Source organism: Lepidothrix coronata, unplaced genomic scaffold (assembly GCF_001604755.1).
Source record: "Lepidothrix coronata isolate B3197 unplaced genomic scaffold, Lepidothrix_coronata-1.0 Scaffold330, whole genome shotgun sequence".
NCBI classification, from domain to species: Eukaryota; Metazoa; Chordata; class Aves; order Passeriformes; family Pipridae; genus Lepidothrix; species Lepidothrix coronata.
In genome coordinates, this window is record NW_016690510.1 from 60,907 (window position 1) to 121,854 (window position 60,948).

Consider the following 60,948-nt stretch of genomic DNA (forward strand, 5'->3'; position numbering starts at 1 on the left):
ACCATTCCTGAAGCCAAAACCCACTTCCTAAACAAACTGAAACTACTTCCCACCATTTCTTTTTCCTACCTTTTTTTTCCTACAAGAGCATGAGTAGGTGGCAGGCAGGCAAAAGAGGTTAAGTTGTCCTGGATAAAGAAGCTCTCTGCACGTACAGCTTTTTTCCACAGAACTTCTGCCATACTCTGCTGCTGTCTGTTTTTTGTTTCCTAATCTGTATTTGATGTCAAAACAACCCCCAAGTCCACTTCCAGAATGTTGGTCATTCACCAGAGCTCCTTACCCCCTACCTCTATCACTTATCCTTTTCTGTATTTTCCTACCTTTTTCAAGGCTCTGCTTCCTAGCCCAACACTGCTCCTCTGCCTTCTTGACCCCTCCTTAAGCTGAGTGCTCCAACAAGCACTCAGGTGACATTTCCATACTGATGCAAAAGTGTGTAGCTGCCAGCTCTGACTGAAAGCAGAGGTGCACAGGAACAACAGGCTGTGCAGCAGGCACAGATCAAAGAGAGTCCAGATGTGATGCGTGGAACAGGCCTCCACAGAGCAGTTCAAGGAGGGAAAGGAGAGGAGAGGGAAGATGAGTCCTATGTGACTGCAATCTGAAGAGCCAGAAGCCACAAGAGCATTTTCAAAACATTGAAGTACAATATGCTGACAGGCCCACTCTTATATTTATATGACCTAACAAAGAATTCTAATCCTAATAAAACAGGGGCACAACAGAGAATAGAACAAGAATGTAACAGACTTATGAGGTACCATTTGTCTCTACAGAAGACACGCTGACTCCTTACCTGCACTGGCATGCTAACACAGCAAGCCTTGGGACAAAAGACAGGACTTCACTAATTACAACTTCATGTGCAATTTACATCGCTAATGATATTAACAGATGAGAATGGCTGCAGCCTTGACAGAAGCATTCACTCAGAATATAAAATCTGAGCTTTGAAGAGCCTGACAGAAGACATTACAGAACATGGTATCCGTCAGTAGTTCTCTCCCACTTTTATCACACTGCAGCTGGTGCTGGTCACATCTCTAAAAGCAGAATTACTAACCATACAGATATGGAAAGACCAGGTACAAAAAAATCCTCTTAGGAAGAGGAACTGAAGCAGAATGCTTGTTTACATTGCAGAGAAGGGGGGAAACATACAGAATTAAGACTATCACTGAGAAGAAAGAAGCACATGGTCTTGTAGCAGAAGAACTAGAGGACCACAAACAAAACCAGAGGACAGTAAGTTCAAAATCAACAAAAGCTTTTTGATGCAAAATAGTCAGCCTGGGGCACTAACTGCCATAGGACTTGCCAAGAGACTCTGAAGATGTAAAAAGCAGTTACTAGGTGTCGTAGTTTGAGACCCCCAAAAATCCAGTTTCCAAGTCCAAGCCCCCCTCCCACAATTTGCTTCAGTGTGAGAGGGTTTTTCAGACATAACACAAGACTCAGTATGGGGGGAAGGGAATTATATTACAATTATTACTTAAATGAATACTGTAACACATTATATACACAATCTTAAAATCCTAACTATCTCTCCTATGGTAAAGCAATATTTATATTAGACCAAATCCCTCCTCTCCCTCCAATAAAAGTTCAGAAGGGAAGAAGGAAAGATCCTTTCCACTTTCAGGGCAGCAGTGTTTCTCCTCTTCAATGCAGCAGTCGTAGCTGGAGTTGTTGTAGCTGGAAGATTTCTCTCTTCATTACAATACAAGGGGTCTTCTCTCACCCCTTCGGCTCCAACCGAAGGTCTCTCTCCCGTGGGCTGCAAAGCAGGGACAAAACTTGCTTCACCACAGTCATATCACTTAGTGCAGGGCATCCCGTGAAAGTCCTTTCCTCAGGAGATTCAAGTTCCTTCTGAGTCAGTACATTTAGGGCAGCTCTCAGTTCAGTCTTTGCCCCAAGTCCTTTGTTCTGTCTCAAACTGCCAGCCTGGCAGCAGCAGTGGGGGCAAGGCCACCTCCTCTGCATTCCGTCCGGCCCATTCTGATCCAGCTTCAGAACGTCTCTGAGCTTCTCAGCTCCTCTCTCCGGTGCTGCTGCATTTCAGGACGCCCTTCAAATGGAAGTCCACTCCTTCCCTTTAAGAGGGGTCTCCAAGGGTTTTTGGGAAAGTAATTCAGTCTTACCCCAAGAACAGTCCCTGCTGAGTTTCTCTGCTCTGTTGCCAGCTCTCCCTCCTTGCAGGTACATCTCTGCATCTCCCAGCCTGGCTATGTGCCATCTCTCACTGCTTGCCATCTCTTTTGGCTCTCAGACACAGTTCTCTATTCGGTGCTGTCTCTGCCGCCTCTCTTCCATCTTCTGCTGCCCACTCACAGCAAGGAAATTTCCTCCAGCTCTTAGCTACAGTACTTGGCCCAGTTTAACACTGTTCCAAGCTCCTGCAGCCCCCAGCCAGGGGGCTGGGGGCTTTGGCCCCCAGCGGGGCTCGCTGGCCTCTACCTCCTCGTGGCTCAGACCATGGCTGCCTCTCTTCCAGCTACGTCATCCTCCTTCTTTTCCGGTCTGGTGTGATATGTTTTAATTTTGCAGGGGCGCTGACTGGGTCAACACCAAGAAACACCACCCCCCTGGGGTTAACCACTTTCCAACTCCAGGGGAAAACCCTTTTTAACCCAGGACGCTAGGTAAGGAGTATCCAAGTTTCTGACCGTGTGAGCCACTCAGCAAAATCTGTATATGTCAAATGTCCACAAGACACACACCACCAGTTACTTCAGAGGATGCTGGAGACTAAAAGTACCAGACAGTCCACAGCACAGTTATGACAGCAGGTGTCTCTCATGTCCCACCACATTGCCTTGAGCCCCAGCTGGTCTGTGTACACCCCTGGATCCCGGGGAAACCCAGGGATGCTGTTTTTGGCAGTCCACACTGGTTCGCTTCCTTTCTAAGGTAGATCTGGACTACCAAGCACAAAATTGGCACAAGGATTACTTACAAACCACAAATGGATACCCTTGGACTAGAGACTTTCATTCATACGAGAATATCCAGAGTTGTAATGCTCAGTATTAAGTGAACAATGACAAATTTTGTGAAGAAAAAAGCCCACAGAACAAAAGCCAGGCTCTACTGGGAACTAACAGGATGCTTCTGAAGGGCAGCTTACTAATCAATAATGAATCCCTCATTAATGAATCCCTCATTAATGAATCCCTCATTAATCATGAGGGATTTGAAAGACCATTCTAGAGAGATGACTGGGTATTGTTAGACTGTTTTTTTCTGATTACAAATAAGCTATGATATATCAATAATGTCCCCCATTTTCTAGCCCAAGTTAAACAGTAAATGTAGTTACAGGAAGGGTTAGTAACTAGTCAGACAACACTCAGCAGTGTCATTCAGCACATGAAAATGAATACAAAGTCCTTTCTAATGAACTGGAGCGCAGGGCAGAACTGTTGGATCAAGCCACCTTACTAAGATGGACCCATTCAAAGTGTGTTTAAAGGCAACAAACGACCTGAGAACAAAGAATGAAAAACATCCCTCTAAGCGGGAGATCATGTCTTGAAAAGTGGAAAACGTGAAAAGGAAACGGAGATCACAGTGGGAAAACAACTCATACTATGCCACTCTGTGCCACACTGTGGCAGAGACAGCCAAAGGAACCTCTGGATTTATGAAGAGCAGAAAGCAAGGACAGTAGGATGAGTTTCTCTGTATACTTCAATCACTAGAGAAATCCATGTTGGAACACTGAATAAAGTAGTGCCAAGTACAGTCCAGAAGTCTGAAAAATGCTGTCCATGAAAGATTTAAGTAATGCAAAATGTTTAATGATCTAAACATAAAGCTGAGATATGAATGCAGTGATAGCATTTAAGGACATTCAATATAAGTACAATCACAAAATCCCAAATGATAAAAAGCTACAAAATGAGACAGAAAAAGAAAGACAGAACAAGAGCCAGTGGACAAGAGATGACATGAACAAACTCTGCCACAAAAGCTGCCACACAGCACCTGCCAGCTGGTAGCACAGCGGGCTCGCTCTCCTCACAGGTCAGTGACACCATCCCAACCTTCACCCCTGGCCCTCAGGGCAGTCTTACTGTCACAAACAGGGGATTTACAGAACCAAAGCAGAGGGGCTGGCATGGCCTTTAGAGTTTCAGATCCTTCCTGGCCCCAAGTCAGTACTGACCTGCCAAAGCCATTCTTAAGAAGTATTTGTCTAAGTTCTTAAACCCTCCATGGATAGAAGGTCTACAAGCAGTATATTCAATTTTAAATTTCCAACAGTTAACCAAACTGCAGCTTGTCTTTGTGGGAAGTATAAGGGTCACAGTAAGCACATATGGCAATCCATTAGTGCTCAGTAAAATATGGGTGTCACATGATCCAAAAGTCTCTTTTAGCCATAAGATCCATTAATCTGTAAACGACCATGAGCAACGTAGATCAACACTCGGCTTCAGGGCTGGTGTTGACACCAGGGCTTCAGCTTCTACAATCTTGGGATGTTCTTTGATGAATATTACTGGGGAGAGAGAGGATTCACCATCAGCCAGTTCCCTCAGGACCCTGGCATGCGTTTCATCAGCTTTCATGGATGTGTGTATGTCCACGTTCCTCAGATGGTCTAGGATCCGATCTTCTCCTACAATGGGCAAGACTTCATTCCCCAGTCCTTACCTTGAGATTTGGGGACTCCAGAACAGAGCAGAGAACAGAGGCTCCTACGGGACTGTCAGAGGCCATACTGGAAAGGACAGAAGTTTGTCTCTAAAAAACACTGGAACCAATGAATAGAACCCAATGAATAGAGTTTTTAAAAAAATGGAAGGAAGACCCAAACAGCTTTACATAAAACTCATGGGGCCCTTGTCCAGCACTGAGGTGCCAGCGCTCTCAAATACATCCAGGTACAGGAACGACAGTATGACTGTTACTTTCACATTTACTCAGCACACATCAAAAACAAGGGCATCACAGACTGTCAATTCACAAAAATCAGACACACCTCACTTGTTGACTTCTGAGGAATATTCCCTGAACAGGACCTACTAGCCAGTGTCTGCATTATGACAGTATTATAAAAACCCTGTGAGCAAGAAGAAAAGGCATGTAAATTGTAGATATCTGTTGGTTTCAATGCACTCACGACACTTCTGCATAAATGCAAAACCTGGATAACTCCCTGGGTATAACACCAGAACTCTTAATCCTTTACATTTTAAATTAAGAACCATTCAATTCCTGTAGATGCATCTTTCCAGAAAAGATAACCTCCTGGAATGCTGTTGAGTTTAAGGGGAGACCAGCAAATTCCAGGTTTTAGTCCAAGCACTTTGTTTGGAAACTGATGTGGCAACACTGCACTGGAAGAGGAAAGAGCTCTGAGTGATTGAGAGAACTGAGGGTTACCATTGATATCTTACCTTCATCAAAAAGCTAAAGGAGTTTTAATACACAAGCTCTTCTGATTCCAGTGAGAACTGTGGACTCTCTGGAGGAATATACATTAGCAGGTATTTTCTGCATTAACTTTAACATCAGTGGATTCTTAACAAGCTAATGGGCACAGAGAACATGGCATGTGATAGGTACAGGAACAGGAGGAAATAAGAGTAGGATGTCAGAACTGGAAAAGAAAGAAACTTTCCCAGATGTCAGCTAGAAGAAGCCTTTTGCCACATTTACTGCCTGACACTGAGTGCTCATCTTGAACCCAACACCATCCAGAAGTGCAAACACGAGTGAAAAAAATCACAAGAACAGTTCCTGGTTACCAGGTTATTGTTCTCACTGTCTTTACTTCCAGTTTTTCTTACTGAACATCTGCAGTCACCCCCTTTTTGTCTGGTTTCTCCTCCTGCCAAGCAGCTCTCAGTTTTCAATCATTTGGAACCTCAATGAGGAGAATTGCCAAACTGCCTTTCAAAAAGGCATACCCTTCCTCAGGGACAGCTGGGAGCTGCTTACAGGTACCCAGTGCCATTAAGGACGTGCCAAAGTGAATGGTCCTATAATCCTCCCTGGACTTAGAATCCAAGGGAACACCCAGCTGAGCAGAAAAGGACAGAATTGTGACAAAAAAGATAATCACAGAAAACTGGAACAACTCCTTCCAATGAGGATAACTTATCATTTAACCAGCATATCTAGGAATACGGGGGATTTTCCAACACTGTTTATTCCATAGACGACTGCAAAAACTTAAAATGTATGTGCAAGAAAAAAATTATTCTATGATTTGCCTCATTTTCCTATTCCTGTTCCACACCTCCAATATGAGTTGAGATGGGAAATTTTGGTCTGACTCAGCGCACACAGTCCTTAAATTAGCCTGAGTTCCCACTGGCAGGCTGGGGCTGGTACCTCTGTGCCAGGCTTGCCCTGGCTCACCCAGAACCACGCAGGCAGAGGCAGCAGCACTGGGCACTGTGCATACTCTGCAGCCAGCTGTGCAGTACTGTGGGGAAAGGGCCGCATCAGGTGACAATAACAAGCCTAATGTGTCTTAAAATAGAAAAATAAAATAGTTATAACCCAAGCTACTTATTTCCAAACCAAAATAGAATGCATTTCTTCTACCAGACAATTTACTAAACCAGCGGGGTGACCTGTGCAGGCTGTGAAATGTGAGAAGTCACCAATCCAGCTGTGAAAAAAAAAAGTCCCTTACAGGCACGCCGTGTACCAGCTGGGAAAACAGACAGATGGATGGATACAGGTGCATATTCACCAGTGGAAGCAACGTGAAGAATGGAACTAATGGTAGAAAATAAATATCTGAGTGGCAGATTTGAGCACCTTGTCATGGAGATGACCAATGCTCATCCAACAACAGCAGATACTGGAGAAGTCTACCACCTGGGAAGAGCTAATTTAAACTTGCTCTGAGAAGCGTGAGAACCCTACAAAACAATTAGCACCTGACAAGAACTAATCACATTTACTTGTGGCAAATGGAGTAATGAATTACCACAAAGAATTCCTGCTACTACTACTCCTCTTAGCAACTGCATCCCCCAATGTCATGTGCTCTGAGCCAGTCTACTTTGCCAGATCAGCATGTTCCTGCCAGATCAGCATCTTCCTGCCAGAACTACCACAAACTATCACAGAAGTAGTTGGCTATTCAAAACACCAGTTTAGGTCCTTTAGGCAAGCTGACAGTTCAGGATTTATTCACAACATAACATTTCCCATAAGCCCAAAGGCAAACATTTTCCAGCCCTGATACAAAGCACAGACACATCCTTCCCAACTACAACAGGTCACTTTTCAAAGAGCTAAAACCTACCTGTACCAGACAAGACAGCTGAACACCTGGAGTCACATCTGTATAGACCAAGAAGAAGCAAGAAACTTATCCTGTGGATGAGGCAGGAGATATTATGTCATGCTGAATTAGTAGGAGATGTTCTCAATGACCTGAAGTAGCATCAGCTCTAAGGCAAGCAGGATGAGGATGCATTTGGATCCAACTCTGAAAAAAAGAAAAGCACATTCTGGGTGAGAGGGAAATAATATACAGTATAAATAACATTTCCTAGAACAGCATCAATTCATGGGACACTTCAAAAGCAGCACAACTTGGGGGGGAGAAAGGGGGGAAAAGCAAGAAAGGGGAGATGCAACTGACATAGTGGTTCAGGGCTTCTCTGCAGACCCTGCACACAGGGGCACGTCCAGGCTGCCAGGACAGCCATTTTTCCACATGGCCAATCCATGTGGGCTGTTCAACTTCCCCACAAGAGCCAGCCTGAAATTGAGAAGATTGGAAAGAGCATGCAGAAAGTCACCACTTGCCTACAACTTGTGAACATATTGAGAAGACTGATGAGATCAATAGGGTGGGTAGGATTGGAAGAGATCCCTGGAATTTGCCTGGCCTAACCAAGAAGCAAGGGTATTTTCTCACAAAGGTGTTCTCAGTTGTGTTTCTGCCATCAGACATCTCTGGTCACCCTTGGGAAGGGAGGCCAGTTCAGAAGCATCAACCAAGTCTGCTTGCCTTCATCCTTAAAGAAATCAACTCCTTAAAGGCTACCAGAACACTGCAGTGTTTCAGCAGCCAACATCAGCTGCCCCAGTAGGACGGTGAGAGTGTTGCAGACTGGGAGAACTAATGATCCCACAGATTTAGGGTATCGTTCAGACAGCTTCAGTGTCTCCATACTTATGATAGGTCCCAGAGAAGATGAACCAGAGTAAGAAGGAAAAGAAGCTGGGAAGAGCTGAGCCAGCTGCATGTGCACATACAAAGCCCTGCTGCTCCTGACAGCTCTGTACTGCAGCTGATGAAGAAAAGCAGCATTACAGCAGAACAGGTGTCACCAGCACGCACAGCGTTCCCAGGTGTAAGCTCATACCTAGGCATGCAGTTAGACACAACTGTTCAAAGAACAGACAGGCAAGAAAGGGAAGTACGAGCATGACAGTGCCAGCCTGGCCAGTGCCGCGCAGCACAAGCAAAGATAACTCCACCAGGGACAGAACCAAGGTTCTGGGTCTAGCGGGGTCAGAACAAGGGAAGAACCAAGGGCAGAAAGAAGATCACGGTGAGTTCTGCTAAAATAGAGCTGAAGTCAAGGAAGGACAGAGCCCAGGCAAGCAGGGGCTAAGGCAAACACCGCAGTGGAGGCAGTGCAAGTGAGAAGGGAGAGTGCACAAGGTACAGAAAGGAACATCACTGCAGCACTGAGGAGAAGGAGAGCAAAGGCTGAGTGTTGGGAATCTCACCCTCACCCTGCCTCAGGGGCAAGGCCAGGCCGCAAGTTTCCTCCTCAGGGAGGGGTCAGGGGATTCAGCAAGGGAAGATGGCCTGGCTTTGCTGGTGTTTCCACGGAAAACAGCAGGTCATTGATTGCTCCTGAGACAACACCAAGGAACTGGGTATTTTCAGAAGCTGTAGGACTCCCTTGGATGGGCAGTAGGATGAAGCCAGTCTCTCCAATAAGGGCAGTACTGACAGCAGCAGGTGAGGATACTGCACAAACACTCTCCCAGGTCATGTTAACTTGGTAGATAACGTTGCTTGCTCTTCAGTCCCCCATTTCAATTCTACCTCAGTCTTCCCAGAAGCAACTTGCACACAGGAACCCTCCAAAGGCCATGGCAATGCAGGAAACGGAGGAGAGTTCAGGCCTCAGGGAACAGGAGGAAGTGAGCAGCAATCTCCAGCAGCAAGCTCCTGGCACCAGTGAGATGGTTTGTATGTGTGGGAAGTCAGGAAGATCTTCTGGAAGGCCATGCAGAGCACCAGTCTCCTACAGACATGGATCAGTTAGTCCTGAGAGCATCTGGGACCATGTATCTCCCTCTGAAGACAGAACTGAGGGGCAGCTTAGAGGCAGCGAGACAAATGCTCTCTCTCAAAAGCTGCCTTCTTCTGTGTGAAGGCTGGTTGTTCCTGGAGCATCGGAGACAGCGGTCAGTTAGCCACAGGGAAGCGCTGGGTGTGCAGTGTTTCCAGGGACAGGCTGTTAGGAGGACCCCTCCTCTCCAGAGGATCGTGTCAGGACAGGATGGGCAATTCCAGATGAGTGATGGTGTCTCCCGCGGAAAAGTCAGTCCCTGCTAAAGAAGACCCTCCCGAGGGGGCCTGCAGCCCGCATTCGGGAGCGGTAAACGCGCACTGGGCTCCCCCTCTCTGCCCTTCCGAGCCAGCCAAGTCCCTGCGAGGCAGCAAAGCCGCGGCTCGGCCGAGGACGCGAGGCCCGCGCTGGGACACTCGGCGGGGGCTGCACCGCGCAAAGCCAAGTCCGCGGGGAAGAACGGAGAGACCGGCGCCGCAGCCGTCGGATGTTCCAGCTGCGGCTCCGCGGGAGGAGGCACCGCCGGGTCTGCCCTGACTCCGCCGGTCTCCTGGCCGGGCGAGCCGTGCGGGCGCTGCCCCAGTCCGTGCCCGCCGCCTGCGGGGCCGTCCCGCAGGCAGAGCTCCCGCGGGTGCCGGGGCGGGGGCGGCGGGGCCGCGCGGCGCTCACCGTCCCGTCCATGCTCCGCTCCCGCCGGGGCCGTCCGAGCGCGGGGCGCCTGCGCGGCGCTGCGGACACCGGCGAGGGACCGTCTGCAAAGTGCGGCTCGCCCGCCGCGCCGGGGAGAGGGTCCCGCTGCGGGAGCGCCCGGCCCCGGCCCCGCCGCTGCGGCGAGAGGGCGGTGCGGCCGCGGCCCCTGCCCCGCTCCCAGACCCGCGGGGGCGGCGCGGCGCGGAGCTCCTCCCGGGGACGGGCGGGAGCAGCGCCCGCACCCTCCCAGCGCCGCCGGCCGCCCCGGTTCTGCCCCCTCGGGAGAGCTGGAGAGAGGGACGGACGGGCTGCGGGGCCGCCACGGCCCCCAGACCCTACCACCGCTAGGCCCCGCCGCCACAGAGCCCCGCGCCACCCTCCCCCCAGCGCCCCTCACCGCCGGCAGAGCCCCGTCCCCGTGGCAGCCCCGCCGCCCCCGCCCCGCACTCACCGCCGCCCCCGCCCCGCCGCGGCCCCGCCGCGCTCGCGCCGCTCCCGCCCCGCCGCAGCCTCCGCGCGCTCCACAGCGCCGCCTGCCGGCCGCGCCCGCCCGCAGAGCCCCCGCCCAGCGCGGCCCGTGCCCGGTACCGGTGCCAGCCCTGCCCGCCCTGCCCGTGCCCGGTACCGGTGCCAGCCCTGCCCGTGCCCGGTACCGGTGCCAGCCCTGCCCGCCCTGCCTGTGCCCGCCCGTGCCCGGTACCGGTGCCAGCCCTGCCCAGGCCCGGCCGCAGCAGAGCTCGACAGCCCTGCCGGCTGATACCAAGCGGGGCTCACAACAGCTGCAGCAAAGCCGGGGCTCACCAGGACACGGTGAGAATTCCTGCATGGCCGTAATGGGATGAGGGTAGCTCAAAGGCACATCTGATCCTTCAAATGCAGAACTAGCCCAGAGCTGCGATCCACTATCCACACGATTTTCCTTGTCTTAAGAAGCTGGTGATTCCCAAAGGGTGAAGATAAGGGTGCTGGGCCTGGCAGACCATGGGTCTGTGGTGCAGTGCCAATTATAATGGGAAAAGGAAAACTGCTTCACGAACACAGACTATCTCTGTGATGTGCACTTTGACAGAGTAAGGTGAAGGTACCCTCAGTGTGACCTGCAGGAGTCCTGTGGTCCATGAGGATGAGGAGGGCAGTTTGGACAGGATGAGCACTGACAGTGAATACTTTGGGATGATGCTCCAAGGAGCTGCAAGGAAGCAGTGAAAGGACTGAGCTCCATCAGGGAGCCAAGCAAGCCTGCCAGCTCCTCATGTTCAAAAAGGGTTTAAGCCTAAAAGATAAAGTAAAACATTGTAAAGATTATAAGGTGGATTTAGGTCTCTCTGGCACGAATACACACATTCATCTTTTCTACTGTATTTTTCACCTGTCACATTTTCAAGCTTTTTCTACAGTTACTTGTACCAGCAAAACACAGTTGCAAATGGAAAATGAGCTTCTGTTACCTGTCAGCAGCATTGGTTCAGCGTGCATGCTGAGAAGTTAAGGTACCTTAAGTGCTCAGAACATCCAGGAAAGAGCCTGGAATGGGAATATGAGAGGGTGACTGTCTTGGCCAAGGTACAGGACTCGGGAGGGGTGAGCCCTGGGACAGCAGGGCACAAAAGCACCTGGTAGAGTGGTTCAGGCCAGGACTCCCGGCAGGAGACTCAACTGGCACTTGTACCTGGACATGCTCTGCAGTGCTGTACAGAATGTTTCATGATGAATGTGTGACAAGGCCACACTCAAGGCCAAACAGAAGAGAGCAAGCTCCTCGGAAAAGACCTCTTCCTGCTGGAGTTAAGAATGGAGGAGTCTGCTAAGCAAGAATACCTTGCTGTAGTAGCTGGGGAAATGTGCACCTGTTCATGAGAGTATCGTGTCCTCTGTATCTGCTCATCTGATCTGACCAACAGCAACTCCAAAACTTTTGTGGAACAGCCTAGACCATCTGTAAGTGCCAGGCCTGCACTCTCCAGAGTGCTGGAAATAGGCTCTGCTCCACTTTGGAGGGATAAGATTCAGCACTTGTGAGCTGTGATTCAGTGCAGCCATCTCAGGACCTGCCCAGACACACCTGAATGCTGCCAAGTGTGTCCCAGGGAGGAGGGGGGAACAGCCCCCTCTCCCAGGGGAGATGGGCTGCACATCCTGCTCACATGGCAGAGCCACATCATTTATATTCCAGTCTTGGAGAAGACTGATGTACACCATGATCAGATACAGTATCTGAGTTCACAATATCTGGGTTTGGGTTTTTTTAAGTACACCTGTTAGTTAGGGACAGAGTGGCAGTTCTGTCACAGGTGAGAAGATGGAGAGTTTGTTTTCACCTGTTTCTTGAAGTTAAAAATGCAGCAGGGACAGAAGCTTTCTGTGTTTGTACCATATACTGTATGTCTTTCTCTGCGATCAATGCAGACTGTGGCAACAGGATACATCAGCCAGTCTAGGACATCCAGTGGAAGAAATTCACTACAACTGATGACAAGGAAGACTATCCAAGGGCATGGAGTGATGTACAAGAAAGTGAAGTACTGAAGTACACACTCCCAGTGTTGGGGTGAGACAGACACCAAATGAGGGTATGCATTGCCTCAGGGGTACAAGGTCAAAGATGACCCCACTGCAGTCCACAAACTCTGTATCATGATCCTCACATTGTTCATCATTTCTGGCTGAACTAAAGCGCATCCTTGAAAAAGATCTAGTCCAAAATGACGCAAAAATAGTGGTATAGAGTCAAATCATAAGCACACCTGACTCGTATACTCTGTCACTGAAAGTGGCCAACACTGAATGTCTAGAAAATATCATCACAGTGCTCATTTCCTGAAGGTTCTCATAGCTCCAAGGGATTTCTGGTTCAGAGACCTTCTGTGCCAGAGCTGTTGGATTTGTGGTTAACAGCCTTTGATGGATTTCTCTTTTGTATCTTTCATCCACTATATATTGACAATCATGAAACTTAAGGCCATGAAGGACCATTAATTCTGCCCACTTACATTTGACAAGTAATTTCACACAGGCCTCCAATGATCTCTGTTACACAAACCAAGTAAATTGTAGTACACTGGAAAAGTTACCACTGTAATTTCACTAGCTACTCACTTTCAGCACTGAAAGCATGTGCCTGTTTCCCCTTGGAATTATTTGTTACAGTTTAAAGCTGTTAGTTCAGTGGTTGTTGTGCCTTACCCCTGGACAATTAAAAGCCTCTTTAGTATCCAGTGTTTTCACTCAGTACATGTATTCATACACTCTAATCAGTGTCTAAATCATTAGAGTTCATAGAATCATAGAAAGGTTTGGGTTAGAAGGGGCTTTTAAAGGCCATCTGGTCCCTCCTCACCATAGGCAGGGACATCTCCACTCAATCAGGTCACTCCAAGCTCTGTCCAACCTGGCCTTGGAGACTTCCAGGGATGGGGCAGCCTCAGCTTCTCTGGGCAACTTGTGCCAAGGCCTCACCACCCTCATTTTTAAAATGGTCTTTCTTATATCTAGTTTGAATCTACCCTCTTTTAGTTTAAAACCATTAAGCTCAGTTTAAAGCCATTACCCCTTGTCTTATCACAACAGGAGTTCATCTCCCATAAAATATTTTTCCAATCTTCAAGTAAGTGTTGTGAACCTCTCATACATTCTTTTCATTCTTTTTTTTTCTCTCTTCCCTTCAAGCCTTAAAAAAAAAAAAAAAAAAGGCTGTGAGCTCTGCCCTTGTTACTGTCTCACATTAACAGCATCTGTTTCCCCAAGACTGTCTATCTGTTAAGATCTGTTATGTCTTAATCCTATACTGTCAGCTTTACAGGGCTGGGACAGCTCTGGATTTTAGTGTCTAAAATAGTGGGTCCTAGACAAATTAAGCTGCTGGCACTTTAATACAGGCAATTGCTTCACAGACTTACCTTTTTCTTTTAACATGCAGTCCTCTCTGGAGGAGTGATACACCTTCATCTTCCACAAGTATATAAGTTTGCACTTGACTGTTTTAAGACAAAAATTGATGTGAAGAGCCTTACTCTGCTACTCTTCTCCACTGTTATCTTCTCTTCACGACTTTTTTGCAGTTTTTTACATCATCTGCATATTTTATCAGTAGAGATCTTACATTTGCTTCCAAATAATCCATTAAGTGTGAAACAACACTGGCTGGAGAACTGCTCCCCTGGGCAGACTCGTTCACCTTCCCAGTTACACGAGGGCTGGAACAGCCTGGGAATAGTAAACTAAAAATGCCATAAGGCAAATGCTGTAAAGAGGAAAGAAAATAATCAAATTAAATGTTGAATGAATTGATCCAGCATTACACCAAACAAGACCCAAGTTGGTCATTTCATATCACCTAATCTCACCTTGGAATGCAGAGTGTTCACCAGTAAAAACCAGAATCTCCAGTTTATGGACTGGGCAGTTTGCTGATAGTATTTTCTGCCTTTCCTTTCCCAAAGAGCTGGATTTTAAAAAATAATGGAATCAGCTTCCAGATTCTCTCAAGCTCTGCACCCTCTCTGGCACCAGGAGGTTGTTTTTCATGCAGCAGAATCTCCTTTGCATTCAAGACACCGAGCACCCCATCCCAAGGTGAGCAGCATCGGGGCTCTCGCTCTGTCCGTCTCTGCCGTGGCACCCGATCCCGCCCGGCAGCCGCTGCAAACCCGAGCGTGCACAGGCCTGTGCTGCTCACAGGCAGGCCTGGGTTTGCTGCACAAATTCGTTGCCCACAGGACAGCCTCAGCCAGCTCATCGTACAGAAAGGCCTGCAGGCAACTCTCGGACCAGACCAGCCATTCCTCCACTCCTGTATCCTGACCTCAGTCTAAAATTGAGACAAGAAATTCCCAGGCAAACATCCTTTCTGTCTGACAGCAGGAATAACAGACAGAGCTGTTTTCTGGCAATCCTATAATAGCTATAATGGCCAAAAAGGGAGAACCTGCTCTGCAGGTAGGGTCTGCATGGCATGCTGGGTGTGGATCAGAGGCCTATTTGACACTGCACCATTTGGGGTTCCCTGACTTTAAAGGATGTGAGATGATGTACACTCGTGTTAGCTCTCACACATTTTAAATGGTACTCTACCCAGTACGACCGCCTTTCCTACTGGGATCATAACCTCCCTGTGCAAAACAACCCTTTTAACAACAGAGGGTTTCCCAGGTAGCTGCCCTTGTCCTCACTCTGTGAATGTTTGCTTAGCCACAAACACACATCCCCCTAAGACACTGCAGAGATCTGGCTTCTTCCCATGTAAATGTAATCAAGACATGCCTTACTTGTTAAACAAACAAATCCAAGACTTCTATCAATTTGAACTAATGTTCCTGACTCTTAATACTTCTTTTGAAGCTTTTCTAATTTTTCAGCATCTCTTTTGATGCCAACACCAGAGCTCCACCTCGTGCTCGTCATGAGATGAGTATAGGAAATACAACCTCTCTCCAGCAGCACCCCTGCAGCCACGAAGGGAGTCAGTCACACTTGCTGGCTCATCACACAAACTCACAAGTTCACATCGGGGCTTTGATTTCTGGGATATTCACCGGAAAGATGATGCTGGAAAGCTGAAAAGTAAAAAGATTAGTGGGGTCCTGATGGATACCAGGTTAAACATAAGCCAGCAGTGTTCCCTCCAAGCAAAGGTGGCGACAGCATCCTGGGCTGCAGCAGGAGGGCTGTGGCCAGCAGGTAAAGGGCAATGAGCTATCTCCTCAGCACAGGTGAGACACACCTGGAGTCCTGTGTCCAGTCTAGGCTCCCCAGTGCAAGACAGACATGGACATACTGGAGCAAGTCCAGCAAAGGAACGTGGAGATGTTAAGTAATGGGAGTGTCAGTCCTAACAGTGAGACTGCAAGAACTGGGATTGTTTCACCTGGACAACAGGCTCAGCACAGTCTCATCCATGTGTCTCAGTGATGGGAGAATGTAAGGAAGACACAAACAGTTTCTGCTCAGTGGTCTCTGGTGACATTGCAAGAGGCAACAGGCACAAACTGAAATGCAAAAAATTTCATTTAAACATGAGAAAGAACTTTTCGGCTGTAAAAGTTACTACACACAGGGGCATACTGCCAGGAGGGATTGTGGGGTCTCCATCCCCAAGACATTTAAACTGGAACAGCTCTGAAGCTCTGGAAGAGTCAAACACAGCAAAGTGAAAGTGGTTGAACAGCTTTGCCCAGCTGAATTGGACAAGTTGTGTTTATGCCTCTTGAAAAAGTGAATGCATAAACACACAAACACATAGGAGGGTGCAACAACAGCCCTGAGAGTACCAAGTCAGGGTAACTTTGTCCCAGTATGTAGCTCATGCTCGCTCTCTCCATGCACTGCTCAGCAGAATTGCACAGCTTTAAGGTCAGCTCTGCAGCTTGTCTCACTTCCCTCATCCCAGAGGCTGCAAAGTTTACAAGTGACCACATTAGTCTGCCTGGAAAGAAAATTAAATTTATTTAAAAAACCCAAACCAAACAAACCAAACCCCCTCCACAGAAACAGCCTCTCTCCGTAGCCCGTGTGCCTCAGAGTGGGGCCCAGAAAGTCTTCCTCCTCCCTTGACCTCACATGCCCTTCACCCATGGCAAGGCTGGAAAGGGGATGGAAAGTGCCAAGTGTTAAGGTGCTAAGAAGCTCTTGATGTTTCCATCTCTCAAGTGCTGTTGGCCTGTTCCTGCTCAAAGAGGGCCATGGCCAAATGTGAGCGGGACGCGAGTCCTTCCAAGTTGCTGAGCACACAGCGGTGGTACAGCTCCTCACTGAGCCGGGGGTTGCAGCTCCTCAGGGTGTACTTCTGCACCAGCCCTGGCTCCACAGCCCTGAACAGGTGCAGACCAGAATAGTGGAGGAAGACATCAAATACCTCCATGCTCTCCAGCACCTCATCTCGGTCCAGGATATCGGCTGCGAGCTTGGTACGTGCTGTCATATAGTCAGAATTATAAAAGCAGGCCTCAGCAAAGGAATGTCTGTCAAAATGCCCATCCCTCAGGAAGTCAGTGCTGGAGGAAGCTGTCTGCTCACCACGGTACACCAGCGCGGGGTTGAACTCCTGGAAATGCACAGGAAAAAAGACCTGCCAGTTGCTTATGGTATTCATGCGGCAGCGGTTCAGGAACTCCATGTTGATTTCTGTCCAGACACTGGCCAAGAAGAACAGTGTATCCACAGGGTGCTTCTTTGAGACTATATCCATGAGCTTCACTTGTGATGGCACCTCTGTTTTAACACTAATCCATGGGATTTTAACTTCTGCATAGCGTTTCTCCAGCTCTCCTACCATGGCTTTGACTCCAGCAAAAACATCCACCTGACCGACTCTCTGGGCATCGTAGGGATGGTAGACAAAAAGCAAAGTCAGCAAGGCATTATCATGCGTGTCCAGTGTGTTCATAGCAAACATATCCAGGAAGTTTGCCACATAATCCAGGTCCTGCACTGTCAAGGGAAGCACCAGCTGCACCCGTGTGGCCTCCGTCACATATGGCATGGGAATAATTTCCACCTTACTTAAGGGTCGCACCAAGCTCACTCGCTTAGCCAGAACGTGACTGTGGCCCTTCTGGGTGACAGCCTCCAGCAGCAGGTCCAGTGTGTACTCCATGCCCCGCGTGGGGTCAAAGCGCCGGTAGCCGTTGAGCAGCTGCCGCTTGCTGAAGCGGAGCAGGGGCTGGTACCGACGGTTCAGCTGCTCCAGCGCCGACTCAATGATCTCACCAACATCTGCTTTGCTGGCTCCAGATAGCTCACACTTTGGGGAGCCGTCAGGACAGGAGAAGAGGTGCTGCTCAGTGAAGTAGTCCCAGTTGATCACCTCAAAGCGGGACTTTGGAAGGAACGGGGCGTTTATTCCCACAGGCCAGGTCACGCCTGCCTCGCCTGCAGGGGTCAGTGCTGTCAAGTTCCTGATCTGCATCTGTGCAAACAGAGAGCACAAACTGAGCCCCACCACGTTCTCAAAGGGGTCCAGGCCAGCTCCCCTCCAGGCCCACCTCACCACCTACAAATGTCACACCAGCAGTTTCGGGTGTCAAAAGTGCTGTTTGTGAGACACAGGGCTGCAGCCTGTGTCTGGCTGACAGTCATCCACAAATGGAAGCAACAATCTTCCTCTACTGCACTAAAATAGAAGGAAATTTGTTTGGTCAAGGGCTTTTTGCAGGTGTTTCTCACCACATACCTGGAGGTCCTGTATCTCCCGGTAGGCTCTGTCCAGCTGGATCCTGCTGAACTGCTTGTGCAGCCGGTACATCAGGGTCATGTCGGAAACAGGGTGCACTGCAAGAGCTGCTTGGAACTCCTCTTCTTCCTCCTTCTCTGGCTCAGTATTCTTGGCCAGTTCATAGGTGTGATAATGCTGGCCCTGAAGCAGACAAAAGCCAGAAAGACTGGAATGGAATCCGAGTTCACAGAGCAGCTTTCCCTCACCCCAGACATGCACCCCCCCCTCTTTCCATATGGACTGAGATAAAAAGGTACGAGTCGTCCCTCCCACCCTAACCTCCATTTTCTTCTTGGTACCAACATGCCCTTTATCCTACCTCCAAAAACCTGTGGGTCAGACCCTGGTAGTAGGCCAAAAATTAAGTCACGTGTGTGCTCTCTATCTCAACATCACAGCTGTGATTCTGGGCCCCTCCCCGACGCTGCTATAGCACACAGCCCCTTCCTCCTCTGCAGCTCACAAAAAAGCCACTTTGCTACAGAGCAGGGACCAAGTAAGAGCATGGGCTCTGTCAGGCTCAGCTAACACAAAACCTGAGCTGGGAGGTAGTACCTGGAGCTGGGAAACGCAAGTGATGCCAAGGAAATCAATGATGCAACGGCCCAGCCACTCATCTGGCCGCACACTGAGTATCTCATTACGACAGCTGTCCAGGTGTGGGTGGAGCTTCAGCAGCAGGCTACGGGAGAGCAGGTAGCCAAAGCCCCCATGACAGTAGCGGGCCTGCTCATCCCCCCCGATGAACTCCTCCGCTCGCCCCAGGTACACATCCTGGTTAATGCTCAGGTGCGTCACCAGAGCCTTGACCTGCTCAGCCTGGGCATAGGTGTCATCTTGCATGATGTAGAACCAGTCATAGTCAGAACCAAAATGCTGATGGATATAGTTCATGGTCTCGTACATGAGCCAAATGGGCCGCTCGTCTCCATGGGCCACCAGCACCATTCCATGGGGCACCTTGGCACTGCGCAGCCCCGTGAAGTACAGCAGGCGTGGGAAGTGGTGGGCCACTGTCTTGTTCACTGCCACTGCCAACGTGTTCATGGTGGCCTTGGAGGTCAGCACAGCCACAAACAGTCTCTCATGGAATCCCAATTCTGTCTGGATATAGCGAGTTCTGTAAAGGAAGGACATATATATATAATGGCCAGTCTTCACGAGCGAAGATTTGGGAAAGGTCATTAACCCTTCGAGCCTGCGCAGTGGATTTTTTAGGTGAGACACAGCGTGCGCTGAACTGAGCCCACCCTTTAATCCTGAGGTTCATCTGCCAGGGCCGAGCAAGCTTGGACAGTGGCAGTGAGGGTCTCAGGACGTAGGTTTGTTTAGAGTGACCTTCTCTTAGATGGATTGCCTTACAAGGCTGACGAGCTCCATCTGCCCGGGGGCTGGGAATCGAACCCAGGTCGCAGCGGTGAGAGTCCTGCACCCTAACCACTAGACCACCAGGGGCCCCAAAGGAAGGACATACCTATATGACAAAGAGCTGGAGAAGAAAAATCAAGAATTATGGTAACTTGGGATAAATCCTTATTTGCTGGAGTCAACCCATGGTGAAACAGTCAAGCCTAGATGCAAAGCTTTAAGAGAAAACTCATTAGTGAAAATCCCATTTTGTGAAAACACTTGCTTCCTTCAAGGCAGCTACAATCTCACATCATTTATGTGAGCTAGAAAACCATGCCAGTGTAATTAAAATTAAAATACCACAGAGCTAACCACCAGCAGCTTAGGAGGTTTGCTCAATTAAACCACAGGAAGGACTGTTAAGGAGTCCCTAGTGCTGGGGGCTGGGGTGTGCCAGCTGCACGTGGGGCCCCAAGTGGCAGGAGATCACTGGAGCCCCAGGCCATGAGCCAGCAACAGTTGCTGGCCTTGGCCTAACAAAGGGTCCAAAGCCCTGCAGGACCTGGTGAACAAAGAGAAGACCCCAGACCAAAGCTCACCATTGGACCAAAAGGCACATGAGGACGCACGTGAAGAGCATGTAGAGAGATTGTGAGGGTACAACAGCCCAGGGGTCCCTTTGCTCAGAGTCCCTCTGCAGAGGCACCAGCCTGAGCTGTTCTGATGTTGCTGCACCACAAATAAAATACCTAAAGGAACCAAAGAAACTCTGCTACAGGGAGCCTGGGGTCGAGGGAACTTGTCTGACAGTGTGACTGTGGGTTGTGGAAGGAGCCGAGGGGGTACCTGTTGGGTCACCAGAGCCACCACTGCGAAGGGACCCCGGTCCCAGCAGTGACAGTCTGGGTGGTGCCAGTGTGACCCCCAGAGTGGCCCCTGGACGGTGAGGCAGGAAAGTTTCGTACAATACATTATTGCAGTGTATTACATTACATCGATAGATTACTGTAAATTGCTCAAAATTTCCTTAATGAATAGACTGCTTAGAAAAGTTTTGAAGAGTAATTTAACGTGTTCTATTAGACAGAGGTAACAAAAGAACCATAGAATTCCAGAACGGTTCGGTTGGAAGGGACCTCAAAGCTCATCCAGTCCCACCCCCTGCCATGGGCAGGGACACCTTCTACTAGCCCAGGTTGCTCCAAGCCCTGTCCAACCTGGCCTGGAACACTTCCAGGGATGGGGCAGCCACAGCTCCTCTGGGCAACCTGTGCCAGGGCCTCACCACCCTCACAGGGAAGAATTCCTTCCCAATATCCCATCTAACCCTGCCCTCTGTCAGTTTGAAGCCATTGCCCTTTTTCCTGTCCCTCCAGGCCCTTGTAAATAGTCACTCTCCATTTCTCCTGCAGGTTTCCTTCAGGTCCTAGAAGGCCACAGTCAGGTCACCCCACCCTCTCTTCTCCATCTGAATAATCCCAATTCTCTCAGTCTTTCCTTATAACAGAGGTGCTCCACCCCTCTGACCATCTTGGTGCCTCCTCTGGACTTGCACCAACCGCTCCATGTCCTTCCTGTGCTGGGCCCCAGGGCTGGAGGCAGCTCTGCAGGTGGGGTCTCACCTGAGGGGGCAGAGGGGCAGAATGCCTCCCGTATTGAAAAGAAATATTCTCAATCTTCTTGGGCACTTTTGTTGCCTTTTTTCCCCCCCTCAGGTTAATTTCCTAAACAAGTGTCTTCCACTCCTTTAAGGTGACAATCTTGGCCATCGCCTTGTTGCATCACGTTGTTCCTACACAAGGTAATTCAAACAGCAAATTCCACCTTGAACCTGTTCACTCACGCCGAGATTTAGAACCCCAAATACCACCCACACGTGACTATTTTCCCTGAAGGAAAGCCGGGCCAAAAAGCACAGAACTTACCTGAGCACTTTTTTGTAAGGCTTGTTGGGGTCTCTGTAGTACGGCACAATGCGGGGCCTGAAGTCTTCGTGGCCCGGGCCCGGCCCCCCCTCCGCTGCCTCGGGCGGAGCCCCGCGGGCGGGCGGCGCGGGTCGGCCCGGTGCCAGGCATCGCTCCTCGGCCGCGCCGTGGCTCCAGGAGGCACGCAGGAGGCTCAGGCTACAGCCGAGGGACAGCCCGAGCAGCAGCGGCAGCGCGGGCCGCAGCGCGCCCAGCACCGCGCCCAAGCGCATCGCGGCAGCTACGGCCGGACCGAGCTCCCGGGGGACATGGCGAGCGGGCCTCTCTCACCCGCAGGCCGGCGGCAGCACCGAGGGCGGGCCGGGGCTCCGGGCCGAGGGCGCGGGAGACGGCGGCGGGTCCGTCCCGTCCGCGCTGCGCCGCTGCCACCTCACCCGCCGCATCGCCCCTCGCCCTTCCGCTTCCGCTCCGCTCTCGATGGTGCCGGGCGGCCGCTCCGCCCCCCCGCCTCTATGGTACCGCAGGGGCGGGGCGGGGCCGGCTCGGGGCACGCCGGGAGGCGCGGCGGCCGCCCAGGGCCGAGCGCCGCCCGGCGCCGGTGACGCTCGGCGCTGCGATTGGCCGGCGCGCCGGGGGGGGCCGGGTGACACTCGGCGCTGCGATTGGCCGGCGCGCCGGGGGGGGCTGGTGACATTCGGCGCTGCTATTGGCCGGCGCGCTGGGGGGGCGGGGCGCGCGCACGCGGTCGCGGTGGGGCTGTTGCGACAGAAGGAAAGCGCGAGAGGCCGGTGCGCGCGGGCCCGGGGGGCGCGGGGCGGGAGCGGCCGGGCCGGGCAGCGCGGGCAGCCCAGCGGGCGGGCGGGCGGGAGCCCTCGACAGGACCGGGCGGCGCAGCGTGCTACGGGCCGGGGCCGCCGGCTCGCGGGGCCGCCGGGGCGGGGAACGGGGGCGGGGCGACTCGGGGCGGCGCGGCCTAACGGCGCCTGTCTCCCCTCCATCTCAGCCCCCCCCCGCGCCATGCCCTCCGACCTGGCCAAGAAGAAGGCGGCCAAGAAGAAGGAGGCGGCCAAGGCCCGGCAGCGGCCGCGCCGGGCCCCAGAGGAGAACGGCGATGCCGGGACGGAGCCGCAGGAGGTCCGGCCCCCGGAGGCCAACGGGACGGCGCTGCCAGGTGAGGGGGCGGCCAGTCCCGTGTCTGCCCTGGGTGTCCCGTGGTGGGGGGCCCGGCTGGGGCTCGGCGGTGCCCCGGCTGGGTGAGCCGGGACATTGATTCTCTTCGGATGAAACCCCTCGGGCACGGGCTGCGCCGAGCCGGGCGGCTGCGGCAGCTGCCGTCTGGGCCACTCTGCCCCGGGGCAGCAGGACCCCCCGGGGGCTCCACATGGGCCGTGTGTGTGAAGGATGCCCGTGGCCCTCGGTCGAGGCACGGCAGTGTGAAGATGGAAAGGGCTGATGATGTCTCCCCCCTCAGACAGACACTGTCCCGATCTTCTGGGCATCTACTTGATGCCCAGACCTTTTTGGATTTTTTTTTTTGGTGTTTTGTTTTGTTTGGGGTTTTCTTTCTTGCTGCAGGGACCACTGCAGCACTTGAATTCTTTCTGTTCTTACTGCTATTGCTCTCACCCTCTCCTCACCTGTTTCTCTGGGACGTACCTGGTTTGCAGAGTCTGAGAGCCTGTCTCTAAAAGAGACTTTGTGTCTGTTAAAGAGAGAGACTTTGTCAGAGGGCGCTGTCGGCCCTGAAGGACATAGGTAACGCTTACCGAGGGACAGCTTGCTTTCGCAGCCACGGGGCTCTCCCCCCGTGCGGGGCTCTCGCTCTCGCTCGCCCTCTCTCTCGCTCTGCCTCTCTCCCCCTCTCCCCGCCCCGTGTGAAGCTGACTCTCTGTCTCTGCCCTTGCGGGGCTCTCTCTCTCTCTCTCTCTCTCTCTCTCTGTCTCTCTGTCCCTCTCTGTCATTTGCATATCGCCTCCCTATTGGTGCAGCCCGGGGCGGGCGGGGCGGTGGGAGCGGCGGGGCCTGTGCCGGGACCGGCGGGAATCTGGGAAAGGCTCTTCCCCCCGGAGGGGGTCACAGTCACAGAATATGCCGAGTTGGAAGGGATTCACAAGGATCGTCGAGTGCAACTTCTAGCCCTGCACAGGAACAGCCCCAGCAATCCCAGCATGTGCCCCAGAGTATCATCGAAACACTCATGGAGCTCTGGCAACCTTGGTGCTGTGCCCACTGCCCTGGGGAGCCTGTTCGGTGCCCCACTACCCTCTGGGGAAAGAACCTTTTCTCATATCCAACCTATACCAGGCTTTGGAACAGCCCCCTAGGGCAGTAGTGTCATGGCCCCAAGCCTGGCAGAGCTCAAGGAACGTTTGGACAGTGCTCTTGGGCCATGGTGACATTGTTTGGGTATCCTGTGCCAGGCCAGGATACCCAGCTGGACTGGGTGATACTGGGGGATCCCTTCCAGCTCAGGAGATCCTGTGATTCCATATGGGTCGATACTGGCATGTTTCTTATTGGGAGTTCTCCATGAGCTATTTACACATCAGGGGGAAAACGCCCTTGCCCCTCTTTGCTTCCTGCTCTGTGGCACTGTCCAGAGGGGTCCCGTGTGACCACCAGTGACATTTTGTGCTCCTTGGCTGAGGCACATTTTCTGTGGTGTTCACAGTGATTTGGCTGAGTGGGTGATTTTGCCAGGAGCACTAGATACTAGCAGCCAGGCTGTCGTTCAGCTCTCTGCTCTGAGCAGCAGCGGCGCTGCCGAGATCCCCAGTGCCATTTGCTGCTTCCAAGGGCAGCATCTCACCGAGCAGTGAAGTTGGGCTGCAAAAGAAGGTCAGCATGACAGGAAAGAGAGTAGCGAGGCCCTGGCACAGGCTGCACAGAGAAGCTCTGGCTGCCCCATCCCTGGAAGTGTTCCAGGCCAGGTTGGTTGGGGCTTGGAGCAACCTGGGCTTGTGGAAAGTGTCCCTGCCCCTGGCAGGGGGTTTGGAATTAGATGCTCTTTAAGGTCCAACCCAAACCATTCTAGGATTCTGTGACTGTATGATTTGCTGTTACTGTAGGAGGAAAGGAAGAGGGAAACATGCAGATGGACATAGTAGCTTCTCCAAAAATGAGTAGAGCCTGTTCCAATGCTGCTGCTTCTTCTCTAACCTTTCCCTTCATTCATTTTCTAGCCAATTTTATTTTGGCTAGCCCTTTCCTTAAGCTTGCAAGCAGTACTCTGTAAGGTCTCTTCCTATCCTAGTACTTCCTGCAGGAGGGGTTAGTCTCATGACACTCAGATAACTGGCTCGCTCTTCTGGCTGCTGACTTAATTCTGATGGTCCTATTTCATTTATATGGTATTTAGATATTCAGCAGGTGGAAGCTCCTGTTAGACTATGTATATCCATCTGCTAAGATGAAACGCTGAGTGTCATTGCATCTGAGCGTCCTCGACTCTTCCATAGAAATGGAGGCTGGGAGTTGTTTTTGTACCCCTGGGCCTTTCTGTACAGGGGCTTATGGCTTCCCTTGTATTTGTAAATTAGTAACGCTTCTGATCTTTCTGCGTATAGAGGTGGATGCTCTTACAAAGGAGCTGGAGGACTTTGAATTGAAGAAAGCTGCTGCCCGAGCTGTGACAGGAGTGCTGGCCTCCCACCCCAACAGCACTGATGTGCACATCATTAACCTCTCCCTGACCTTCCACGGCCAGGAGCTGCTGAGTGACACCAAACTGGAGCTGAACTCTGGGAGACGCTATGGCCTGATCGGACTCAATGGCATTGGTAAGCTGTGGGGAAGTGACGTGGCTCCCTGGATCTCAGTGAGGGTGTTGTGCTGCTGAGGAGCTGGGCAGGTGCAGGTGGGAGATGCTGGAAACTGGAAAGAGGGCTGTTGGACAGACATGGCTGGGCCATGGCAGTTCGTGTTCTCCCATGTCTGGATTGCTGATAGAAGTCTGAGAGTGCATTCTGGCTTTGGACTGTGCATTTGAACTTGTTTCGGTGGAGAATTGGGTGAGATGTCTGGGATCTGTAAATCTGTCTGATTCCTGTTTACATGATTTGCTTAGTCGTGCCAGTAAACCGAATACTGATGGTAGTGGTCAAAGAATGTGCACATTATGGAGGAGTAAAGAGTGTGTGGTTTGGCCTGACTGGGAAAACAACTGTACAGTGCCTGGAGAAGGTGACGCTACATTGAGAGATGCAGAATATGGGTGTGATTAGAGAAGTGCTAGTAAGAGTGACCAGCTGCTTTAACCTTCAGGAAAACACTAGTGTTCTCTAGTGATGAGTACTTTACTTCCCTCTATGTTAGAAGTCTTTGGAATATGGGGCCCTGGTAACAGCTGTTAGACCTGGTTAGACAGCAGGAAGTACAACAAAGTTCTCTAAATCTGAGCAAGGGCTGAAGTGAAGTGGTTTCCAAAAAGCTTCTTCATGTCTCAGTCCTGTCCTTGGGGTGGTGAGCCTTAGCTGTGAGGGCAGCTTGTCACAGTGAGGCAGTGGGCTTTGCTGTGTCTCCAAGTCTTCTGGCCTCTTGGGCAAGAAATTGCTCAGGATTTTCTGGGCTTGAAAAGGGAGGGAGTCAATGGGATCTGAGTGCATTTCTTCTGTTTCGCTGTGACATTGGATCTCACTGAATCCAACAATTAATTGTGGAGTGGTTATCTGCACACAGGGAAATCCATGCTTTTATCAGCTATTGGGAAGCGAGAAGTGCCCATCCCAGAGCATATTGACATCTATCACCTGACGCGAGAGATGCCCCCCAGTGACAAGACCCCTCTGCAGTGTGTGATGGAGGTGGATACAGAGAGGGCCATGCTGGAGCGAGAGGCAGAACGTCTGGCTCATGAAGACGGTAAAGCTTCTCCAAGTCCCAGGGGACATTTCCTCCATTTCCTTCCCCACCAAAGAAAATTTGGGTTCCTTGGCGGAGTTTTCACATGTTGTGGTACCTATTTCCCCCAGCTGCCACATGGCAGTGACGCTAATGGAATGACAATTCTTTGGATGAATTATTCCATGCAGCTTCTTAAGAAGCATCTCAGGCTTGGGAATGGAGGGTGCTGAATAGAAGTAGGGCAGAGGGCTTGTGAGCTTTCCTAGCTGTGCAGAGGTGCAGCTGAGAGCCCTTTACTGGCAGAGGTGCTGACAGGCAGGCTCTCTTTCAGCGGAATGTGAGAAACTCTTGGAGCTATATGAACGTTTGGAGGAGCTGGATGCTGATAAGGCAGAAGCACGGGCCTCACGTATCCTTCACGGCTTGGGGTTCACGCCAGCCATGCAGAGGAAAAAGCTGAAGGACTTCAGTGGTGGCTGGCGAATGAGGGTGGCGCTTGCCAGGTGAGTGCTATAGTGCCTGCTGCCTCCTGGGAGAATGCCCGCCTGCTCCTGACTCTGAAGAGCCATGGACACAGTTCTGAGAACTCAGAGCAGAACTAAGAGATTTTGGGTTACCCGCACTCACCCTACGCCGTCATCTCCCCTGTCCTTGCAGAGCCCTCTTCATTCGGCCTTTCATGCTGCTGCTCGATGAGCCCACAAACCACCTTGACTTGGATGCCTGTGTGTGGTTGGAGGAAGAGCTGAAAACGTAAGCACAGAGGAGTTTGCTGCTTCTGTGGGTTGCACTTTTCTGCTGGAACATCTTGTCAGCATGTGAGCAAGTGCTGCAGGAGTAACTGTCTATGGTTCTTGTGGGTACATAACTGTGTTGTGGTAGCAGTGACATCTTCTGCTTGCTGCTGTGTGGGATTCTTGATGCAAGGGTAACAAATTCAAGACAGGCCCCGTCTCCCTGTCACTGAAGAAATGAGAAATGCTGGGTTGTACTCCCAAGTTAAAGAGGCTTCCTGGAAAGCCAGGAGCAGGCCTTGGCAGCCTGTGTACAAGCACCGTGTGCTGTACCAGTAGCATGAGCTTTCTAGACCTGGCTCCCAGCTCATCTCCCCGCCCACCGTTTCTCTGTTTTAGCTGAACTGTAGTATCTGAGTGTGCTGGTTTCATCTATTGTGTTGGTGACTGGTTTTCGTAAACAAAGGTAAAATGTGAAGGTGTAAGGCAAAAAGCTTAGGAATAGTTATGAAACTCAGGTTATCTGGGGTGTACATTAAAAGGACTGTATTGTGAGAGGGGCTTTGCCTTTGCAGAGGTTTTTCCATCGGCTTTGTCAGTTAAATCTTTTGCATCCTTCCTTTAAAAGTCAGATGTTTTAGGGAAGTAGTTTGAACTTCTTTTTGGGAGGCATTGACCCATCGTTGTACGGAATTGGAGTGGAGCCAGGCACAAGGTGCCTAACAGATGGGAGTCTACACAAAAGGGAAAGTGAGCAGTGAAGGTTGAAACTTCTTGGAAGTGTGATGCTAATGAAGTCAGCTACATCAGTAGCATGAGTCACCTGCCACATGGGCAGCCAGCCCTGGGCTCCTTGTGACAACAGACAAAGACTGGTCCAGTGGTGCGGGGTGTTTTACCACAGTGAAAGGTGTTGGCAGGATTTACTCCCAGCAGCTGGTTGTAGCTGCTTTCCTGCCAGTTTCCTAGAGCATCTCCCAGGCTGTGACCTTTTTGTTCTTAATCTGATTGAAGGCAAGAGAAATCTGGTGCATGTGAAGCCTTTGTCACCATCAAGGCCAACAAACAGGAATTCTTTTCCTGGCTTAGTCTCTAACAACTTACGTGGTGCCGCAGGTTCAAGCGGATCCTTGTGCTGATATCCCACTCCCAGGACTTCCTGAATGGCGTCTGCACCAACATCATCCACATGCACAACCGCAAACTCAAGTACTACACAGTGAGTAAATTGTGCCCCGTGCCACCAGCAGAAACAGGAGCTGTTCTCTGGGCACATCTGATATCCCATGGTCTCTTTCCAGGGAAATTATGATCAGTATGTAAAGACTCGTTTGGAACTAGAAGAAAATCAAATGAAGCGATTCCACTGGGAGCAAGATCAGATCGCCCATATGAAGGTACCTGCCTGGCTGCATAAGCACCTTCCTACCCATGCAGGTGGGCATGCCTGCCCCTTCTCAACCTTGTCTCTGTGGCTTTTGGCTGACTTTGCTTTGTTGCAGAATTACATTGCACGATTTGGCCATGGCAGTGCAAAGCTGGCCAGGCAAGCTCAGAGCAAGGAGAAGACTCTTCAAAAGATGATGGCTTCTGGCTTGACAGAGAGAGTTGTGAATGATAAGGTAGGATCACACATGGGATTGCATCTAGGGATCAGCGTTGGAAACCTGGGCTACAGAAGTAGAATGATCTTTAGCAGACAGAAGGAATGGCTGACAAAGCTGGGAGCAAGAACAAGATACCCTTCCTGATGCCAAGGATCCCTGTACTCAGCATGGAATAATGCTGAACAGTGGGAAGAGGAGGAGGAATTTTTAGGGGAGGAAAGTGGAATTGTCATACCATTGAGGCTATTTTGCAGATACAGATATCAGAAATGGGTGCCAAAGGCTCATAGGAGATGGGGGAGGATTCTCAGAGCAACTCCTACTTGTTTGAAGAGTACAAGCCCACATTTACTTCAAGGGGGAAAAAATAGGGACTTGTTAGGCAGCAGATGAGCTTGCAAGCAGCTCATCAGAATATACCTGTGAGTAAGTTGATAGAGGGGCTTATAAAAAGTTGCAGTCTGGTGCCTTGGTCTGCAGCTGATGTTGGTAGTGAGGGATGGTTGTACCAGAATGTCCGGGCTGTCTCGTGCTCCGGGGTGTCTCACAGGTGGATATTCTGTGTTAACAGACTTTGTCATTCTACTTCCCACCCTGTGGGAAAATCCCCCCTCCTGTCATCATGGTGCAGAATGTCAGCTTCAGATACAGCAAGGATGGGGTGAGTATGGGGAGTGTGCATACACAGATCCCTTGTGCTTCTGCTTGGTTTGGGAGTGGGAGGCATTTGGCTGAGCTTCCTGATCAGGCTGCAGCATATGACTAGTGGAGCAAACTCCTTGGCAGTGTTAATGCTGGGTCTGCTGAGGACAGAGCATTACAGGTGCAGCAGAGGGGTCTGGGGAGCAGTGAAAAAGCATAATATGTGGTATGATTTTTGTGGTTTTCAGCCATGGATCTATAATAACTTGGAGTTTGGGATTGACCTGGATACCCGTGTAGCTCTCGTTGGACCCAATGGAGCCGGAAAGTCAACACTGCTGAAACTGCTCACAGGAGAGGTTTGCTTCCTGCATTGTCTACCCTGCTCTGGACCTTTATTCTTGGGATAGTCTTCAACAAAGCTGCACTTATTTGCCAGAACACCCCAGTCTCAGGCCTTGGAAATCCTGAGGTCTCGTTGCAGTATAGGGCTTTTTCTCTCAGATTACGTGTTCAGGCTGCCTCCCCTGTGCCAGAGTGGAGATGGCTGGATTCTGTATTTCTGACATACAGCAAGAGGAGAGATTTCCTGCTGAAATGATTTTATCTTCCCTTTCTAGCTGCTGCCCACAGATGGGATGATTCGCAAGCACTCACATGTGAAGATCGGTAGATACCACCAGGTACTCCCTGCAGCAGCCCCCAGGGACAGGGAATGTAGAGGAAAAAGCTGTCAGGAATGAGGAAACTTGCCCCTCTAGTTCTTCTTCTAAGGCCCCTCCCACTGCTGCCCTTCTGTACCCAGAGAAGGGGGAAGGAACTGTCCATGGAATGGGCTCCAGCTCATGTCCTTACCCTGCTGACTGTGGTCCTTCCCGTTCAGCCTCCCACCTGCTAATGGCAGAGCTGGTTGCCTTGTGTTTGGTGGTGGACAAACCTGCTATTCTGAAACAGCACTCTGCTCCTGAAATTAAAGCTGTCCCATAATAGTTCAGCGCAGGGCCTATCCTGTGGGTAGGATTATTGGCTCTTGTGTTCTGCCGCTCAGCTGGTACCAGAGGGGTGTGAGGTGTAAGGGGGGATGTGCTTTGGGCCATGAAGTGGGTGCCCTGCACAGCCTGAAGCTGACTTTTCTTCTCTGGCAGCACTTGCAAGAGCAGTTGGACTTAGACCTCTCACCCCTGGAGTACATGCTGAAATGCTACCCAGAGATCAAGGAGAAGGAGGAGATGAGGAAAATCATTGGCAGATATGGTCTGACAGGGAAGCAGCAGGTAAGTGTGAGCTGTTGAGGTTTGCTTTTTGCTCATTAGGGGAGTAGAGCTGCTGTGTTTTCTGTTCCTCCACTGATGTCTGACAGTGTGATACAGTATGCAGCATGGCTCACCGTAGCATCAAAATCCAATCCTTTGAAATGGGAGAAAAAAATGGCTCACAGCAAGACTTGGGTTGGAACGGGTGACCCCCTCAGAATCTGGGTGAAAAAAAGACAAGTTGTGTACACAACACTACACTACACTACACTAACTTGTGCTAGACCTGAGCACACTTTAATTGTAACTTGAACTAGTTCGCTTATCTCTCATTTCTGAGATGAATACCAGCCAGAAGTGTTAGAAGATCTCAGCTGGGTGGGAGGTCCCCTTGGTTCAGACAAGAGGCTCACCAGTGGTACTAGTAAGTCCGAGCATGACGTGCTCCTGTACATCATACGTCACGTGTGTGACAGGAGGTGTCAATGTCACTGCAGTTTAGTGTTGATTTTTGCATTGTTTTTGCCATTTATCACTGCAGAAGTTGAGAGTAGTTTTTTGGTTATATCATTGAACACCAGTCAGACCCCAGTCAACTGTCCTTGCACATCTTTGGCACAAGCTGGGTCTTGCTGGGGAGACTCATTCTTCAGAAGCCCCTGGAATTCCCTTGTTCCATGGGTGGGAGAAGCTCAGTGTAGGTATAAGGCTGACTGAACATTTGTCCTCTTGTGTCATGGAGCTGCTGGGAGCCCAGGGTGAGACCCAAGTGTTCTGGGTCAGGGTGGCAGGCTGTGAGGTGCCTGCAGAGCCCGAGCTGTGTCTGTGTTGGGCAGGTGAGCCCCATCAGGAACCTCTCGGATGGGCAGAAGTGCCGTGTGTGCTTCGCCTGGCTGGCCTGGCAGAACCCCCACATGCTCTTCCTGGACGAGCCCACCAACCACCTGGACATAGAAACCATAGATGCTCTGGCAGATGCTATCAATGAGTTTGAAGGAGGAATGATGCTTGTCAGCCATGACTTCAGACTCATCCAGCAGGTAACAAAAGTCATGAATTTTGTCAGAGCACCTTTTTAACACTTGAAGTAATTAAAACAAGGTGTTTTCAACTCACTGGCTTTTACATATCCCAAAAAGATGGGTGAGTGAAAAAAAATCACTGCACACAATTCCTTTACTGTGTTCATGTTAAACAATTATTGAGATAGCCCAGGAAAATATTAGGAACTTGAAATATAGAAAAAAACCTAACACAAATGTCAAATACTGATTTGTCAGCTATAGCTTTGGCCGCAACTTCAGGTATAATTTTATTTTTCAGTGTGTTATATCCAAGTAGTTCAGGTCAAGAACTACTTTTGTTTCAATTCCCAGTTTAGCAAGAAAGGCTTTTCTTCTTAATGCATGAACGAAATCAGAAATGTAGAGGGGTCCAGGATTTTCAGTTATAAAATCTTGTATAAATTATGCAGAAAAAAACAAGGAAGATGTTTCTCTGTAGATGCTTTGTTTGGTAGTTGAAATGTGAGAGTTACTGAACTTTTCTTGCCAGACTTCAGAGAATAGTTTTTAGTTAACTTTATCATTTTGATAAGATTATAAAATGCTGTACTGCAAACCTCTCCTCCTCCTCCTCGTGTGCTTGTTCTCAGGTTGCGCAGGAGATCTGGGTCTGTGAGAAGCAGACAATCACCAAGTGGCAAGGGGACATCCTTGCCTACAAGGAACATCTCAAGTCAAAGCTGGTGGATGAGGACCCGCAGCTCACCAAACGGACCCACAACGTATGAGCTGAGGAGCCCCTGGCCCCGGTGCTCTGTGGGGCCGGCGGTGGCCACGAGTCACCCGCCCGCCGGCAGGAGCGGGACTGCTGCTCTCGCTGGCTTTGTTCTAGGATTGCTGCAATACTGCTTCCCCTCGACTTGCCTTGCACCTCTGTGTCTGGACAGAGCTCTTCTCTCCCAGTCTGGCTACATTTGGGCAACCGTTTCCATATTAAGATGATGTCCCATCCGAGCCAGGCCCTGGAATCTGATGGCCCAGGGTCACGGCAGCGGCCGTCAGGGTGTCTGAGCTGCAGTGTAACACAGGTGGAGACCCCAGCCCAGCTTCTCCTGCCTCTTCCTTCCCAATTTCTGCTTCAGTTTAGATACTTCACTTCAAACTCCTCTGGCCTTGGTTTGTTTTTAACTATTATTTAACAGTGTAATTAACAGATCTGCCTGAGAATCCATCAGTCAATAAAGAGGGAAGAACAATCTTGTCTTGTTTTGTGAGCTGTGGTAGTTGGGGCTTGCAGTGGCTGAGCTTTGAGTGAGGATCAACCCTTCCTGCTGAAGGTTCAGTTCCTCAGTACAGCCAAAGCTGTGGCAGAACTTGAGGGTTACATGAAGTGGTGAGTACTGAGCTCTGCAGGCACTAAGCAGTGAGCAGGACCCTCACACCTGGGACACCTCTGCTCAGCCAGAGCCAACACCGGGTTTCCAGCAGGTGACAGAAGGGGGAACAAGCCACTGATGCTTCTGTTGTAGATGGTGGCAGACACAAATTGAAAGGGTTGTGGATATCAAAGTCAGAAACACAAAGTAGATCTATGGAACGCCAGCATGTGTCCTCTGCAACACAGTGGGTCAGGTGTGGCTTTTTCCTTCTCCCTGAATTGTCTAATAATGAGACTCAGTAATGTAGGATTTCTGGACTATGAGTTATTTTGTCCTTGCAAGTTTCTTGCAGACTAACCAACTAAACTTATTTTGTTTGCAATAACAGATTTTTGAAAAAGTTGGTGTTTAAACCTCACCCTGTGCCACAGAAGCTTGAATAAAACAAATTTTTAATTTATTATTAAACAACTAAAAAGTACTAAAGGGAAAGGTAGCAAATCAAACCAAATAGATTCTTTTGATCATGAGTTATCATGACACATGAGAATGGCTGCACTGGTCATGTGAAGGGTTCATGTAGCCCAGCAGGCTCTCCAGGACCACATGCTGCCAGGGGAGAGGAAGGACAGGACAAACGTAGGAGCTGTGCTCCCTTGCAGTGCTTCCTCCAGTGCCAGCTGACTGACTTTGACTTTTTGGGTAGAGCATTTCCTTGGTTTTCTTTCCTAAAGGGCCTATCGAAGTTGTGACTGCTGCTGTGGAAGCACTGTGTGTCAGTCATAGGACAAATGTCACAACAGAAGCTGCTTCCAGTAGATAAAGCAGAACCTTCAGGTTTTTCACTGTTTTTAGCAACGATCTGAGAGGAGAACAAAAAAAGTAGTTTCTGATAAAATAATGCAGATAAATTATTGTATACTATATATTATTATATAGTATAAATGCTTCCAACTTAGTTCTGCAGAAAAGTGTAGATAGCAGTGAAAAGTCACTTGGATGAATATCTCACAGCGGAGTACTCCAAAGTTGTGAGGTGGAGTGGGGGAGTAAAAGCAACCCATAGGGAAGCGATTGCTCAAAAAGCTAATGGGTCACAAGAGTTAAACAAGAATAGATTAATGCTTGTCTGTTTGTTCTGCTCTCTGGGTTGTAGGAAGTGTTGGTGAGTTGAAAGGATTGCAAAGTAGCTCTGAAAATGGTGAGGTCAGGGAGTCCTGTCTGAGGCTACAGCTGTTCATCCTGCTCTTCCTTACTCCTACCAAAGACTTGGCAACAAATCACTGCATTTCAGATCTGAGTGGCAATAATAAATGCAGGATACAATCTTACACTGAGTTCTTTGGGAATGTTAAATCCTGAGGAGGGCCTGGGGACACTGGGATGACAGCCAGCATGACAGGCAGTAGTCGAGCATTCAAGAGGAGAGCTGTGTTACCTGTCTGCTGCTGCCAAGAGAGGGGAACTTCTTGGGTCCAGAGATGTCTCTGATTTATAAACAAGGACCACAGGTACATGTTCAAAGCAAAAGCTGCTGTAGCTGCACTAGAGGTCTCAGTAAGCCAAGACTTGTAAAATGGAATCTATACACATGCTTTATGAGCCTTGATTTAACCTTCATTTGTTCTGTGGTGACACGTCGTTGGACTGCACTGAAGCAGCTCCCAACAGATGTCGTGGAGCATTGATCTGAGGCAGCCACAAGCTGGGGCAGTGGTACTTAGAGCTGTTTCAGCTGGGACTTTTCTAGTCTTTTACAAAAGCAAAATTATAGATAAATTAAAAGAATTGCTCCTTAGTTGCTAGGATGGTCTTTGAAAGAAGTGGCCTAGAGCCTGTGATCTAAAACTGAGGTTGGCTCTAACACAGCCACAGCCAGAAGTGACAGGTGCAGGGTTACGGGATTCCTTTGTCTATGTGCTGCAAGTAGATCCATACACCCCCAAAAACAGCCCGAGGAGGAGCCAAGCCCAGCACACAGCAGCACGGACAGCCTCTAGCGCATGCAGTCCAGGGAAGCAGATGGTGATTCCCCAACCGTGGGAGTTCAAATCTGACTCTACTGCTCAGTGGATGAGCCTCCACCCTTGCTGTGTAAAGTCTCCCTGTGCCTAATGCCAAGTGATCAGTTGCTGCTCCTCCACCAAAGGGCTTCCTTCTAACTAAACATTTTGTCAGAAAAACCAGCTGTGTGCCTATCACTGCCAGTGCCAGACATGGCAGCAGCTGGGTAGGGATACAACAGCTCCCAGCTCCTTCATCACAAGAGAGCCCGTGTACTATGACCTGAGACCAGGGTCACACAGCTCCCCTTGCAGTGACAAGTCTTCCCCAACACAAAGGTCTCACCTGTTCACAGCTCTGTGAATCGGGGGGTAGTGGAATGTCCCTCAGAGTGGGGACCCTGTGTTGTTCCTTGTCAACACACAGCCTCTTACAAAGCACAAGTGGTGATGTCACCTGCTCCTTAGTCCAGTATGAGTCCCTCCCATTCCCAGAGTATTCCACTGCCCTGTATCTTCAAGCCCATTCTTCTTCACAAAGAGCTGCCATGACCGTTCCAGCCTGTCCTGCCTGATCATTAATGTTTCAGTTCCTGGGAGCAAGAGGCCCTTCTGTAACACTGAACAACCTGCCCCACCCTGTCACAGTGACGGTTATTTGCACTCACAGAGGGTGATCAGGTGCCTCCCCATGAGGACAGGCCAGAGTACAACAGTTCAGTGAAACACTGTGGGCTGCACAAGCAGAAGCAGAGTCACTGGTTGATGACTGGGTCTCCCAGGCTCACTCCTTGGAAGAGGTGATTTGCTCAAATGTGCCAGTATGGCATGTGCCCCTAAGCAGGAGACTGCGCACGGCAGCACAGAGACCCCGGCGTGTCCCCCTCCTAGACGAGCATACTGGCACGGTCCTTCTATTGCTGTTGTGATGCCTGCTGAAACGTTTCCATTTCCCTCCAAAGGACAGAAAACTCTGTTTTGTTCACTTCTCTACTCTGTTGCTGCACGTCTTCCTGGCTTAGCCTAATTCCTGTGTCATATGTACTCTTGCTGGTGTGATCACTGGTTTACAAGACAGATCAAATCCATACGTGGGGTGTCAGCCCTCCCCTGCCTCCCTCCTGGCTTTCCAGGCCCTGTTCGGTGCAGCAGGTGGAGTCCCAAGAGCGGGTAGCTGAGATAGCAGGAGAATCTGGCTGGTGGGGAGTTTACAACGCAGTGACATTCCCTCCCATTACCGAGTTCCCGCTGAGGGCGGTACTTGTTCCATAGCACAGATGTGATTCCACCCATTTGACTCTGGAGTACCTTGAATACTCTAGTTCACACCCTTGCACCAAAGGAGGATCTCTTCTTTCACCAAACCCCTGGTGGACCTGGGAATAGCTCTTCTCTGGCAATTTTTCCCCTGTGAATCTGATGCTACTGCTCTTGCCTCCCTCTTTGCCCAGGTTACCCTCAAACTTTTTCTCAGGTCTGAAAGTTTAATTGAATCTGTCACTTCCAAGCTCCTCTCAGGCCAGCCACCCTTCCTTTAGTGCCCAGAGAAATCATCAGCCACAGGTGTGTACTGCTCCTGCTCCCTGGGGGGGGCTGCACCTGAGGCAGGTTAGGGGCTGCGGCCTGTGCTATATAGCCAGCCCCATGGCACCTGCTGGTTGCTCTGTTGGAGGCTGAGATGAGCTCAGAACCTAGGAAGAAGCGTGATCATGTTTCCATCTCTGGGGACAGAGTATCTAAGAGGACACCTAAGAGAAAGGAAACCTTTTCAGTCTATATTTACAAAGTACTGAAGCAGGTGAGTAAATATTTCTTTTCTGCTAGAAACTGCTTTATCCGTGAAGTTACTTCTACTCATTGCATGTTAACACTACAAGAGGAAGGAAGGAAAGAAATCTGCTTTTTAGTGAGATGAAAAAAAAGGTGACTGGGTACAGGAGAGCCCCAGTTGAGGCTCAGAAGCTGGGGGGAACAGATTCTGGGGGTGGGAGACAACAGATGGATCTAGAGCAGAAAGGGTTTCCTAGAGAGAGCAAGTGCTGCTGTATGGCTCTGCTTGAAGAAGTAATTGAATAGAAGTAAAGAGGGCAGGAACAGCTCCTGCTGGGCTTGTGAGTAGGTGCTAAAATCTCTGGTGAGATGAGAAAAAGAAATTTTGGAATTGGTAATGCACTGTCTAGGCTACAGTCATCAGCATGAACCTGTAGCAGGTTCTGGAAACTGGGGTGTTTTCATCCCTCTGAGTCTTGTTTTCCACAGGGATTGTGGGGGGGCTCCCATCGTGCAATCCCAAAGCTGCTGTGGCATTCTGGGAGCCTCTCTTCAGTCTAATGCAAGTGGCCCATGACTTGAGACTCTCAGGGTGGCAGCTGTGGTTCCCTTTGGTGTTAGAGTGCCCTGTCTGGGATGGGAAGCGGGGCCCTGCTTTTCTGGGGCGGCTGGGTCCCTGTTCCCCCCAGGGTGACGGGTGTGTGAGACGGTGTTCGGTTACCACCCGGCAGGTGCACCCAGACCTCACCATCTCCTCCAAGGCCATGAGCATCATGAACTCCTTTATCAACGACATGTTCGAGCGCTTGGCCTCGGAGGCCTCGCATCTGGCCCAGTACAGCCACCGCTCCACCATCACCAGCCGCGAGGTGCAGACGGCGGCCCGGCTCCTGCTGCCCGGCGAGCTGGCCAAGCACGCCATCTCCGAGGGCACCAAGGCCGTCACCAAATACACCAGCAGCAAGTGACCACCCGGCCCCAGTGAAACCAGCCCGGGCCCCGCTTCCTGTGGAGTCTTGCAGGAGCTGGTATTCAGTCTTACTCAAATGAGAAAGCAAAGCCTCCTGTTGGCTGCCTGCAAATAAAAAAAGCATAGAAATACACGTTGTGTCTTTAATTCTGGTGTTGCAAGGTGTGGGGCAGTTTGAACTGTGGTGGTGGGGGTTGTTTGGTAGGGCTGGAAGAACAGCTGCTGTTTGAAAACAACCACACACAAGTAGGAGCAGGGACCACAGGGCATGCCTGAGGAGAGCTAGGGCTGTTCTGGGAAGCAGAGTGAGTTCTCCACAGTTCTCCAAACTCTTTATCCCGGTTTTCAGATTCCTGACTGCTAAAAGCTTCTGTTGTCTTTGACTTTCCTGTGGTTCTTCAAGTGCTTCCTTACTTGGTGGGTGTCTTTGCCCGGGTTGTCAGTTGGTACTGGTCAGAGCAGAAGCTGAATCCCTCTGGGTAAGTGGAGTGTAGTTAGCAGTGGTAAGGGGGTTTCTCATGTTTATAAACTGTTTTCAAAGGTAAAGGGTTTTTTTCTGATGGGTTTTTCCTTGGGTTTTTATTTTGGTTTTGTTTGTTGTTGTTTGGTTTTCTGTTGTTTGGGTTTTTTCCTCCTGGTGAAGGCTTTCTCCCTTTTAGGTAGGGGAGACAAACAAAGCCAAATGAGCTGGACTGACAGGAGAAACAAACAGTATCTTCTTTCTAGGACTTGTAGCCTTTGCCTCCACTTGCTTTGAAGAGAACTTTGTCTTGCAGGGCTCTAAACTGGGCTAGGGCTGAGTGTCCTGTGTTCTGTCTTGTATTATCGTGTTAATAACTGGCCCTGGCCGCCTTTTCTTGTATTCCTAATGCTTCCTATGGGAATGATCCAGGGCCCTGCAGGCAGCATGAACAGGTTCTCTGTCCACATGGAGCTTGGGAAGCCCTCAGGGTGAAGTGTTGTGTCCAGAGTGATGGTGCAGGCGATGACCTCCAGAGCTGTGGTGGGGCAGCCTGGCTGCCCCGTGAGCACAGCACCTTCTTGGGGTGTGCAGGGCTGTCCTGGGTTCCTGCACAGAGGTGCTGCCTCAGTGTCTGCAGTGGAAAGGAAAGGCGTGGGGCATATTCTGGGTGGAGTTGTGGTGGAGATCATAGAGTAGTCTGGGTTGGAAGAGACCCTAAAGTCCACCCAGTTCCACCCCCATGCCTTGGGCTGGGTCACCTTCCACTGTGCCTGTCCAACCCGGTCTTGAACACTTGGGGCATCTGTAACTTCTCTGGGCAGCCTGTTCCAGTGCCTCTTCCCAGCTTCACATTGGACTGGATGTCTGGCTCTAACATCTGTTCACAGCCAACAACAGGGTAGGAGGAACCAGGAGGAACCAGAGCTGTGTTTAGTCCAAGGTGACAGTATGTGGGGCAATCCTGGATTTCACAAACTTGTGAGGTGATGCTGAGTCTCATGAGCTATGGAGCTGTGATGGGTACTGATCTGCCTGGCTTGGCAGTGTGGGCCAGACAAGATGTCCATGATGCTCCTCAGGAGAGCATAGGAGGCAGCAGGGTTGGGGCTGAGCATCATCCTGTCAGACCTAGCCCTGCTGCTGTGGACTGTGGCTGGCTGGGGGAGGGAGGGAAGGGGCTGCACTGGGTGCTCTGTTTCCTTTTGGCTGTAGGACAGCATTGAAGAGTGCTCCCTTCACCCTGCCAGGCCTGTAAACTGGATCTGAGCACAGGAGTGGAGCAGCACTTTGCCCAACAAGACTGTACTTCTTCTCCTTCCTGTGAGCCTTGTGGTGGCTGTGCTGTAGGGACAGGCTGTGTGACTGGTGCTGGTGGCAGAGCTGCTGCATCGGGGCCGCCCCTGGGCCGGGTTTTTGGGGTCGCTCAGCTGGATGCAGCGATCGGAGACAGGTCTGACACAGCTCAGCCTGAGAGTGGGACGCTGTGCAAGCTCCACTTGCATCTAACAGGTGAGCAGCCCATCTCCTTGCCCAGTCTATTGCTCCCTAGGCCATGTATCTGTGCTTGCTCTCCTTTCCAGCCGCTCTCCCGTTTCCCCAGCAGTGGGATGTGCAGCTGTGCTCTCTGTGAGACGAGGAATGCTGAGGAGCAGCCTGGAGCTGCAGTTCCGCTCCTGACCTGGAGATGGGTCTGTCTGACTACCTGATCTCAGATCCATTCCTGCAGCATGGGAAGGATCCCTGTGCTGCTCTGCTTGGAGCAGGCTGCCTATGGACTGTGCAACTTCCCTCCCTGGTACCCTGGCTCTCTTGGCAGATACCCACACAACCAGCCAGGAAAGGTGCCGATTTATGGCGAGATGAGCAGCTGTTCCCTGGAGGTGTCTGGTGGAGCATTAGCACTGAGCGAGCCCCCGAGGAGTAAGGCTTTAATGGTTCCAGTGCTTGATTCTCCAATACTTAAATTTGTGCATCCTACTTCATGTCATACCTGCCCCCTATCCTGTCACCGAAGGCTTGAAGAATGGAGTTGGTGAATGGCCTCACATTCCTCTTACTAGATCCCTGCATTTCCTTGCAGATGGGGACAGGTAGTGCAGATGAACCAAGACTGAGAGGCAGAAGGAGGAGGTTGCTCTTGGAATGGGTGAGTTCTGCACTCAACCTGCCCAGACTGTCCCTTTCACATTTTCCATGTGGAGGTGAGTTCATCTCTAGGTATGCAGGGATCCTGCTGCTTGTCTCCCCACAGTATATTCCCATGGAGCTGCTCTGGAATGCCTGCACAGGATGTCATTCATGGTCTTCCTGAGGGATCACTCTGTGCTGGCACAGATTAGCTTTGGTGAGAACTGCTCCTCAGCTCAGCTGTTTCCAGACTGGAGTTGTGGCTCCATGCCCTTGTCCTAGTGGATCCAGCGAGATCTGGATGAAGTTGTTTTGGGAGGAGGGGGTAGACTCTGCCATCCAGCACGGATTCACAGGATACTGGTTGCTGTGAGAATGACCCAGAAGCACTCAAGTTGTAATAAAAGCAAACTTAAAAGCTTAACTCGAAGCCTGTGCAGGCTCTTTTCCAAAGTATCCTGTGGCTGCCTTACTCCATGTGAGTCTCTGTCCAGATCTGCCTGTGTCCTCACAAGTCTCCCAGGGAGGCTTTTTTAGTGCTGTAACACTGCAGTGCTGTCATGTTGCATGTTCCTGGCCCCCTGTCTGTGTTTTTAATGAGCTATGCATGTCTATGGGTTAGAAGAAGCTTTTTTTTTTTTTGCCTTGGTCCGCTCTTCAACCTCTCAAAAAGAGTACTAGAGTGTGACAAACTGAATGACTGTTCATAAAAATATCATCAATGCCTATGTTCTGTTTTCCGTTCTGTAAGAGAGCAATGGCTTAAGAGCATGTGCTCTTCCCCTCACGTGGTGGAGGACCATGAGGCAGAGCATCCCTCTGGTCTGTTATGAGTGGAGCAGGTTTGAGGGGAGGGAGCTTCTTGGACAGTGGAGGCTGGCAGCAGCATGCAGACCTGTGTGTATTCCTTTCCCCATGTTGTGTCCCTTGGCAACCATGCTGCCAGGTGGCTGCTCCGGTGCATCATTAGACACTGTTCCAAATAGCAGAGGCTAGAACAGTTCAGCACTCAGAGGAAAATGAGCCAGTGATGGATAGCTCTAGTGATGCCAAAGCTGTTAAAATATGAACTCCTGATGTACAGCCAGAGTTCCAGCAAGGGACTCTCATCCTCTCTGTGCTTAACTGCTGGTGTGTGGGGACAGTGCTGGTCTGTGGCCCTTCCCTTCTCTGTTTAATCGGAGGTAGGGTGTTGTCCCTGAGTAATGGTAGCTCGTGGTGGCCTGGGCTCCCTGCCTGGAGGAAGGGAGATGAGTGATGATCAAAGGTCAGGCAGGCACTCCCCTGTGAGTACACACACTGCTGCGTGAGGTTGTCGTCCCTAGTGCTGCCTGTACTGTAATGGGATTGAGGGTCCATGGCATCCTTGGAGTTGTGTCTCCATCTATGTTCTCCCCAGCAAGGATTGCTGCAAATAGTTTGTTTCTTTGTTTTTTCTCTTTTTGTGCTCCATTTGTTCTGGAGTCTAGGATGTAGCCAACAATAATACTGCTTCCTTCATCTCCCCTGCTTGGGAATGTGCTGGGGGTGAGGGAGGTATTCAGAAGTTAATTATCATGGCTAGGCTTCGTGAACGAAGAAGTTAATTAAGTGAGAAAGTAAATCTTATGTTGTAACTGTGGCTTCCAGGGCCATATAACTTGGGTCAGGAGGCATCCCTGTTCTCATGTCCTCTCTGTGCAGCCCTGTATTACCTGCTGCTGAACTGGGGCAAACTGAAAGACCTGCAGTGGGGTGAGGTGCTCCCTGACGTGGAGCTGCAGCCAGGAGAGCCCCGGGGGCTGACTAGCGGTGCCCCTCAGGCCAGGCTGAGTGCTGCTCTGGGGTCAGAGACAGTGGGATGGGGTCAAAGGGTGTGTTCTCAAGTAAGCAATCTGTGTTGAGCTGGTCCCATGATTGGTACCAGTGGTGTGCTGCTTGGCCTCCGACAAGGAGAACACTTTCCTTTGGCCCCATGCAGGCTGTGGGGCTGGAGAAGAGGGTGACATGGGCAGAGTGGCCCCATGAGGAATGGCTGCTGCAGGCCACACGCCGTTTTCCCATTAGTGAGTGTTTAGTTCAGCGTTTTAAATAATTGTGTCCTCGGAATGATATTTAAAATCCATTTGGGAGGCAATGAGGCGGGAAAGTGCCTGTGCCATTGTGATGACGCTGCGCAGGCCGCGCCACACATGCATATTACAAACTCGTTACAGGCTCGTTTACACGCGCTGCTCCCTCCCCACACCGCCGAGGCTCCGAGTGCTTCTCCCCCACCATGACTGCTGGGCTTGGCTCTGTGGAGATGTTTGTTTGAAAAGGTAGGCCTGGTGTCCTCTGCAGCAGGAGAAGGGGCACAGCTGGGGTGCAGCAGTTGGGTGCTGCCCTTTAGGACAGGGATGTGTGGGGCACACCTGATGATGGGACTGTCACTCAGATGTCCTGTCCTTCACTTGTGCTCCATGCAGAACTGTGTCACTTTCTGATGAGCCCTCAGATTTGTCACTGCAGACTCCAGACCCTGCAGCCCCAAGGCTTTCAGCTGCTGTGCTCTGAGTACTACTGGAAGAGCTGTAGTGCCTGTCCCACGCTGGATCTGAGGCTGAGGACCAGCCTGGGCTCTTGAATGTCTGTGGAAGCTGCATGAACTGGAGGGACTAGGTGTGAGGGAGCAGCAGCTTCAGCAATGGTCCTGTGAGTGCTGGTTTGTGGCTGGATGGAAGAGAGTGGCCCCTCTATCTCTGTTCCTCTCTTGCTGCTGTATGGGTATGCTCTGCTGTCCTCCTAAGCCACGCAAAGTAGAAATCCTGTGTGGCAGGACAAGGCTCCTGGTACTGCTTTATCCTTGTCCTGTTGGCCTTGGTGGTATGAGCAGTATTCAGTCTTCTCCCTTTGTCTTCTTCCTCCCGATCATGCTCAGCTGCTTCTAGCCAGGGTCCTAGCTGTGGTTTTTCTTGGCACTGCCTTGTGGCCAAGCATTAGTGGAGTGAGGATCAAGCCCCCACATACTTAAGGACATGTTGTGTTCTGACACCTATTCCTCTTGCACAGTGGCCTGGCTGGCTGCTTTTTGGATAGGCAATGGAAGGCTCTGGCATCCTTGTCTCTGCCTGAGGGCTGTGGGCCCTCAGCATCCTCATTGTCCCTGTAGACTTTCCTGCTTGGCATCTATGTGGGTGTTTGGCTTGGAGATGCTGAAGGGCAATAGGAAGGCTTTAGTCATTTCCAGGATTTGAGGGCAGAGCTGCTCATTGCTGTTTCTTCCTGGATAAAGCTCAGCTTATCACTGCTCTGTGCAGCGTGTGTCCCTGTGCAAGTGGGAGTTAGGCTGGGAGTGACTGACAGGTGCTGTGGCCTTTAGGGACAGTGCTCCTGGCTGGAGCTGAAGAAAGGGGGAATGTTAGAGGTGAGCCAGGAGCTTGGTATGCTGAGGTCACCTTTTCTCCAGGTTGATGGTGAGCTGTTGAGAGAGGAGCCACAGATACTCAGAGTGGCAATGGAAGACAAGAAGCCACATAAGGAAGGCAGTAAGGTCAGGAAAAGAGCCCAGTGTTTCAGGTGCCACAGGTGGGAATGTAAGGCTTTTTTAAGTAATTGAGAAAGTAATTGAGAAAGGCTGTGGGTACGGTTGGGTCTGGCTCACCTGGAACTGACTGCTTGGGAAAGTCTCTGCTGGTGGTCCCCATTCAGGCCCTTCTACTCTGGCTTTGGTGAAGGCCTCTGACACTGCAGCTAGCAAAGTTGCTGCAGTAATCCGTGTGGGGAATGGAAAAAGTGAATTTTGTAATAATCTAGGAAGGAAGTGAGAGAGAGGTGGACTGTCAGCTTGTATATTCAAACATCCCCTCTAGCTGGGTTAGAAACCCATTATTTCCAATAACACAATTCACAATCCCTGCTGTGTGCTGTCCTGGCCAGGGCCTCTTCCAGGAGCTGCTGCCTTGCTTGAGTCAGAAGTGAGCGAGCCCAAAAAGCTCTTCAGAATGGCTTTTTTTTTGTCACAGCAATTTGGTCCTGAGCAGCAGAGAGGATATAACTGAGGGTGGCTGCCACTCTAACCATGTGCTGCTGTGCAAGAGCAGATCTGAGAAATGTTTGAAGACCTTTCCCTACCCACAAGAGGGTCTCTAGCCTGGCCCCCAGGTTTCATAGCTCTGGTTGTCCATGAGCTCAGTGATGTTCTGAGGATCAGACACGGTCTAATCATTCTTTCCTTGGAGCCTGGTCTGAAGCTCTGTGAGATCTCTCTGCTGCCTTTGCTTACAGGAGGGACTCTGTGCTCCTCCAAAGCACAGCAGCTGCCACAGCTACTGCATTTGCCTTTTGCGGATCAGCAGGGTCTGGCTGCTAGTCCCCCTTCTTGCTCAGGGTACAAGCTCTTTGGGTTAGCTCATTTTATCTGCTGTATTGTAGAGGTGTATGCTTTGCTTTTGGCTTCACTCCAGCAGGTTTAACAGTGAAGCAAAACCAGGGTTTGTTAATGCTTAAGGTAGATAATGAAGATCTCATAGTTCAACTATGCAGTTCTACTGCATAGTATGGGCTCCAGTGGCCCTCTCTGTGTCATCAGGGCCTTCTAAAGGTGGCAGTATTTAGTACATCATGTTAGTGTATATGACCAACCAGTATCTGCATAAAATCATGGTTCCCTGGGTAGTTTCTAATCTGGCAGGGCCATGTGTTACGTCTTTAGGCTTGTAGTTTACATAGGTGACTTTACCAGTAACTAGATACTCTCCCTAAGTCTGTCTTCTGTGGGCAGATATGCTTTGTCCTGCCTCTCACTGTGTGTAAATGGACACTCCTGTTTGGGGGAAGCATGACAGCTTTATTCCAGTGGTGGCAGCAGCAGGAGGTGGAAAGGTAGTTTGAAGAGGAACTAAGAATTCTTCTTAGTTTCTCTTTTTCCCCATCTCTAAGAGAATCCAGGCTTCCTGTACTCCAAGTCCCCCAAGTTAGGGCTGTTGTACTGAGCCCCTCACCTGGCCAGAGGAGACTGGCTATTTGTTGTGCTCTCTTTTCTCCTTTCTGCCACCGTGTCCTCTCACGGGCTCTCTGCTTTGTTCAGAGACCTGGCAGTCTTTGAACAGGCAGGTTCAGAGACTTGCTTCTGTCTTCTGTGCTGTGACCCTCCTTTGCAGCCTGCTTTACCCCTTGCATGTTTGCTTTCTCTGCAGGACTGGTAACTGAAGACAGCCCTGGATATAGAGTGGCTCCAGGCAATGCAAGAGACAGCAGAAGTGAAGGAGGCAAGAGGGAAACAAAAGAAAGGAAAAAAAAAATCAAGGTAACAAATAACTCTTAGCTTTGTACTTTGCTGTCTTGGGACAGGACAGCTGTTTCAGTTTTTGGCATTGTGTGTGCAGAAGGGGACCAGACCACTGTGTGGGGAGAGGGTTTAGGATTGGTGTGTAGACAGAAGAAAAAAGGGCCCTGGGCATGTGTGTGCAAATATACTTGTCATGGGTTCTGTGGGGTGCTGAGCAAGCTGAAGTGAGTGTGAGTGAGGCTGGGAGGGTCTCTCTAGGTGTGTCTGGGCTGTGGTTGTGTCTGGAGGGAGAGACAGAACTTGTGTGAAAATGCTTACAGTGGCATTTTCATTCCTAGTGCCTACATCAGTCTGGGAGCTCTTGGACCTGTTGACTTTTTGGTTTTGCTCTAGAAACAGGACAGAAAGGACCCACTGAGGGCCCCTACCTGACTCCTGGGCAGGTCCTGCAGCAAAGGAGGGGGTGAGGCAGGGCCTCACTGCCCCAGGGAAGGGACTGGTTCTCAGAGCAGTATGTGGGACTTGTGAGGGTCTTTTTGTCCCTGTGGAGTTGTTTCAGGGAAGGGCTCTGTCCTCAGTCCCTTATGGCTTCTGATACTGTGTCTGCTCCAGATCTTTCCCAAGCTCTGTGGTTGTCCCCCCTCATCTGTTCCTTTCTTGCAGTAGCGCAGAGCAGAGCAGGGACTTGGCAGAGCAAACGAGCACATAGACAGTGATTCCAGGCTGCCTGCTACCTAATCTGTGCCTACTCTGTGCTGGTGATTGCACCCAGCAGCTGAAAATAAGGGAGGTGGTGACGAGGAGCTGCCAAGCTGGACTATTTATACTGGGTGAGTCAGGCCTATGCCTGAATCCAGCCGGACGCTGGGGAGCTGGAACCCAGGAGCAACCTGCAAAGGTCAAACCCTTGGACAAAGGCTCTTTCCTGCAGCAGCTTGTTTACTGTGTGGCTCAGAGTTGTCCAGTTTGTTCCCCATGATGGACTGCACCTTCCCCCTCAGCTCTGCCACGCAGCACTTGCTGCAGCCGGATCACTGGAAGTATCCTCCCCGTGCAAGGTCCCGGTGCCACCGCAGTGAGCACAGCCTGAGCCCCAATGGCCAGGGCTGCCAGCACAGCCGCCTGGAGCCACTGGAGTGCCGGGATCTGCTGGTCCAGAATGCACTCTTCACTGGAGACCTGGACACGGTGCAGAAGTACTTCACCAAGAGCGCAGCCATCAATCTCGTCATTGAGACCAGGGGTGATGTGCTGCGCTGGACTAGCAGGAAACGTGGTGGGTGTGTGGGGCTGGGACATGGGGAACAGAAAGTGCCCAGGATGTGGCCCAGAGAAAGGGCATGGGCTCCTCAGAAAAGTGTTGAGAGGAATCCCTGGTGGTGGAACAGGTATTTGGGAAGAATGGCTTTTGGATGAGGAAGGAGGATTCCAAGGCTGTAGAACAAATGGTAGCAGGCTTGTTAAAGATGACCAGAGACAGACCTATGAGGAAATGGTGAGAATAGGGCCCTTGGAAGGGCTGTCAGTGGGGCACATCATCAGGCTTGTCTGGATAGAGACTGCTGGGATAGATGGTAAATGTGTCAGATAGAGGGAGTGCCTGAGTGAGAAGGTGTCAGAAAGCTGTTCTGTTCCATGAGATGGATTTCACGAGGGGAGTAGAAATCCAACCTGGAAGAAAGATGGTGGAAGCAAGCTTGTCCTGAGTGACAGAAGGTAGGACCTAATCATCCTTGGTGTTTCCTCCCATCTGTACACCTCACTGTACCTTGCCCAGGCACATCTTGTGGCTACCACGCATTCTTCCACATTCTGTGGTCCCTTTTACTTCCCTCCTCATTGATGTCATCTATGAGTTTCTCAGCAAGCAGGGCAGCTGATGTGTTCAAGGGAGAGGTGTACTGAGCAGCCTGGACATTCCTCTGTCCTTCCTGCTGTCTGTTAGTGACATGGTACAGGCAGACTCCCAGAATTTAGGAGTGTCAGGTGTGGAGGGGTCATAACTGTCTTGCACCAGAGAAAACGGAACAGATGATGTAAAACGATCTTGCACAGAAATTGTTCTTATCACCAAGATGTGAAAAATCCAACCAAATTCATCAAGCGCAGAACGAAAATGTGCTGCCAAATTTATCAGCTGAGGATGTAGAACAAAAACCAAAATAAACCTTTGTGTTACCTGAGGCTTGGCTCTGTATCTCACTGGTCTGTAGGCTCAGATTCTTAAAACTGACCCAGCCAATGACCTTCACATTAGGTTCTAGTGACCTGGTCTTTCCCAAGTCACCCCTGTTGATATTTTAAAAAGGAAGTGTAAACTGTCTAGTGTCACTGATGTTAACTGATACAGCTTTCTGCCTCCCTGGTGGGTGACTGGGAACCTCAAGCTTTTCTGAGATGTCTGCTTCTATCTTTGGAGAAATATAGGGTTCCATCAGGTGAGAACATCTGCCAGACGCTTCCTTCTTTTTACCCTTTCACAAGCAGAATTTTAGTTAGTGAGGGTGAATGCTGAGATAGAATGAGCTGGAGACTGTCAGTATAGAACTTGCTCATTTATTTTCATTACTGAGAAGGGTAAAGTTCCCTGTCTTACACTCTGCTCTGGTCCCCTGGTAATTTTTGCTTGGTGATCTATTGGGGTCACTTAACTTGTGTTTAGCTGCATGATCTAAGTAGTTCTATGACAAAATTAGACCGAACACTTAGTAGCCTTCCATGCAGTTTGATGTGTTCTCTAGAACACACATTGTCAACAAAACACACAGTGAGTTAGTAATGCACATTGTTCAGTGGGCAGGGTGGGTGTGCACAGCCAAGGGGGGCTGGAGGAAAACTCCATCTCAGGTGACATGCCAGCAGTGAGCAACCTCGAGTGGGGAGAGTGCCCAAGGATGGAAAGGGAGCACTGAAGTCATGCAGGGGCTCTCTGCAAAGCTGGATATCAAGGAAAAGAAGAAAGGAGTCTAAAGGATAATTACCTTCAATATTTCCGATCCTCATGACTATTTCTAACTCTCCTTTGGCTTTGATTATAAGGAACTGTCCTATGGCTTGTTTAAAAACCTGACTAGTGCCAAGAGCTCAGGTGGAACTGGGAAGTGGGTGTGCAGTGCTGGAGATGTGCATGGAGCAGAGGGGTGGGTGAAGGCAAGGAGTTATGCATGGAACAGAAGGGTGGGTGAGGGCGTGGAGATGTGCACAGAGCAGAGGACTGGTGGGGTTGTGCTGTTGTGGTCTGGGCAGCACTGGATGACAGCAGACTGGTTGAGCATGAGACAACTTCCCTCTCTGCTGTCTTAGTGATGTCCTGTCCCCATTTCTACCCTTCAGGTCCCCCTGCCCTGCTTGGGGCTTTCCCTTCACGGTGGGGCACTGCAGAGGTACTGCTGTGTGAGCAGAGAGCTTTTATCGGCCTCTTGGCCTGTGTTTGGTCACAAGGTTTCCCAGAATAGATTAGCTGAGACCTGAGCTGTGCCCAACCAGTGCCAAAGAGGGGTGTGACATGTCCCCCCTCCCTGCGGAGCACCCTGGGCAGGCAGGCAGCCCCTCGGCCAGAACACAGGGTGCTGGTGGGGCTGTGCCCACAGGCTCGGAGCCTGGCTGGGGTGCGCCAGCAGGTCCTGCCCTGGTCTCTGAGAAGGGTCAGGGTGCTTGTCATGGGCAGCATCACAGGCAGAGGAGATGAGAGCCGGGAGCCCATCCGCACGCAGCAGGTAGCTGGCCCTGCCCAGGTGTACTGGGAGGCCCTGTTGACTGGGGATCAGGAGATTGTGGCCGAGATCCTCAGCAACCCTCAGAACAACCTGAGCCCCAGTGCTGTGTTTGACACCAGTGACCTGGAAGAGTGGAAGAACTACCGGTTCAACCCCCGTGGGCTGAGTATGTGGGGGCAGTGGGGCTCAGCCTCTGGCATGAGCTGTGGGACATTGCTGTTGTTGGAATTGTGTGTTACAGGAGCTGCTTGGGTTATGGAGGAGTGCAAAGGGAAGTGAGAGCACAGGGATGTGGTCAGGTTCTCCTGTGCATCTTGTGAAAGTGTGCATGTGTGTCTGAAGCACAGGGTGCACCCAGGAAACCTGGCCCCTCTCACAGGAGTTGTGTAAGGGCTTGGGAACTGCTTGGGTTCCCCACGGGGCAAAGGGGAGTCAATCTCTGTGACCAGCCCTGCAGCTAAGCTCTGTGTGCCTGTGCTCTGTGTGTGTGCTGGGCTGCTGGGTCCTGTTGTTGTGCTGGACAAGGGATGGTCACAGCCCTGTGTTAGGTCCTCCAGATGGTTCAGCTTAAACCTGGACCTGGGAAACACAGTTGACCACATGCTGCTTCTGTAAGAAGGAGCTGAGAGGATGTAGCGCTGAACATGCTGTGCAGTTTGGGCCATGTCCTCCAGCCCAGCCTGGGTGGGCAGCCAGAAGTCTGGGTTAAGGAGCCCTTTTCCTGTAGCATCTGCAGGCTGTTTTCCAGCTCAGCAATGGTTCCAGTTGGGTCAGCATCTTTGAGAGCTGATCCATTTCAGCCCCTTGCTCTCCCGGGCCCTAGATGTCCATCTCTGCTGAATCTTGCTGTCTGCACCCTTATCAGGGCTCAGCTGAATCTTCTGTGTGTGTGGCAGCTGGCTCTGACACCTCTCTGTTTTACTGCCCGGTTCCTTGTGTTTGTGATGCTTCATGCATGGTGCTCATCCCAGCCACCTCACTGCCTTCAGCCCCAACGGTGCCCCAAGCCCTTCTTCCACCGTGCTTCTGACAACAGAAACCCCATGTGCCCACCTGGGCTGCAGGTGAGGAGCACACTGCCTGGAAACAGCCTCTGCCCTGGGCTCCTGCTCCCTGGAGCTCCATGTCAGCAGGGCTGTGCAGCCTGAGAGCCTTCCACAGATCTCTGCCTTTGGCCGGTCACTCCAAATACAGGGGCCTTGCAGGGAAGGGACTTTGAGGAGAAACCCAAGTCTCTTAGGGGGGACATACATCAGGTACCCTGTGGGAAAGGGCAGGTCTTTGTGTACTGTGGCTGGATGTGGCTCCCTGACCTCTCTTTCCTTGCAGGACTGTGGTCTCTGAGCTATGAGCAGGAGCTCACCACACCCCTGCACATCACGGCCAGCCGGGGCTACACCGACTGCCTGCAGCTCCTGCTGCTCCGGGGCGCTGCCGTTGACTTTGCCCCGGGGGGCAAGACGGCCCTGCACGAGGCTTGTGCAGCCGCCAGCACCGACTGCGTGCGCCTGCTGCTGGGCTCCGGAGCCGACCCCGAGGCTGTCTCTGAGGATGGCTACAGGCCCCTGCACCTCTGCAAGAGCCCAGACTCCATTGAGTGAGTTCTGCCCCGGGGGCACAGCTGACCCTCCTCCCCCTCGAGTCTCATCCCACGTAGGAGGGGCCCCTCCTCATCCCTGCTGGTGGGTGCAGCTGAATGAGACGGCCTTGGTGCCTGTTCCTGGGCCAGGATCACCTCTGAGGTCATACAGGTGACTGCAAGCTCAAGTCCTTAGCTGACACAGCTGAGCCAGGTGCTGCTCTCTGGCCCGTCCACCGAGAGCCAATGATCACATTGTGTGACTCAGGGCATTCCCATGCAGATCCAGTGGGCAGATGAGCAGGTGCCGAGTGGGACAACACTTTAAGACTTCTGTGCAGGAGTTAGCTTGGATTAGGCAACAGTATCTCTGCTCACCAGTCATCATGGCTTAAAAGTGCTGCTCCAGGGCATGAGGAGCAGGGATTTTTCACTCTTGGGACAAGTGAAAGCTGTGGAATGGTACAGATGTGGGGGCTGGGAGGTAGGATGGGAGATGGAGATGAGTAGGTCATCAAGTCACCTTGGCCCACGCAGGTGTGTCCGGCTGCTGCTGCAGCATGGTGCCAGTGCCAACAGTCGGACAGAGGAGGAGGATGACACAGCCCTGCATGTGGCAGCACGGCACGGCCTGGCAGAGCACATCCAGCTGCTTCTGCGCCATGGGGCAGAGTTGGAGGCAAAGAATGAGGAGGGACAAACACCACTGAATGCTGCCTGTGCTCAGCACCATGAGCCCCATGACATGGACCGCTACTACCGGGTGTGCCAGCTGCTGGTGGAGAGTGGTGCCAGCATCAACGCTGCCGATCGGGACAGGCAGCACCCGCTTCACCTGGCCTGCAAGAATGCTAATGCTCAAATCACAGAGCTACTGCTGGCCTGGGGCGCAAACGTCAATGTCATGAACTACGGCGGCAACACGGCCCTGCACAATATCCTGCAAGTAGCTGCTTACAAACTGCAGCATCGCCCGGAGCTCGTGGTGCGAGCCCTGCTCAACCACGGCGCTGTCCGCATCTGGCCGGGCTCCCTCCTTAAGGTGCGGAGACTGGTGGGAGGGGAAGGCTGTGGACATCAGGGCCCCAGTGTGAGCGAGGGTCACAGCAGGGTTCCTTCCATCGCAGCCTGCTTGCTGTCCTGCTTGCTCTGCCCAGGGACTGGGGAGACAGAACTGTCATTTCTGGTATGGGAATCCCTGATGACTTCTCCTGTAGGACTCTCCTGCTTCTGTCTGCTAAACTGTGTGGACAGTACTCACCCGGTTTCCATAATCACTTGCTCTGGAAAGTGTTGGCCCTTTTCCTCTGGAGGTATTTCCTCTCAGGGGCACACCCTCCAGCTCCTGCTGTCTCTGGGAGACACCAGCAGATAAAGGGTTAATTTCCTGTCTTAATTCCTGAGCAGTGCAATAATTACCCAGCCCGGAGATCAGCAGATTGCTCTCCCCTTTGGGAAAATACAGGAAAATCAACAATTAACACTAATTAATCTCCTATTAACGCCAGATAATGAGGATCACTGGTACAGCCAGAATAGACTCTGACAGCTACTGCTGGCCAGGGCCGTGGGGAGCAGGAGCCCAGAGCTGGGGGATCTGTCTCTGTTCGACTGTGCCTGGGTGGGCTGTGCTCAAAGGCTGCACTGCTGTGAGGTACGCAGAGTCAGTGTGTCACCTGTACCTGCATGGACATGGGACACACCAGAGACACATTGTACAAGTAAGTGTGACGTCTTCTGCTGCTCTGTGCAGCCTCTGGCATGGGCACAACACTGCTTAGGACATGGGGACGGGATGTCTCTGCAGCCCTGTGCCAAACAGGCACAATCCTGTATTCCTGAGACCCAAGTGCAGCCCTCAACAGAGGCACAGAGTACCATGGTCTGGCTGCTCATAAAACAGGTGTCAGTCCCTGACTCAGAATGGCTCATGCTTCAACCACCAAAACATGAGGAAAGGAGTCTGGTGTACAGCAGAGCATTGGTGCTTACAAGCTAATTGCAGCAGTGAGGCCGATTGAGATCATCGTCCTAGTCGCGTGCACTGGTCTCTGTCTGAGGAGAGGTTGTGGGGACCCAGTTGTGCTGAAAGCAGCTGTGCTGTGCATGTTGGGTGATGGCTCAGTCACCCTCTTCACAGGAGGGACGCTCTGGAGCTTTGTGCCTGCTTTGCTCTCCTGGGTTGGCACAAGGGAAGGATGCGAGTTCCCCAGATTTACCACATCTGGGTTTGAGCAGCATTCTAGGTGGTGACAGTGGGGCCTGCAGGACCTTACCTGATGGTGTTCACCTGCTCTCTCCCTGGCAGGTGCTGCGGTACTGCCACACCTGCCCACGCGTCATCGAGGCCCTGGTGAACAGCTACACCCACGTGCGCGTCTCCGAGGACTGGGTGGAAGCAGTTCCGGTGGAGGTCGTACAGGTGAGGGAACAAGAGCCTGCTGTTGGCTGGAGAACACATGTCCAGGATCTGGAGATGGGGGCGCAGGGTCAACTGGGGCTGGTGCGGGTGGGCAGGAAATTGCAGGACACAGGGATGGCACTGTTGGGGACAGGGAGGATGCACAGCAGTGAGTAAGGCAAATGGGTGTCTGGTTCTACCTCTGCTACCAGGATGATATCTTCAGTTTTTTCTGCCTGTGGTCCTCTCTTCCCTCTGTAGAAATATCCACTTTTCTACCAGTCTCTCTTCTCCCTGGAGCACAGACCTCGCTCCTTGCAGCACCTGGCTCGCTGCACCCTCAGGACCCTCCTGGAGGGCCGGCTGCTTCTGGTCCTGTCCCAGCTGCACCTGCCAAGTGCCCTGCACCAGTTCCTGCTGCTCGGCTTCGAGGATGTTCTCTACTAAGGGCTGTGATTCCAGTCTCGCTGTGCTTTTCTGCGAAGATGTTCCATCCCCACTGATGCAATCGGTGCCTTCCCAGCTATCCCCTTCCTCTCACCCCCTCCTGCCAGGCCACATCAGCCCTCTGTGCCACGCCTGTCACTGTGTCCCAGTCAGTCTTGTGCTCTGCCTCATGTACCTGTTTTGGAGCATTCTGTTTGTCCATATTACTCAGGACAGACTCCAGAATAAGAAAATGAAGATATGGTGATTAGGGCATTTTGTGGGACTAGGAGCAAGTACACCGCATGGATCATAGGCTTAGTTGTAGGATATAAGTCTCCCTATCCCAAATCTAAAAACTCTAACCTTTACCAGGCAGCTCTGGTGCCTTGGGCAGTTGTTGGGATCCTGTCTTTAGTCAAGTTGTTTACAATCTGTACCCAAAGGTACAGTTGTACCTACCTGGGTACAACTTCTGCCTTGCCTTGAAGACTGTCCTGACAGAGCTCACGCATGTGCTGTGCCACGGGCGGTGTCATGTGCGCTTTTGGACCTGTGAACCTGCTTGTCAGAGGGAAATGTGTGGTGGGTGTGGAGCTGCGGGTCCCAAACAATCCCTTTTCATGGAGGTACTTTGTCTGGGTTACCTGGTTTAGCAGCTTGGGTCAGGACAGCAGTGCTTGTGCAGCACTGAGGACCCGACTGCAGGGTGAGGAGGAACGTTCCCTGAGAACTCTGGTCTCCTGGGCACAGAGCAGCCACCCCTGAGCACCGTATGGGACTGTGTGCTTGCTGCCTGGGTTGCACCACACTCCAGACAAGGTAAAGGGACACAGTTGTAAAGAAAGCAAAGTACCAGCTACTCTTTAAAGATCTGCTGAGAGTGAACTCCATTTCTGCTTCTGCCTCAAGGAGTACCTGAACTGCTGTGGCTGGCACAGGTACCCAGAGCAGCACTGAGGGTCCCTCCTCTCACTGCACTTGTCCTGCAAGGCCTCTGTTTGTGGCCACGTCAGTGCCAGGACACTGGAATGTGGGTGAAGGGGTTTGACAGACCCAATGCTGGTGTCTGTTCCTGCCTCTGTGGGGACATGGGGTGTAGCTCTGTGCCCCCAGTTATTGTCACCTTACACAGCCAAGGCCCTACTGCTCTAAGGTGGTGAGCCCAAAATCCCTCCACGAAGTTCATCATGCCATTCCTGATGCACCACAGCAGGAATGCTAACAGGATACAAGAGGGATGTGTCTATGTGGTACAAGCACACAAAAGGTGTTGGGAAAGCAGTTGTGGCTGCCTGTGTGTAGGTACTACTGCAGTAGTATATCTCAAAAAGGTTTAACGATGTGTTTTATGGCATCCAGGGGCAGAGAGGTAAGGTGTTGGCTCGATGTGACAAACCATGATGGGATGAAGTAAGCAGGGGAGCCAAAGCTTTTAAAATACTGTGATAATGGCCCACCCTCTCACCACAGACCAGTAAGTGCATTTCCCTCAAACCAGTGCAGGAACCCAGCCTGAAGTCACCTCCTTCCTCTGGCTGAGCTGGCTTGTCTGCTCAGGTGATTTGTTTATAGGATCAGGTCCAGTGGTCTTGTTCCCAAAGTCTAATCAGCACTTTAGAGAGTTCATTTTTAGCCAGATGATGTCTGTGGCTGGACAAGGAGCAGAAAAAGGAGGGCCCGTTCCTTTTGGTGGCAGCAGAGTCTGGAATTGCCTTAGCCTGACCCAGTGTCCCAGTCTGAAGGCAGAATGCAGAGCAGCACATGTGGCAGGTGTATGGTCCTTCTCTCCAGCACTGTCCCTATGCCTGTGATCAGTAAAGCATGCTCAGGCACTAAAATAATATCACCTTAAGGAGAGGGAAAGGTTGAATTTAATGGTTTGCTTTATTTTGTAGTTGTTAACTTGCAGCTGTTAAGCTTACAGGCATTCCTGGGGTCTGGCTGGCTGCTTTTGCCAGTCCTGAGGCTGCTCTGCACTGGGCGATGAGGACAGCTCCAGTGGGAAGAGGAGAACCCGCAGGGTTTGGTTTCTGCACACACGAGGGCACAGGGAGCTCCTGCACAAGCAGGCTGGTCAGCTCCTGGCACATCCCAGTCCTCCTTGGATGAAGGTGTTACGGCCCAGACGGGCACCTGCTGCAGTGAAGGACCCGTGTGAGGCTGCAGGTGCATTTCCAGGGCTCTTCTCAGAGCCACTGGGTTTGCAGGCAGGGTGTCCCAGTGTGCGTGGGAGGGCTGAGGTCAGAGGGCTGAGAGAGGGACAAGCCATCCCTGGGCACAGTCTTCATAGACTGAATTTTGTCTGTGTTCCCACTGAAACTGAAAGGGCGTGAGTTCACTGTTTGTGGTACCACAGGATAACTTCAAGGAATGTGAGGCTGGTAGGAAAAGGGGGGAACCTTTTACAGAGGGACCAGGATTACTGGGGGAAAAAAAAACAATTCCAATCAACCCACCAGAAAAGCTTTAGCACTTTTTTCAAGCTGAAACAAGCAAAAAGGTTTGAGCTAAGAGCGGACTAAGAGCAAATGCTCCAAGTTTAACTCGGTTATGCTAATTTATTAGCAACTGATTTTCAAAAACATTTACAAGAAGAGACTTAAAAAGGTTTAATGGCCCAGAGCACATTCTGGCAATTTAACAGGCTCTGCTATTTTCTCAGGTGTCAGAATAGGAAATTCCTAATGCAGGATTGGGTGTACTTGCTCGGACAGTTTTGCCAGGGAAGTGTAACCATCCTGAGTGGGAAGGTTGTGGCCTCCACTGAGGACAGCGAGCATGAGGCATTGTTAGCACAGGGGCGTGTGGTTCTGGTGTGTTTTTCCCAGCTGCTGCAGGCACAGGAAGCTGCTGGATTTGCTGGGAATGTGTCTTAGACACAGGCTACTGCTCCTGCTTCAGCATCCAGCTGGGTTTGTCATGGCAAGAGGCACTCTCAGGACTGCTGGAAAGGTGCAAGTCCATCACTGCATTCTCAGTGCAACCATCTGAGTGGTGTGCTCAGGGGTAAAACATCATCCCAGTTCTAGATAGAAGTTTCAATCCCAGCCCAGCGGCAGCCCCTGGATCCTGCTCTGACCCTCCCTGTGGAGCCAAAGCACTGCCCATCCCTGGTACCCTCTTCTGGGAGATCAGCAGAATCAGCACCTCCCTGCAGCTTCCCAACCTCGAGCACCTGCTTGACTCTTACTTGATCTTTCCTGTTCCTTGGGAAAGAGGGTGGCAGGCCATAAAAGGAGCAGACTAGTAAACCATAGTGGTATTTACAGAAGGGCAACAGACAAAGCAAGTAGAGAAAAGCTCTTCCCCGGCATGTCCGTCCCCACCCTACACTTGTAATCTACATTGTAGTCACTTTTGAGTCAAAAAGGCAGCTTTGTATTTATTGGTTGTGGAGAGATTTGGTTTTTCTGCCATAAATTTGAATGGTCACTTTTTGGACCTGTGTATGTTTGAGCATTCTGATGTCCTTGTGGCAAGGAGAGCTGAATTGCACAGTGTGTTGATCACCTCCTTTTATTTATCTTTCTGCTGTTACCGTTGTGTTTCATTTGATGCCCTTTAACTCTTGTTTTCCAAGAATATATGGATACCTATTGTCTGTTCCTCTTCATCATATTATTCAGAATTATACAGATCCCTGCCCCTTCTCTCCTTACTCAGGCTGGAATTCTATTCAGCTGTGCTGTTCCTGTGTGGAAGCTGTCACCCAGCCCCTACTACACCCACAGGCTTTCCCTGGGCTCTTACTGGTCCCAGTGCATCCTCTGGAGATGGAGGGAGGACAGCTGTGCACAGCACTCAAAAGGGGGTTTGGCTGTGATTGTCTAAGGGTTGTTCTGTTGTGGATGTGAGATCCACACCAATGCTCAGGAACCTTGGATTTGTATTTGACATCACTTGACCATTTGCACAGCCCCAGAGGAGGCCTGGGCAGCGCTGCCCTGAATTCAGTGTTTTCTGTGCTCAGGTGGCACATGTCACAACCTTTAATGTTTCTCAGACTCATTACTGTCGGGGATGCTGTCTTTGATTTAAAGTGAAGCCCCATTCTTCTTTCCTGTATGTTGCACCTTATACTTGGAGGCACAAATCAGCCTGTTCATGTACCTGGTGTTTCCAGCAACCAAGATCAGGTTGTCTTGAGTAAGTGCCACATATTACTTTTACCATCCCAACAATTCATTTTTATCCACTCCAGTAATTTTATCAGCAACTGTTCTTTATTTCTCACTGATTGCTAACAACTTGTAACATTGATATGCAAAGAGAATAGAGCTGGAAATACACCTGTCAAATGGCTGTGTAGGATAAGTCTTCTCAGTCACCCAGTTCTTTTGGATCTCTTAATGCTGAGCCCACTGCCTGCAGCATACAGCTAATTTTTCATATTAGAATGTCCTGCAGAACTAAGTCAAATGACTTACAGGAATCTAAGCATACTCTGTCTCTCATTAGCTGTATCAAACTTCTAGGCTTACAGAAAAGTTACATAAAATCATTTGAAAGTACCTTTTTTGAATTAGGTTAAATTGGATTCTAGCTTTTGCTAATTTACCCAGGACATCCTTTGGTTGCTTGTCTGTGACTGGCTAGAGATGTATGTTGAACTAACTGGTCTGTAATTTCCTGGATATCCATGTGAACACTTAAATACTGACAAGACATCAGATTTTTTCCCCCCAGTAATCTTAAGTTCCCCAGTGTGCCATGATTTGTTATAAAGAAAAAAATAAATGGTTTAGTGAATTCATTAGCCAGTTAAGTACTCTTGGATGTAAGCTCTTCTCCTGCACATTATAAAAATTGTTACTTACACAGTTTAGCATCTTCCTTAATTACTGATGGAATAGAAAGTATTTCATTACCACTGTAAAATATGAATATTACACATTGTTGTTTCAAATGCAGAGCAGAAATATACACTGAGTTCTTGGTTTTCGTTATGCAGAATGTGTGTGGCACACAGTCACCTGGGGCTTGGGCCCAGCACCTGCAGGTCTCTGCCCTCTCTGCTGCTGGGGCATCCTGCTTCGGGGTTGAGGTGTCAGAAAGTTTGAGAAGTTGGGGAGGTTCAGAGGAGCACCGTGGGTGGGTGATGGGCTGCAGTGACTCCTTGGCAGCAGGAGCTGCAGAGGGGTTGGGGTTGGGCACACCATGGTTGCTCCTTGGAGTTCTGTGTGCAAGTGTGGGCTCCTGTTCTCCAGTGCCAGGTTCACAGGGTGGGAGGGGCTAGGATCCCACTCCCATGGAGAACTGAGGGACCCTCCATCACCTCCTGCCACCTGCTGCTGGACCCTGCTGTGCCTTGCCAAACCTCCCTGCAGCGTCCATTCAGCACTGCCAGGCTTTCCGAGTGGCACTTGGAGGTAAAATTAGACCCAGTGGCTGGAAATTGGAGCTGGGCAAACACAGAAATTAGAATTAGAAATGAAACACATTTTTAATAGCAAGTGCAATTAATCTTCTAGTTAATTGCATCTTAGAACAGCTTGTCATGGTGGATGTAGATTTCTTATCTCTAGTTTTTTTAAAAATCACTGTAGGCTTTGCCCTAGCCCAGAGCAGGGTTCATCCTGCACGGTGGTCAGCCCAGTCCCAAAGAGATCAGACTGATTAATTACAGATCTATGAACCACAGTCTTGTCGTTCCTCTGCACTGTGCTGTCACTGCCGGGACTGTGTTCGGCCCAGGATAATGAGCCCCAGTTTCCCTTCCCAACGCTGCTCACTCCATTGACACCTCATTGACACCTCTGACTTCCCCTTAGTTTCCTTCATTTTGGCCCCACTGGTTTGTACTAGTTCTGTCAGCTTTGAGCTCTGAATCTCCTGCCTGTACTGCTTTCTGAGAAAGACATTCTGGAATAAATGGTGATGCTGCATTTATAATGTTGCTTAAATATTTGCTCTTACTCCATTTCTCTCACGAGCTTTAGCTTTGAGATCTCAGTTGTTTGGCAGTGATGATGGTGTTTCACCCTGTGGGATGGGTGGTGGTTGGGGGTTCCAAAGGACCTTAGGGCTGGATGTGACACTCAAAGGCAAACCTCATCCTCTCCCCAGCACACGAGCACCTCGGGGGCTGCCCCACGACCCCAGCTGTGATCCCCCGTGGGGAGGCACCAAGTGCCCTGGCTCAGGGCAGTAGGAACCTCAGTGTTCATCGCAGGCTGTGACCCCTGACAGCAACACAGCCCCTCTGATCAGCCCTGTGCAGAGCTCTGCTGGGCTCACACTGGGGGCTTGCTTGGCCCAACAGCAGCTCTCCCAGTGCCGAGGGCTTCTGGTCCTTCCCCCTTGGGAGCATGACTCCAGGTGCTTCCTCCGCTTCTGTTTCCATCCAGAGGTGCTGCAGCAGATGCTGACGGCCCTGAGGTGAGCACGGGGACATGTTCTGCAGGTGAATCCCGGGGAGCAGACCCCTTTTGCACAAGGGTGCTCTCTGGGTTGTCCATCCCTGCCCCCTGCAGCCACTTGCTGTGCGTGAGTGGTTCAGGTCACTTAAGGAATTACCAGCAAAGGTGTCAGCAAAAGCAACTTTAGTGTAAATCAGCAAAAGCAGGTTTGATATAACTTTGCAGAGGACATCAAAAATGGTCAGAAGACAAGGAAATGCCCAACAAAAAGTGCCTCAAGGACCTGAAGCTGGAGAAACTTGAGTGGTGACAAAATAGCAATATCTAAATACAGAAAAATTACCCGAGCACCTCTCCTACGAGGAAAGGCTGAAGGAGCTGGAACTCTTCAGCCTGGACAAGAGAAAGCTCCAGGGGATCTCATCAGTGTGGATAAGTGCCTGAAGGGAGGGCACAAAGACAATAGAGCCAGGTTGTTTCCAGTGGTACCAGGGACTGGACCATGTTCCCAGTTGAAGACAGCATTAGTCATGTGCCAGCCTGTATTGTGGACGGTGCTGCATAACCCCTTTTGCTCTGAGTCCTGCATCCTACACTCTGAAAATATCAGGTTTGCTCATAGGCTCTTTAGTTCTGTCAGAGCTACGAGACATGTCCATATAGTGACCTGCAGATGATGGATGTCTTCTGAACTAAAGGATCCAGAGCACTCAGCTCAAGTAATTACTGGGGCAGAGCAGTGCACTAGGAGAGAGCTGCTTCCAGGCTAAAAGTGCAAGAGGTACCAGCCTGGTGCCTTAGCAGCCCCATAAATTATCTGAAGAGTTTGGCTAATATCGCTTTCCCAGAGCAGGATCCAAACCCAGGACGGAGGGAGGGCTTGGCTCTCCTAAGCAGAATAATCCTTAAAGAGATATGTCAAAGGATCCTGCTTTGTCCAAGACTACAGGAA

General features: G+C 50.9%; 5 protein-coding genes across 7 annotated transcripts in view; 3 read left to right on the top strand and 2 right to left on the bottom strand.

Annotated features, from left to right (window-relative positions):
* The window catches only part of SMARCD3 (SWI/SNF related, matrix associated, actin dependent regulator of chromatin, subfamily d, member 3), a 69,147-nt gene extending 59,656 nt beyond the window's left edge, over positions 1-9,491 (bottom strand). Inside the window, exons 1-3 of one of the 2 annotated variants that reach the window (XM_017838285.1) lie at positions 8,722-9,491; positions 7,280-7,465; positions 4,666-4,732 (exon numbers count right to left, since the gene is read on the bottom strand). In XM_017838285.1, the coding sequence (XP_017693774.1) occupies positions 4,666-4,731 (66 nt within the window). In that variant the 5' untranslated portion in view covers position 4,732; positions 7,280-7,465; positions 8,722-9,491. The remainder of the gene's footprint in view (positions 1-4,665; positions 4,733-7,279; positions 7,466-8,721) is intronic. The other variant, XM_017838287.1, reaches the window with a different exon arrangement.
* A 6,913-nt stretch (positions 9,492-16,404) lies between these two features.
* On the bottom strand, positions 16,405-21,742 carry CHPF2 (chondroitin polymerizing factor 2). Its single transcript, XM_017838303.1, has 4 exons — positions 21,471-21,742; positions 18,751-19,315; positions 18,154-18,336; positions 16,405-17,889 (listed from the first exon to the last, which is right to left on the bottom strand). The coding sequence occupies exons 1-4, from the start codon at positions 21,740-21,742 to the stop codon at positions 16,627-16,629; spliced, it is 2,283 nt and encodes a 760-aa protein (XP_017693792.1). The 3' UTR covers positions 16,405-16,626.
* A 446-nt stretch (positions 21,743-22,188) lies between these two features.
* Positions 22,189-32,808, top strand: ABCF2 (ATP binding cassette subfamily F member 2). The gene is made up of 15 exons (XM_017838293.1): positions 22,189-22,258; positions 22,474-22,641; positions 25,037-25,249; positions 26,148-26,330; positions 26,644-26,815; positions 26,970-27,065; positions 28,163-28,265; positions 28,348-28,443; positions 28,549-28,668; positions 29,225-29,314; positions 29,544-29,654; positions 29,916-29,978; positions 30,441-30,569; positions 31,385-31,588; positions 32,203-32,808. The coding sequence occupies exons 2-15, from the start codon at positions 22,488-22,490 to the stop codon at positions 32,338-32,340; spliced, it is 1,872 nt and encodes a 623-aa protein (XP_017693782.1). The 5' UTR covers positions 22,189-22,258; positions 22,474-22,487; the 3' UTR covers positions 32,341-32,808.
* Positions 32,809-35,169: 2,361 nt separating this feature from the next.
* LOC108509059 (late histone H2B.L4-like) lies at positions 35,170-37,672 on the top strand. The gene is made up of 3 exons (XM_017838294.1): positions 35,170-35,734; positions 36,386-36,732; positions 37,436-37,672. Exons 2-3 carry the CDS (start codon positions 36,613-36,615, stop codon positions 37,670-37,672), a joined length of 357 nt encoding a protein of 118 aa, XP_017693783.1. The 5' UTR covers positions 35,170-35,734; positions 36,386-36,612.
* An 8,668-nt stretch (positions 37,673-46,340) lies between these two features.
* On the top strand, positions 46,341-59,529 carry ASB10 (ankyrin repeat and SOCS box containing 10). 2 transcript variants are annotated; one of them, XM_017838281.1, is made up of 5 exons: positions 46,341-46,788; positions 50,558-50,825; positions 51,345-51,849; positions 53,116-53,229; positions 53,470-59,529. In XM_017838281.1, exons 1-5 carry the CDS (start codon positions 46,356-46,358, stop codon positions 53,653-53,655), a joined length of 1,506 nt encoding a protein of 501 aa, XP_017693770.1. In that variant the 5' UTR covers positions 46,341-46,355; the 3' UTR covers positions 53,656-59,529. The 2 variants fall into 2 exon arrangements, with proteins under 2 accessions (XP_017693770.1, XP_017693771.1); XM_017838282.1 differs by having other exon boundaries at positions 57,641-59,529.
* Positions 59,530-60,948: the final 1,419 nt, after the last annotated feature.

Coding starts and splice junctions, on each gene's coding strand:
- CHPF2 (XM_017838303.1), bottom strand. CDS start 21,742: ATGCGCTTGGGCGCGGTGCTGGGCGCGCTGCGGCCCGCGCTGCCGCTG. Junction 19,316..21,470: donor CCTTACAAAAAAGTGCTCAG/GTAAGTTCTGTG, acceptor CTTCCTTTACAG/AACTCGCTATATCCAGACAG. Junction 17,890..18,153: donor GGGAGATACAGGACCTCCAG/GTATGTGGTGAG, acceptor CTGTTTGCACAG/ATGCAGATCAGGAACTTGAC.
- ABCF2 (XM_017838293.1), top strand. CDS start 22,488: ATGCCCTCCGACCTGGCCAAGAAGAAGGCGGCCAAGAAGAAGGAGGCG. Junction 22,642..25,036: donor CAACGGGACGGCGCTGCCAG/GTGAGGGGGCGG, acceptor TTCTGCGTATAG/AGGTGGATGCTCTTACAAAG. Junction 29,315..29,543: donor TCAGATACAGCAAGGATGGG/GTGAGTATGGGG, acceptor TGTGGTTTTCAG/CCATGGATCTATAATAACTT.
- ASB10 (XM_017838281.1), top strand. CDS start 46,356: ATGCCTGAATCCAGCCGGACGCTGGGGAGCTGGAACCCAGGAGCAACC. Junction 51,850..53,115: donor GGCCGGGCTCCCTCCTTAAG/GTGCGGAGACTG, acceptor TCTCCCTGGCAG/GTGCTGCGGTACTGCCACAC. Junction 53,230..53,469: donor TTCCGGTGGAGGTCGTACAG/GTGAGGGAACAA, acceptor TTCCCTCTGTAG/AAATATCCACTTTTCTACCA.
- LOC108509059 (XM_017838294.1), top strand. CDS start 36,613: ATGAGCTCAGAACCTAGGAAGAAGCGTGATCATGTTTCCATCTCTGGG. Junction 36,733..37,435: donor TTTACAAAGTACTGAAGCAG/GTGAGTAAATAT, acceptor ACCACCCGGCAG/GTGCACCCAGACCTCACCAT.